Source organism: Erpetoichthys calabaricus, chromosome 1 (assembly GCF_900747795.2).
Source record: "Erpetoichthys calabaricus chromosome 1, fErpCal1.3, whole genome shotgun sequence".
Lineage (NCBI taxonomy): Eukaryota > Metazoa > Chordata > Cladistia > Polypteriformes > Polypteridae > Erpetoichthys > Erpetoichthys calabaricus.
This window is the reverse complement of record NC_041394.2, coordinates 245,586,312-245,647,259: the sequence shown is the minus strand read 5'-3', so window position 1 is coordinate 245,647,259 and position 60,948 is coordinate 245,586,312. Positions and strand designations below refer to the sequence as shown.

The 60,948-nt window shown below is 39.2% G+C and overlaps 1 protein-coding gene across 3 annotated transcripts; it reads right to left on the bottom strand.

Annotated features, from left to right (window-relative positions):
- Positions 1-1,093: 1,093 nt before the first annotated feature.
- On the bottom strand, positions 1,094-48,243 carry elk3 (ETS transcription factor ELK3). 3 transcript variants are annotated; one of them, XM_051931358.1, is made up of 5 exons: positions 47,900-48,230; positions 22,324-22,532; positions 12,717-13,520; positions 4,582-4,704; positions 1,094-1,655 (listed from the first exon to the last, which is right to left on the bottom strand). In XM_051931358.1, the coding sequence occupies exons 2-5, from the start codon at positions 22,528-22,530 to the stop codon at positions 1,557-1,559; spliced, it is 1,233 nt and encodes a 410-aa protein (XP_051787318.1). In that variant the 5' UTR covers positions 22,531-22,532; positions 47,900-48,230; the 3' UTR covers positions 1,094-1,556. The 3 variants fall into 3 exon arrangements, with proteins under 3 accessions (XP_051787318.1, XP_028669417.2, XP_028669434.1); XM_028813584.2 differs by having other exon boundaries at positions 47,894-48,229; XM_028813601.2 differs by lacking the exon at positions 12,717-13,520 and having other exon boundaries at positions 47,894-48,243.
- Between the last annotated feature and the right edge of the window lie 12,705 nt (positions 48,244-60,948).

Genomic DNA, 60,948 nt, shown 5'->3' with positions numbered 1-60,948 from the left:
GGGGGTCTTGTTCAGTGACCTCAGAATCTTGTCTCTGCTGTTTGTGGATGACGTGGTTCTGTTGGCTTCATCGGACAGTGACCTCCAGCTCTCACTGGAGCCGAGTGCGAAGCAGCGGGTATGAGAGTCAGCACCTCTAAATCCGAGGCCATGGTTCTCAGCCGGAAAAGGGTGGAATGCTCTCTCCGGGTTGGGAGCACATTACTGCCTCAAGTGGAGGAGTTCAAGTATCTCGGGGTCTTGTTCACGAGTGAGGGAAGAATGGAGCAGGAGGTTGACAGATGGATCGGCGTGGCATCCGCAGTAATGTGGGCTCTGCAACGGTCCGTCGTGGTGAAGGGAGAGCTGAGCCAAAAGGCAAGGCTGTCGATTTACCAGTCGATTTACGTTTCTACCCTCACCTATGGCCACAAACTTTGGGTAGTGACCGAAAGAGCAAGATCGCGGATACAAGCGGCCAAAATGACTTTTCTCTGCAGGGTGGCTGGACTTTCCCTTAGAGACAGGGTGAGGAGTTTAGTTATCCGGGAGAGACTCGGAGTAGAGTCGCTGCTCCTCCACATTGAGAGGAGTCAGTTGAGGTGGTTTGGGCATCTGGTTAGGCCCCCAGGACAACCTCCCTGGAGGGAGTGGGTGGGGGCGGGGGGTGTTCCGGGCATGCCCCACTGGGAGAAGGCCACGGGGCAAACCCGGGACATGCTGGAGGGATTATATCTCCCGGCTGGCCTTGGAACGCCTCAGGGTCCTCCCAGAGGAGCTGGAGGAGGTGGCTGTGGTGAGGGATGTCGGGGCTTCCCTGCTTAGGCTGCTGCCCCTGAGACCCGACCTCGGATAAGCGGTGGATAATGGATGGAAGATGTAAACTGATATCTAAAAGGGCCGGCAAGTGGATAACCTGCTACATTTTTCAATAAGCACCATTGGTAAATGCTCTGTGAACTTTATGCAATCTTCTTTTCAGCTCCTTGCCCACAATCTTTATAGTTCTGTACAGCCGTGAAAGCCACTTGCACATGAAGTCATGGCTACTCTCATACCACTGGGGCCCCAGGTCAGTGCACTCCATGGAAATTAAGAAAACCATTCTTTCAAATAGCATTCAATGCTCCATTTTTATTTAAACAACATAATACTTATTTTTCTAAAAGCACAATATAAAATAATGGGAATACATTGTATCAATTCCTTTATGAAAAAAATGAATGCTGTTACAAAGCTTTTTTTTAATACTGATAGGAATTTCGTCTTTTTCACTTTTTTTTTTAAAGCTGGAAAATACATTTACATAGTACATAAAATTTTATACATGAAGGCACAGCCGGTGGTATCATTTAAGCACAAGTGTATACAATACAAAGTAACACACAAACACACAAAAGAATCCAATTCACAGCTTCCTAAGGAAACCAGCTCATGACACAAGAGGCCCCAAGTTGGGTTAGCAAAGATTACTTGCTGTTTACACAATAACAGATTCTTCAATTCAGTTAACGTGCAAAACCAAACGCTGATTTGAACTTCACATCTAGAGAAGTGACACCCCCTTCACTCAGCAATCAGGACTTCTGGCTGCTTGCAGGAAGTAGCATCGGGGAAGATGATCCATCCAGATTTGGAATGGGCATTGGTATATGGCCATTTAGTAATGTAGGAAACTGGGGGGGGAAAAAGGAGAGAAAAGTGAGTGTCCTCAGCAGAGTTATCATAAGAATGAAACTCTTACTTTAGTGCCAATAATTCTACAGTTGTAGCCCAGACCTCCACTGACATAAGAATTTTACACACAAGAGGAGACCATTCAGTTTGTTTAGCTAATAGCTAATCTGTCCCAGCATGTCATCCACATTCATCTTAAGTGTTGTCAAGCTTTCTGCTTCAAGTACAGGACTCAGTAGTTTATGCAAAGAGTCGTGGGACTCTGGAACAAAGAAGTGCTTCCTGACTTCAGTCCAAAATACTTTTCCCCTTAATTTCCACTGGTATCTTTGAGTATGTGATTCACCATTAAGTTGAAAGAATTCTGCTGGATCTACATTATCAATGTGTTTGAGGATATTAAATACCTGGATTAGGCCCCCACACAGTCTTCTCTGCTCGAGACTAATCAGGTTTAATTCTCGAGACTGTCAGAGTAGCACATGTCCTCAAGTTCTGGAATGCACCTTGTTGCTCTCCTCTGTACAGCCTCAAGTGCTGCTATGTCTTCCTTGTAGCACAGTGACCAGAACTGCACACAATACTCCAGATGAGGTCTCAATAGGGCATTATATAGTCTAATCATAATGTTTCTTGACTTATTTTCAACAGTTTTTATAATATAGTTTAACAACTGGGGTCTAAAATGCTTCAATTGCTGCCATGTATTTCTGGTCATTGCACTACAAAAAAGGCAGAGCAGCAGTTGAATCATTTTAGCCACCACTTGTCCTTTTCATTTCAAAACTACCAGCATATAGGGCGGAGTGGTGGCTCTGAGGCTAAGGATCTGCGCTGGTATCCCAAAGGTTGCCGGTTTGAATCCCCGTCACTGCCAAAAGAGATCCTACTCTGCTGGGCCCTTGAGCAAGACCCTTAACCTGTAATTGCTCCAGGGGCGCTGTGCAATGGCTGACCCTGCGCTCTGACACCAAGGGGTATGTGAAAACTAACAAATTCCTAATACAAGAAATTGTATAAGGCGAAATAAAGAACAAAAAAAAAACTGTGTAAAGTTAAAGACCTATAGGGATGGTTGGATGGGTTGATTTATTCAATTTCTTTTTAATCAAACTACTGAAATTTGATCAGTAATATCAAAGCATGAGGTTAAAGCATGGGTGTCAAGCTGAAATTCTGGAGGCCTGCAGTCTGGGCAGGTTTTAATTTCAGCCACTTTCTCAATCACGGCTGCCAACAGATGACCAGCTAACTTGATGTGTGTGTCCTTTACATATGTCAGGAAAAAAATAAAATCAAAGTCTGCTGTGGCAGAATGAGAGCCCCATCAAGCCAAACTGAAAGCAAGAATGCGCTTCTAGTAAGATACTGGGTGGTCTTTCAGATTCCCAGTTACGTTTTAGTATTAAAACAACACAAAGATTTAGGTTCTGGATTCAGTGATTCCAGACTTGTTTCCCTCTTGCTGCAGGGACCCTTGCAGCTTCTGCAACCCCCAGCTGGGCTAAATGGGCCTGTGAATTGAACATCAACTGATTTTATTAGACGAGGAAGTCCATGAAGTCTACAGTTTAGTTTATTGTCCCAAACATCTACTTTTTTTGATGTTTCTGTCTAACAATTGCACCCTGTACGTGATTACTGGCCTCTCTGTGACTTTTCTCACAAGTATCCTCCTTGTTTGCTCAGAGGGTGTTGAGGGATGATCTTTGTAGGCAATGCCTGGGGAGCTTCCACTCCTTGATAATTGAGTCAATGGTGCCAACCTGCGATATCCAAACACTTGGTAAAAATGTATGCATTTGTATTATTTGATCTCTGCCTTTTTTTGGAATGTCCTTTACTCTTCATTTTCACAGCCATCCTTTAGTGATCATTAGGCAATTGTTACTCACCTATGGGGCCATAAACTTAGGCAAACAGCAGGTTGCCTTCCTTCCAACATAAAACAATATCACATTAAAAAAAGAAGTAAAAACAAAACTATAAAAGCTAAACACTCACAGGGAACAACATTCTTAAGATTGTGAATTGGTTAAGGGACAGAATATTTGTGTAAGGTACTATATGGGCACAGTCTTGTGGATGTGATGTCACAGGTCAGCCTCTGCTCATTAATCCAGATATTGGGTTTCATAAAATGATAGTGTGAACAATACTAATACATACTTTTATTATTCACATCGGTCTGGTTAGAAGTTTGCTGCGTTCTGATAAATCTTTAGAAAGAAGTGATCTGACTCAGCCTAGAAAGTCAATAGTGCAGTTCATGCTGGTTCAACTCTCGTGGGTTTGAATCCCAGACCAGTCACTGCCTGTATGAAGTTTGCATGTTCACCCTTTGTCTCTCTCTAACTTCTTGTTTTTTCATCCCACAGCTATGAAGATTACCATAACTGTGATAACTACAATTCTAAACCGGCCTCGAGTGTCAATGCAATGAACTGCCATTCCATCCGAAGTTGATTCCTATCTTGTACAGTTTGATAGTACCTCAAATGCACCATCAGCACTCAAAAACAGGATTCGGTGGTATTGGTAAATAAATGAATAAATAATGTGGCCGGTGATCTCACCCCTAAGGCACACATATGCCGATATTTATTGGGGGGTGCACAGGAAACATGAAAAACAAGGAGTTTTTTGAAGTAAAGGTTTCATTGGCAGGCTCAGTGTAGCTTGAGTGGCTGAAATATAAACCCGTGCTTCCATTTACTGCACCACCACTTTGAATTAATGTCTAGTGGCAGATGGGGTCAGGATGGACATCAGCTGATGTGGTGATCCTGGTGCACATGTTTTATTTCCAAAATGTGCTCAACAAACAACTGATGACAGGTTCAAGGACCCCTCCCGCAGCAGCAGTGAACAAGTTCTCACAACACAATGCAAAGCAAACGTCTGCCAACATGGTGGCCATATTACCTGAAATAAAGAGTTTGGTCCCTGCAGCCTGGCAGGACTAAGAGGAGCCACTGGACTCAAACTGCTCCAGAAGTGAATGCTAGACAGCAACGGGCTGGGAGTTAACAACAGTCCTGAAGGTGTCTGAAAGACAAGGAGAACAGGGAGAGTTAAGCTCGGCCTTCCCTTCCCAAAGAGGCCCCTCATCGGCTGACGTGCAAAGGAAGTGTGGGGCAGTTTACAGGCTCCAAGGAAGACTTCCTGAGCAGCACTCATACATCTCTCAATTTACATGCAGGAAACCACATGCTAGAGGGTTTAGAAATAGCACTAAAAAAGCCGAGACATTCATTCAGCATTGTCAGAGAATGGAAGGCGACAGGCATTTCTAAAAAAATAAAATAACCTATAATATAATGTAATATATTATATATATATATATATATATATATATATATATATATATATATATATATATATATATATATATATATAAACCACACAAGATTTTAAGAATGTTTCATTAGTTTAACCAAAATGGTTCAATGACATACAAAATGAGCACAATGTTACTAAAATGGATGGGAACCCCATTCACTTGACATGACTTAATCAGGAGTCTAGCACTGGAGGTTCAAACACAATGATGCCAGCTGATACCCCACCACCTGCCTGGACACCAAGAACACATCCTATGAGACTGCATCCATAAAAATACTACAGACAGGGGCTATTCAGAATAAAGTCTCCTTTGAATTGTGCAGCACAGCCTGCTGTGGACTGTGACCATCAGGTTGTCAGTTCAATCACACTATGCTCCTGCCAGTGCACTATTTTCAATATTGCTGCTGCTTCTTTGTCTTGTCTTGCTTGTGTTTTAATTTTAATTTAAATTTTAATTCTATTTTTAAATTGTTATTTGCATGTCATGTTGTTACACTGTGGACCATGAGCTTCGCAATTTCGCCTATCTGTACACTTGTATATGGTTGAGATGACAATAAAGTTCACTTTGACTTATTTGTTATACTGCCATCAAAAGGCACTATATAAAATAAAGGTTGGCTGTGAGCAACACTTCAATTTCAGGTGTGGCTGAAGGTTTGTGAATGCTGCAGATCTGTTGTTGCCAGTCAAATGAGTAAGTCCACACTTGATGGCATAGGTCATGGTGAACATGGTCTTAAAGCACTTAATCAGTGACATCATTACTGGCACAGGGTGATACAGAGCCTGGACCACGTGAGTTTAAGCTTCATTAATTTAGCATGTGGGCGGTGTGGTGGCGCAGTGGTAGCACTGCTGCCTCGCAGTAAGGAAACCTGGGTTCGCTTTCTGGGTCCTCCCTGAGTGGAGGTTGCATGTTTTCCCCGTGTCTGCATGGGTTTCCTCCAGGTGCTACGGTTTCCTCCCACAATCCAAAGACATGCAAGTTAGGTGCATTGGCGATCCTAAATTGTCCCTAGTGTGTGCTTGGTGTGTGGGTGTGTGTGTGTGTCCTGCAGTGGGCTGGTGCCCTGCCCAGGGTTTGTTCTTGCCTTATGCCCTGTGTTGGATGGGATTGGCTCCAGCAGACCCCCATGACCTTGTGTTGGGATATACAGGGTTGGATAAGAACTGACTGACTGACTAATTTAGCATGCAGATCTTCATGTTAAGCATTCAGCTTGTATATCACTGGTTCAGTGGTGGAGCTACTTGGCATCTGAACCTTCACACAGGCTGTATTAGCATCAACACTCTCCACCTCCATCACTGATTAGCTTCTAAGTGCTCCAAACTATCCAGTTCTTGGTATGTTGTTCACTAAAATGAAGCAGGTAGTACTTTTTTGTGCAGGTTCACATTTCTTTGTTTGTCTGTTTCTTATTCACCATCATCATCCTAAGATATCAAAGCATTCATTTAGGTGGCTGCTTTTATAATTAAGAATTTGACAAATTAAAAAAAACAAGCAGAATAGTGCATTAAAATTAGACCACGAATCACAAGGTACAGTACATGGTAACATACCCAATATGATCAACAAACTGGCCTACAAGGACTTCTTTCCATATATTCTGTAATGTCAACTGGCATATGAATGGAAGGTGTTCTTGGTGTCTGTGTACTGCTCACTTAAGTAGTAGTGTACCGCTTTGTGTTTTGCAGGAGCACTTGCAACTGGATGTGTCAAATGAAATGACTCTGGATGAACATGTACAATTAGGTCCATAAATATTTGGTCAGAGACAACTTTTTTCTAATTTTAGTTCTGTACATTACCACAATGAATTTTAAATGAAACAACTCAGATGCAGTTGAAGTGCAGACTTTCAGCTTTAATTCAGTGGGGTGAACAAAAAGATTACATAAAAATGTGAGGCAACTAAAGCATTTTTTGAACACAATCCCTTCATTTCAGGGGTTCAAAAGTAATTGGACAAATTAAATAACTGGAAATAAAATGTTCATTTCTAATACTTGGTTGAAAATCCTTTGCTGGCAATGACAGCCTGAAGTCTTGAACTCATGGACATCACCAGATGCTGAGTTTCCTCCTTTTTAATGCTCTGCCAGGCCTTTACTGCAGCGGCTTTCAGTTGCTGTTTGTTTGTGGGCCTTTCTGTCTGAAGTTTAGTCTTCAACAAGTGAAATGCATGCTCAATTGGGTTAAGATCAGGTGACTGACTGGGCCATTCAAGAATTTTCCACTTCTTTGCTTTAATAAACTCCTGGGTTGCTTTGGCTGAATGTTTTGGGTCATTGTCCATCTGTATCATGAAATGCCGCCCAATCAATCGGACTGCATTTAGCTGGATTTGAGCAGACAGTAGGTCTCTGAACACCTCAGAATTCATTCGGCTGCTTCTGTCCTGTGTCACATCATCAATAAACACTAGTGTCCCAGTGCCACTGGCAACCATGCATACCCAAGCCATCACACTGCCTCCACCGTGTTTTACAGATGATGTGGTATGCTTTGGATAATGAGCTGTTCCACGCCTTCTCCATACTTTTTTCTTGCCATCATTCTGGTAGAGGTTGATCTTGGTTTCATCTGTCCAAAGAATGTTTTTCCAGACTTGTGCTGGATTATTTAGATGTTCTTTAGCAAAGTCCAATCTAGCCTTTCTATTCCTGAGGTTTATGATTGGCTTGCACCTTGCAGTGCACCCTCTGTATTTACTTTCATGCAGTCTTCTCTTTATGGTATACTTGGATATCGATGCGTCTACCCCTTGGAGAGTGTTGTTCACTTGGTTGGCTGTTGTGAAGGGGTTTCTCTTCACCATGGAAATGATTCTGCAATCATCCACCACTGTTGTCTTCCGTGGACGTCCAGGTCTTTTTGCGCTGCTGAGTTCACCAGTGCTTGCTTTCTTTCTCAGGATGTACCAAACTGTAGATTTTGCCACTCGTAATATTGTAGCAATTTCTCAGATGGGTTTTTTTCTGTTTTCGCAGCTTAAGGATGGCTTCTTTCACCTGCATGGAGAGCTCCTTTGACCGCATGTTGTCTGTTCACAGCAAAATCTTCCACATGCAAGCACCACACCTCAAATCAACTCCAGGCCTTTTATCTGCTTAATTGATAATGATATAACGACGGACTTGCCCAAACCTGCCCATGAAATAGCCTTTGAGTCAATTGTCCAATTACTTTTGAGCCCCTGAAATTAAGGGATTGTATTAAAAAATGCTTTAGTTGCCTCACATTTTTATGCAATCGCTTTGTTCACCCCACTGAATTAAAGCTGAAAGTCTACACTTCAACTGCATCTGAGTTTCATTTAAAATTCATTGTGGTAATGTACAGAACCAAAATGAGAAAAAAGTTGTCTCTGTCCAAATATTTATGGACCTAACTTTAGCTCCTAATCAAAACCTGCTGGTCTAACGAGTATGGTTTGCCTTCTCTCCAGCAAGTGCTCAGGCAACAGAACTAACTAAACCTGCATGGGGACCTCCTGCTAGTTTCACCCAATTACATTTGGTGCTAAATGTTAAATGGGGCTACTTCTTCATGCACCACCCTGAAGGTGAGCTAAAGCACTGGCCAGACATTGCGGCCAGTTCACATCACGAGTCTCATGTCATCAATAACTGGCAAAGAGAGACTGAGGCTTGAACTGCATTATGAAGTAGTTTCGTTTGGCCACTGCAGGACTCAGCAGTCCACCATTGCTACTGCTGATGAGTTTTTCCCTATTTTCTGTTTACAACTGCCATGTTAAGAATACACAAGTCAAAGTTTTCCCCTCCCCCGAGTGGAGCAGAGCATGAAAGAAAAGATGTCTACTGTATCTACTGAACACTTTCTAGCAGATCAGGGTGGCAAGACTTCTTGTGCCAGCTTGTATGTGCCCCAAGTCAGGCTTAAACGCTGAGGTGACAGCTGAGAAAGTGAACTGTTGAAAGTAACACTTATGACTACGTTGCTTGCCCTGAGGTTATGCCTCTTCTGGGTTCAGGACCATAACCCGTGATGAACATGTGAAACTAATTTGACTGGATTTTTTTTCCCTTCCCCTCACCCTCCATCACCTAAATGAAAGGCATTTGTGTGACTGAGGAGCCCAGCACTTGAGTTTTAAGTACATATGGGATCACTTAAAAACTTTTTACATTTTATTCTGCATAGTGCTTTGTGCGTCTATCCGCTCAGGCCACATGTCTGTTCTTCACAGTGCTGCTATGCACTAATGAGCCTAATTTTCATTATTTGCACAACAAAACGTCCGTCTAACATAATGCTGACACGCCGTATTGTATTAATATTCACCAGGGCGGCATGCTCATTGGTCCGCTGTCATATACTTTTGGGAGAATGACTTCATAGTCTGGCCTGCATCCACCCCTGCAGAGCTTCACGAGTCTATCTTCAAGCCAGCAGCACTCTTAAGGGATTTACCAAAAAGGAATAAAAAAGTGGCAGTAAAGAAAAAAGGAATATTTGTAATTTGTCATTACACAAAACTGTAACTTACACATTTTTTAATTAACTTGTATTCTTTGTGTTGCATATCCTATTTGACTGGTAATGGGGATCACTATGAAGGGCTCTACATGAAAGAAACATCGCCTGATTGATTACATTTATGGAAAGCAAGCAGAAAACTCAGCTAACCCAGTACAAATGCCATGCTTTGGCAACACTTATCAGCAACACTAGTAGGCCTGCATTTTGTACTTAATTGTCGGGAATTGCTGTTCGTCTTGGATTAGCTCCAGAATGTGATTTACTAGGGAACTATAATAGGTTCCTCAAAATGTGCTATTGTAGTCTTTAATAAGGTTTAATGCTGTTAGTATACAATTTAATCTGTCCGATGTGTGTACCTGCTTTTTCCAGTTCCGGGGCCTGAAGGCAAGAGCCCACTCTGGCAGCACAGAACCCGGGAGAAGTGCCAGTCCATCACACTCACTTAGAAGAAACCAGCGTAGAGTTGCCAATTAAACCAGACACATGTTTGGGTAATAATAATTCTTTACATTTTTAGAGCACTTTTCTTGCTACTCAAAGAGCTTAAACAGCGAGTGGGTAGCCAGTTCAATCACCAGTAGTGTGCAGTTTCCACCTGGATGATTTGATGGCATCCATATTTACGCCAGTATGCTCACCACACATTGGTGAAGGGGTCAGAGAGATGGAGAGCCAATTAGAGACAAGGGATGATTAAGGGACCAGAATGGACAAGGCTGTGGTGGGCAATTTAGCCAGATCATCAGGGTACACCTTGCTCTTTATGAAGGATGTACAGGGAACTTTTATGACCAGAGAGAGTCAGGACCTTGGTTTTAGGTCTCATCCAAAGGATGGTGCCATTTTTACAGCACAAAGTCCCTGTAACTACACTGGGGTTTTGGGGACCACAGGGTAAGCTATCCCTGCTGGCCTCTCTAAAACCTCTTCCAACAGCAACCCAGCTTTTCTTAGATGGTTTCCCATCTAAGTGTTGGCCGGGACTGAACACGTTTACCTTCAGGTGGATGACCTCTTCTGAAGTGCAAATGGTACGGCTGCTGGATATTTGAGGAATGCCTACACAAGGTTGAGAGAGAGGGAGAGAGGAGTTTGGAGCATGCACTGACACAGCGCATTACAGCACCCACCACACAATGATGGATTGGAATTGACTCTGGACCTGTGAGCAGCAATCCTGCATACTTAAAATTCGAATAAAGATACCAATATGTTTTACTACCAGGGTGGTGCTCTCCAAGGTTCAAATCCTGAATTTAGCTATTGTCTGTGTGGAGTCTGCATTTAAATCCTTTCTCAATGGGTTTCCTTCCCACATCCCCACAGACACTGCCAGCTCTTTGTGTGTGTGTTTGTGTGTGCATCCCGTAAAGCACAGGCACCTTGTCTGGGGTTGATTTCTGCCTTGTGCTCAGTACTGTTAGGATAAGCTCTCTCACAACTCAAAATCTAAAAATGTTATATTTTATAGATTTAAATGTAATACACTTGGCTGATGCCTTTATCCAAGGTGACTTGCAACAAATATTTGGTATACAGATAGGCAGTGTGGTGTGAGTTTGTTGAATTTGTTCAAAATTAATGCACTATGACTTACTAAATGACCTGAAGTGTGTTAATTAGAATCTAATGAAAGTCACTCACACTTACTGTCTGGATGAACTTCTATTACTACTACTTCTATTAATACAAAAAATCAGCTGCAATTGTTAAAGCTTGTTTATAGGAATAACAGTATAAAACACCATGCAATAGCACCAAAATGTGACAATAGGTATATGTGCTGTTTCAAACACAGAATAATTACCTATAAATAATAAAGTATTAGTAGTAGAAGTATTACTGTTATCCCATGTACAGAGTATAGTGAACTAACTTACTGGCATGTCCAATCAATACACATCTCGTCACCACTCTCCAGCATTGTGAGAAATACAAAGTATTAATATATAGATATTAAATGTGTATTGACCTTAATCAAATATAATAGCATATTTAAGAAAATAAACTTCTAATAAAACTTTTTTGTGCTCGGTGGAGTCAGTTGTGTCTGTCACCAGATAGTTCATAGTACAGTAGCACCCTGGACATATCATTTAAATCAGTCTAGGCTGCAAATTCCTTGTGAATGGTTGTGGTATGGATGTGCAGTATAAGTCTAAAATATTATAAATACACACAGTAATACAGTATTATATAAATACTCACATTCAGAATAACTGAAGAAAAAATGCCTGCTAACAATGTCTCCATTCTAAAATGTTTCATATAAACAGGTGCTGCATTTGTTTGCATGTGTTCTTATGTTGCAGAACACCAATTGGATGGCCTTTCTGTCAATCAGAGCATGCAAATAATCAGGAGGCACCTGCGATTCAAGAGTTAGACAGGCTTTCCAAACCTGTTTTTTTACTTTCTTCAAATCTCAGAAGTGACATTCGACAGTAGTGTCACTGCCAATGTGATAATTTAAATAAATTAGAAATGTAAATTGATGGGTAGAAAAAACAAGCTGCCATGGAGTGAGTTCAGTGCAGACTAAGTACAAATACTTGAATACTGCAATGCCAGAATCAGTGGGGCACTGTATTAAACCATTCATTAAAATAACAGCAGTATATTTCTGGGTTTGGATAGTTTCATGGACATCTCAGAAAAAATACATCTGCTTAATATTCTGCTTGCACGCAATAGTTCTTTTCATGCATGTTACGTAATTGACGATCCTTAGCTGGTCCCATGTAAATGTGAGTGAATTAGCGTTTGTCCCACCCAGGGTTAGTTCCCCTTGTGCTGAATTCTGTCAAAACCTCCTGTGATCCTGAACTGTTTTAAAAAAGTTGAAAAAAATGTTATGTTGTTTTACTGTTAATCCACTGTCTAACAAAGTGCTAGTTCCTTACATTACTTTAGAATAAGATAAGTCCTAATAATATGTTTCTATTTATGAAAAGCCAGGTATGATTATGGCCAGCAGTTACTTCTACCAATTCCTTAAATGACAAACTCAGTCAGAACTGCACAGTGTCTTGGCAGTATTACGGTTATTCAGACTTGGTGGTCATCTACAAAAAAAAAAATCTCAGATAATTAAGGCTAGACTCACACCAGGAAATCTGATTGAACGTCAAGCACATTTAGGATGATGCCCCAGTCCCAGCTCCCCAACAGCTTACCAAATCACACTTACTTGTGCAGTGAAAAAGGCTGGCGTCAAAGACCCTGAGGGAAGTGCGGGGCTATTGAGGGCAATGGAGCCGATATCAGTGCCTGAGAGAAGTAAAGAAGGGGCAGAAATCTCTAGTCCTTTGGGCTTCTTGGCCTTTGGAGGAAGGGTGTCGCTGTTCCTCTTTTCATACAGGTGAGGGGATCTGGCCTTGTGGCTGGCAGAAAGGTTCAAAGGTTGTGAGCACTGTTCCAAGTCATCTGTCTCCGGGTCAGGACTCCTGCTTCCTGACAGGAGAGGAGAACTGGGAGAAATGGATGGGGAGAATTTGGAGGTGTGGCCTGACATCACTGTGGACGGCGATTTCGCAGAAATGGAGGACGTCAAAAAGGCAGTCGACTCCAGGGCCTCGGCAGATGAACAAGGGGAGGATGGCATAGACCGTGTCATCAGAGGCACGTGTTTCTCCGATTTGTTTGTAACAAAGCGGATTACAGTCCTCGCCTCATCTGCTGGCTGAGCGCCTTCCAGTTTCTCATCTGGTTTTTCCACTTTTATTGATTTGAACACCTCTCCCTGATTCTGAAGAGAGCTGATGGTAAACGAGGAATAGAGGCCTGAGTGAATATAGTCATTGCGACCAGCATGCCTCAGGGCAGAAAGGGCATGCTTCTGTTGTTCTTTAGTCTCAAGATTCAGGGTCTCGCTGTCCTGCAGCAGCAAGCTGTCTCGGCCCAGCTCCACTGTGTGAGGGTCCATTTTTAAAATCTCTGGGAAAGACACAAACTTGTACACAAACTTTTGTCCAATCACCTTTTTGATAATGTTCTGTTAAGAAAGCAAAAAAAAACAGAAAATAATTTGTTAATCTGCTTAAAAAGTGGGTCGCAAGAATTGAAGAGCCCTTTATGTTTGTGGACAAAAGTCCAAACCCTCATCTGCGTGGCTCACTCTTCATTTCACCATCATGTAAGCAAGAGAGTTTATGAGGCATTTAATGAGCTTGCCAAATAAAGAATATAAAAATTGTATTTTCAAGAAAGAGTTCTAGATAGCCAGGGTAGGTGTTACAGGACTCAATACCAATACAAACTCCCTCTTATTTCATATTGCACATGGAGCCATCAAACAGATGTATTTTTTTCATTAGTTTATAAATGTATCTTGTGTGTGCCATGTTGCGATACAGTGTGTTGTTGTGGTTAAAGTGTCAGTCTCCATATGCCAAGGCTGTGGACTCCAATCATTAGATAAAAAACATTAAGAGCACTCAAAAGGCTTTGTATCAATAAAATGTATTATTTATGGCATTATAGTTGTGACTAGGACACTCTCCGGGCTTGCTTCCTTTTTGGCATCTGATGTGGTCAGGTTAGGCTTTGGCTCCTATGATCATGAATGAATGTACAGGTATCTATACCTGGGAAAACTCAGTAGTCTGCTGAGGGGGCTGTGGCCCCTTCAGACTTACATAGCAGGAGGCGTTTATTCCGAATTGTAATATAAACTTTTATCAGTCCATCTCATTCCTATGGCTTGCTAATACAATGTAATTTGACTCCAATGTCTGATACTTGAATGATGTCAGAGTGTTCTCTTCAATTGTAATATGGGCAGCTTCTTCCAGATTCCCCTTGGCCATTTCTGGATTTGTTAATTGAGGGTGTGGTGATATTTTTATGCATTTATTTATCCCAGTAACCGTTGTCAATGTTTTTCCCTGCGGATGCTTCAAAACATGTTATCCTGTCTTGCTGCATTGTTGGGAAAAACACCCAAGGTTGCCACCCTGGATCATCCATAAGATTACTGAAGGATGACTTGAAACACCCCATGATTACCAGGAAAGCAGTTAATTACCTCAGAGGAAGAGAGGAGGAACTCTGACAAGAGTGATGGGGGCACACAGAAGAATAGACTGTTGGAAAACCTGGAACTGGAGAAGCCTAAGTATTTATTTACAGGTACATATACTGTATGTACTCTCCTACACTTTAAAGGATTGTATATATAAAATCTAAAAAAATCGCCAGCATGTTTTACTGCGCAGTTGGAAGAATAGTTAGCACCACTGTCTCATGGATCCAGCCTCCTGATTGCAGTTTTATCCATATTTGTTAAAAAGGCTGTGTAAAAGATGAGTACTGATGCATATTTTGTCACCAACCCAGTCCGACTATGAATTTGCACCTTACTGAGAAACCTCTCAGAAAGAAGTGATCTCATTTATGATATCACAGTGAGTAGTGCTGCCACTACATAGATCCTGCCATCTTGGCTCATATCTTGAGTCTGAACCCCAGCCTGGTCATTCTCTGTGTAGTATTGGTGTATTCTCCCAATATCTAGGCAGATTTTTCTCTGGATATTTCTGTTCGCCTCCCACATCCCAGAAGCATGCAGGTTGGGCTGACTGACCTGTCAAAACTGGACCTGGATGAGAAAGTGTGGGTAAGAGGGTGACAGTGTCCTATAATGGACTGGTGTCCTGTACACAGTTGTGACAAATGCTCGTGGCATAGATACTGGAATGCAGAAACTAGTCAGAAAATGAACAGATGGATGAATAAATGACGAGTACAAAAGTTGTTTGTTGGACACCTAAGGAGCTGCTATACTATATGATATATACTAGCACAGTGAAACACGTGTTTGTTAAAACAAACAGTGATACAATGGTTAATTCCATCTGTTTCAATCACGCCATGCATTTACAGCCATCTGTTCACCGGATATGCCTTACTCCACTCTTTCTTTGAATGTCTTGTTCCCTTTTTCATCAGACATTCTAGTACTTACATCCCTCTTTCTTTGTGCTTCCTGTTGCCTTTCTTCATTATACATTCCAGCCCCGTTGTGGACTCCGGATGGCATGACATATGCTGTACGGTTTGCCATCTTACACAGGCCACTTGCCTTTGTTTATTGAACATTCCCACCCTCTTGTGGACGCCGGATGGATGGACATTTTCTCACATATATCTATAGAAATGGATGTCACACAGTATGATGTTAGATATTGTTCTGTAGTGAAAACAAGGACTTTACCGCCATTTTACACAGATAATCAGTTTCTTTCTGCATTTTAAGGAAGATTCTTTTAGATCATAAATACATTTAGACAGAGTCTAGTAATCATGACTATTTTTTTTTCAACATAGTAGTTCTAAGGGCAATGAAAAGCTGGTATAAATGGCAATCACCAAGTAAAGCCATTTCCTAATTTACACCTATTTCAAATGTAATTCTGTGTCACTTATGGTTTTCGGGATATTGATAAAATTAAAAAGCACAGCTGATAAAAAAAGACTTATCTAAGTGGGTTATAGTAACCCTAACCCTAATTTTCTAATAACATAATAAAAGTGATTCAATGCTTACACTTTTTCTCTTCCCCCAGCCTCTTAACTGTGTGCCATTACTCAGGCTTTAAACAAACAGAACACTTTGTTACACCAAAATAATTTAGTAATGTGGCAGTTTCCATGAGTCTTCATTAAATGTCATTCATTATAATGTGTAGACACACTCAATTGATCTATTAAGACACTTTTCCTTTACTTTCTGTTTGCACATTTTAGGGAGGGTTGCCGATGACCAGGCCAGGCCACCCTATCCCAAACACTTGTCTCTTGGTATTTCACTACAGCTGGTGCATCTTCTGTGGCAGTAGTAGCACCATCAAGACCACCTCAAAAAAAGTGTCACCTCCCCCAACAGTCAAGCTTAATGCATTTATTTTTCTTTAGAAATGAATTTCAAGCTACATATGAAATTATAATTGTGTGGACTTTTAAAGGAGTATCCAGTGTGTTTTTCTCCCTGCCCGACTTTCACACTTCACCTCAAGTTAAATTTTTAGAAGACGATGAGTTCCATACATGCTGAACACTTGTAGTAGATCAGTTTTTGTAGTGTAACTATTGCAAATCTGTTTCCCCTCTTCCTAAGTTTTGTCAGTGGAAATGTCAGACAAGGCAAGTAAGCTTTTTATTCTCTTACTCTGATACAAATACATGACAATTTTGTTCTAATGCAGGCTGTAGTCTACAGATGGTGAACATCATTGACATTTACAGCCAGACACCAACAAATTCTTCAGAAGTTTAAAAAGACATTAAATGACAATGAGGACTAAAAATTCTGTATTTGCGGTTAATTGGGGCGTTCGTATTTGAGGTTTACTGTTAATTTTTGCAGATACACATTAAAGCATATTGAGAAATATTTCAGACAAAATGAAAAAATAAATGTTCACATAAATATTGGGAAATGTGACAATTAATAGATAATAAAATATGTGAGCATTGTGAGTGCTGTGCTGGACCCTTTCCTGGTTGGGATGCTATAAATGAAGAACAGCATGGAAGAAGACATAACCAGGCCGGGGTGGGATTGAATCAACATCCCATACAAAAAGGAAAAATTAATGGCTAATGTGGGGGAGTTGGTGTATTCTGGGCAGTTCCTTCGCCAATACGGTAGATGGCAGTGTTCCACTGGCGTGGACCCAGTAAGGACATCTGCAGGAAGGTATGGGAATCACAGTTCTGAAGAACAGCTCTGTCGGGGGCCTTGGGTACCCTTGTGACTCCCTGCTTCAGAAGTGCTTCCATAGAGCTATACCCCAGTACCAGAAGTACTCCTGGGTCTGACATAAAAGCGAGCCGTCCATCCTCCCCCGGTGATTCAGGAGGCAGAAGGAAAAGCTCACCTGGAGGAGGAAAAAGAGGAGCGTTTATTATAAAAGATTGTGAAATTGGCTTGTAAGAAGGTATTATGCGACAATAAAAACCTTTATTTTATACCTGGGACTGTTCAGTGTTATGTGTCTGGTGGTTTGGAGCTCAGTGGCGCCGGCGCCCCTGGTCTTTCACAGCATAAATAATAAATGTGCCACAAAATATGTTTTTTGTTGCTTATTTCATTATTTCCTCATTCAATTATTTATTCATGTACTTCAGTATGCCTTAAAATGAAAACTGCCATTTTCACTCGTCAAACTTGAGAAAGTACGTTATAGCGAGTGCTGTAATTTGTGCACATTAAGATCTCAAGATGCTGGTCTGCTTATGGTTCCAAGGATTAATAAAACAACAATGGGAGGTTGAGCTTTTAGTTACAGGGCCCCTAAACTGTTGAATGGTCTGCCTGCTACTATAAGGGATGTCCCTTCGATTTCAGCTTTTAAATCCCAGCTGAAGACTCACTACTTCAGTTTAGCATATCCTGACTAGAGCTGCTGATTAACTGTACAGACTGCATCTCTGTTGTTAGTCATTAGCACTAAAACATAAGTAACATGATAGTTATAATTGGATACTAACCCTCACCTATTCTGTTTCTCTTCTCGGTACTCAAACGTGGCACTTGGTGCCATGGCCCACCTGCCAAGTTGTTTTGCCTGCCTAAGGTAAAGTCACCCCTGATGGAGGATCGCAGGAATCGTGGGAAAGAGGGGTCCTATCATCGGATTGGCTGGCCCAGCACTGTTTCAGCCGTGGAATGGCCAAATGGGGGAGGCAGCTTGATGGATGAGGTCTCCAGGACTCTAAAAATATCCAAATCTTATTATGTGATATCGTCTACTGTTAAATTCTGCTCCGTACTTCTAAATTTTTTTTTTTTTTTTTTTTACTTCTAAAAAATTTTTTATTTTATACTGTATTAAGGATTTGTTCTGTTCTGTGTATTGTATTGTATTGACCCCCTTCTTTTGACACCCACTGCACACCCAACCTACCTGGAAAGGGGTCTCTCTTTGAACTGCCTTTCCCAAGGTTTCTTCCATTTTTCCCTATAAGGTTTTTTTTTTTTGGGAGTTTTTCCTTGTCTTCTTAGAGACTCAAGGCTGGGGGGCTGTCAAGAGGCAGGGCCTGTTAAAGCCCATTGCGGCACTTCCTGTGTGATTTTGTGCTATACAAAAATAAACTGTATTGTATTGTATTGTATTTGCTTTGATTGGTGAATCACTGCTAGAGAGGATTTTAATTCTTGGCCATTAAAGGTCACATTTACAGTAGATTCTGCACATGCAGACTCTTAATGATGAATTCACATGTTCTTGAATGAAAGTAGCCATTTCACGCAGCAATTTTAGACAAGATTTTCTTGTACTCACACCTGCCAGTGAGCAAACATTCGTCATAATTATGAGTGTTTCATTTTGCGTGTGGTATAGGGTTGTATGGTGTATTAAAAAGGCATGTTTGATGTGACGCAATCAAGATATCATGGAGGACAGACCTAACCCCCCACCCCCCTTACCCCAAACCTCCCACCACTGCTTAGACTCTCACCGAGAAGCGGCACAGAGTGCAGCGTACCAGAGAGGCTGGATTTAGGAGAAAGGCAGAGTTACCATAAGCTCCGATTACACCACTCTAATGTTGAGTTTGATGTTTTTCAGTCTTATGGGTGCTCCAAATGCACTGGCCATCGATACTAGTTTGTTTCAGGCCGACATATCTACCTCACCTGGTTTTTTATTTGTAACTAAGATTGGTTAGTTCTGTGGTAGGGCCCTCATCCAAGCCTGCCCTATCTTATACCTCCCGACTGTGTTCTTTTTTTGTTGGCTCCTATTTTTTAACAAAACTATTTCTGGCAATCATTGGTTTGTACTGGACTGTGGTGTTAAGCGCTCCCCCCTCACTTCTATTATTATCATTTGTTCCCTATGTTACGTTTATTTAGGTTCTCTATTCTTATTTTTAAATTTTTTTATTTTGTATTGTAACAGAACGACTCATACTGGGTCGAGGCTCCAGAAGCAGTCCTACCTGAGTTGGCCTGGTTCCACTTTGGTCAACTTCCCTCTGTATTCGCCATTATTCTGTTATTTTATATTTAACTGTGTAATGTTTTAAGTTTAAACGCTGGGGGCTACAGTTGCCAATCCCCCGGTCCTAAGTTGGCTAAATTATCCAACCCTATATGTTTGCTTTTCTTATTTTTATTAGTTTATTATATATTGCAACAGAAAATGACTCATACTGGGTCGAGGCTCGAGAAGTAGTCCTGCCTGATTTGGCCTGGTTCCACTTTGGTCAACTTCCCTCTGTATTTGCCATTACTCCGTCTTTTTATCTAAAGGCTTTTTTATTTTTAGAAAACCTATTTTTTATTTTTTTACCTTTATCTGCAATACCATATCGAAGTTGCAGTTGCTACCTTCGTTATTTGCTTCAGAACCATTTTGGCACTGGTTCTGTGGTCTTAAACCTTACCAAAGTCAAAATGTTAGTTCTGAACCAACATTAGTGTGGTGGGATTTAAATAAATAAATACAAAAGTAAGCAACAAAAACATATTTTGTACCACATTTCATTATTTATGTCTCACAAACTGTTATTTATTGTCTCAATACATTTTTTGTGTATTCATAAATTTAATTTTGTCTGAAATATTCCTTCATAAAAAGAAATGACAAAATGTATAAAGCCTGTTGATACAATAGTTTGTTTTTTTTTTCTAAGAAGACTGCAAAGGCAGGTGAAAACAGGAAGGTTCAAGAGACTGAGGCAGAAATCTCAAAACAGAACAGTAGTGTGAATTAGCAAAGAATGAGACAGCAGAGGAAGAGGAAAATAGTAATTAATGGTGATGATTTTGTGGCTGTGTTGCCAAAAAGCACAATAACAGGAGAATTAAGTTATATTTAACTGTAAGAAAATGTATTTATGATAAATATGTCTAAATACACAAAGAGAAGAAATGCACCAATGGAATATTGTAGTAATGAGAAGAATACATCGGGCATGTCCTTTGGTTTGATGTAAACAAAGACTAAATGAAAATAAATATGGCGCTTCTTCATTAGAGTATGTCTCGGAATATTTCCATTCATAATTTAATTTACAATTGAGTACAATAACTTAATCTTATGCTCACTAGATTTTAAGTTACAATGACCATTAATTTTTCTATGTAAATGATTTGCAATATTATGTGAACAATATCTTTATATAATTTATTCAACAGGACTTAAAATTAATTAATGACATCCATCACTGCCATTAGCCATTATACATCTCTACAGTTGCATATGTTAGCGTCAGCTATGCGACTGTTCTTGATGTGCCCCCTCACACTTATTCCTGCAGCCCATCTGGCCTCACTATTGAAAATTTTCTTTAGGCGCTACTACGTGGCAACCAGCAGGTTTACCCAAAACATTCTGAATAGCATCCCTTTGCTTACTCGGAAAAAAAAAAAAAAAAACTGAATCAAAACTGATCACTTATATATATTAAAAAATGAATACAGAAACTCTAAACACTTTTGAGTTTAGGTTTTTATTTGTTCTGGCTAGAGTCCAATATCTGGTTTCAAATTCTGCATTTCTTGCTGTCTTTGTGCTGTTGAAACACTCTTTCCTGTGTGTTTCTCCTACATGCCCCCAAAGATGTGTGTTTGTGTGTGTTATGTTGATTGAGTGAGGTGGCCAACACTGCATGTTAAGTTCCTGCCTTGCCCAAATGTTGCTGGGCTGGGCTCCACTCCCTCCTGCTATATTGGATTAATAAGTTTTGGGAATGTTGTGTTACTTCTTCTATTTTCCACCACCAACTTCAGTCAGATTTTTGAACATAGCCTGAATAAACACTAACTTTCCAAACTTGAAAATCCCAAATGTATGACCAGTACAGTTAATGGTGCACAGTGACACAAGACATGTCTTTGCCTACCGATCACTTCTCAGCAATCTAGGGGCATGCAGAGATCAGAGCAACGTGTATAGAACCTTCAATGCCCAAGGGTCAATGCAGGTGTTATTTGTGTCAGACAGGATGTGATCAGAAGTTCCTGATTTAAAAATGGCCTACTTGTGAAAGCATTGGACTGTAAACCAAAAAAGCTCATCTTCAGTCAGCCTGCCTGTGACTCACAATGTGAGCTGTCCGTATGTAAATAATTGTAAAACTCTTTTGAATGATGTACCTTGTTCTAAGGAACAATGAGAACTACTACTTATTAAACACAAGAGTGTGTCACATGCCAGTGAGCATGTGCAACAATTAATGGACAAGACCCACCTATGCAAGCATGAGTAAGTACATTGAAGATAGCTGCTGACAGCTTCCAGAAGAGCTCTGCACGTAAGTACACTTCCTATTTCTCATTCAGACAAGAACAATGATTTATATTTGCACTGTTCTTTTGAAATATCCTTTTCTCTTTCTCACATTTGTTGTTTTACTTGTAGATGACCAATTACAGATGCTTTTCTATATACTGAAAGGCAACCAGTTTTCATTGGGTCTTTCACTAACCTTAAAAGATGTCAAGTGTGTGGAAGAGCATCAGACTGAGATGAGAGTATGGTGACTGCCCCCATATTTTTTACAAAAAGTAGAAGTAAGAGTGGTGAATATTTTCATGGGGTATCATCTTCCAAAAGGGAAGCTCAACTGAAAATCATGAAATGCCGCTTTTGACAGTTCACTCTAAACTGAGTGTGTTACATGCCAAGTCATACCATCATTTTAAAAATCACACATGTGTTGTTATGGTCTTGTCAGCTTCTGAATGTGACATTTTTGACAACATGTCATGAGGGTGAAACTGCTGCTACTTTGATATCATCATATCAAGTCCCCTTGCAAATTGTTAAAACAGGCAGCCTCACCTTATCATAGTAGTATCTGAGAGCTCTGCTCAGCTTATCATAGTTCATGTTAGTTTTGTTTTTCCGAAGCCCCCAGAGCTTGGCTACCTCCTCCGCCTTCAGCAGCTTGAACTCCCCATCATTGGATGTCCAGCAGATCAAGTTTTCATGCTTCTGGTCCAACAGTAACTGAAGCAGGAATTGCCACAGTGTGATAGCACTCTCCATAACTGAGAATGAGAGCAAAAAAGATGAGCATTAAGAATGGTGGGCCTTTCATAGACTCTGTAATGGAATCTAATGTTCAGTAAAAACACTTCTTTTGTTTATATTGTAGTGTATATACATGTGCTGATGGGGTTCTAGTGTGTACCCCCACATTCCTTAATTTGGCACTGTAATGTGTATTTTTGAAGTCACTAGTTATAAATCTGTATCTACTACTACTTACAATTACCAACCAAAAAAGCATAGCACCATGTTCATACATTTACTGTCAGTAACCCTTTGGAGACTTACTATTAATTACAAAAATGTATAATATAATATCCTCATCTCTCTCTCTCTCTCTCTCTATTCTGCTCATCTGTCTCAAGGTTTTAAAATACTGTATAATACTATCTAACCCTGAGCTGGATTTGGAGGCCATAAAGTTCCACAACATCCAGTAACATTAGCAAACCCACTCAGCTGGGCTATAGCCTATGCTTGTGGCAATGGACACAGAGCAGAAATCAGTCTGGACAGGATGGCACTGCATTGAGGAGCCCACTCAGCATGTGGAGCTAATTAACCAAACAAGCAATCCTTACTACACATGGGAAGATATGCAATTGACACCAAACACTGCGGCACTGGATACACAATGGAATACCAATATATACAGGTATCTTACTAAGACATCTTATAAAATTGATTCCTTCTTTAAAAAAAAAGAATCATTCATTGAGGCTGGTTTCTCCTTTACAGCAGCACTCAGCAACAATTACTTAAGACTCATAGTCTTCACTTTATCATACTGCAATGACCTTTATCCAAAGTGAAGTACAAGTTTAGAGTCCATTACAACTGTTTGCAGGAATTTTGTATAGCTGGAGCACAGGCAGGTTAAGCAACTTGCTCGGGGTCATACAGAAAGGTGCAGGTAGTAACTGAACCAGCAACGTTATAGTTTCATGTGAGACACACACAAATGTAGCAAGAAATCCAAGATATTTGGTTTAATTCAAATAAACTGAAATGTGTGTGTCTGCCAAAAATAAATCTTTCTTTTAAACTGGACAATTGCAAGGTATCGTCTCATGTCAATGTAATTAAAGGACAGGGGTGTGGAATTGATGGGACTGCAACACAGAATCTGAAAAAAAAATCCTGTGTGGTGTAGCAAGAAAATGTACAGGAAACAAGTTTAAGTCAGCTGCAGTCCTGTGGCCTTGTGAGTAGCATAAATGGTGGGAGCATATTTATGAGCCATTAATTTGCTGTTACAGATTAATAACAAAAAATTACTTTCTAAAAGTCTTATTTTGCTGCCATCACATATAGCTTAAAGAATCTTTGTGTCTGTCAAGTGATCTTACTTTGCATCTTAAGGGCAGTGTTGCGTTTTGACCAGTTGGGCCATTTCTCTTGGAAAGCTTTTCAGTTTAAGAGGATGGACCATTCTAGGGATATCACTTGTGGCACTGGATTCAAGTAAATAAATACATTTTACATTAGCAGGTGAATTTTAAAGCAAAGCACATATGATCTCAGACCCCTGAATGTTTGCTTCTCCCAAACTGATGGCAACCTGGAGTTTTTAGTATTCTCTCTTCCATTCATTTTTAGTATATCTGTAATTTAATGTTTTTCTTTATGTTTTCAAAGCCACTGTCTGTTCTTACAAAGGTGAATGAATATAAAGAACTGTTAATAAAAAAAGTCCATGATTTATTACACTTTCAAATCTCACTGCTGAAAAATAAGTATGCATTATCTAAAAGAGGAGAAGCCACCCATTTTCATATCTTAGCACAGCCTTCATTGACTTAAATTATAACTAGAAAGACATAGCTATCAGCACCCAATGTCACAATCCTTGATCTACAACATACAAACACCCCAAAACCATTTTAAGTCATTAGTAAGTTACTGTATATAATAATAGCCACGGTATGTGTCGAAGACACGGAATAAAAAAGAAAAAAAAAAATTGCTATCTTTTGCCCTACATCTACTCTCAGTACCTCTCTTCTGTATTTGCATGTGAACCTTTATTCAATGGTGCTCCCTGTCTCAAGTGTGTTCCAACAAAGCCTGCTTCTCAGACTCTCTCATTATTTTCGAGGCACCTTTCTGCCCTCCTGTCCAGTTTTATTCTTGCCATCCTTGAAGGCAACCTCAAACAATTGTACTCCTCCTTGTGTGTCTCACACTCGCACTTCCTCTTTCGTCATGTCACCAATGCCAAACTGACCAATCAGATTGCTGGAAGCACAAACCTTAGTGTTTTATTATATAGATTTTATAAATACGTGTGGTAAGGTAGTTATTTGGCAACTCTAAAATGACCCTGTGTGAGATGCACTGGCCCGCTGTCTAGTGATGGGTCCTGCCCTGTGCACAGCTGTTCCTGGCTCTGAAACGGACTGATCAGGTTTCTTGTCATGTCATTTTCTAACCAGCTTAATTCAGACCAGGGTCGCAGTGGTTGCTGGAGCCTATCCCAGCTAGCATGGCAGGAACAAACTCACTCAGACATGGTGGCAGTCTATTGCAGGATGAATACGCACGCACACACACACACACCAGGGCCAATTCAGCTTTGCCAAAAGGTTACAAAACCTTTTAATGCAAAAAACACAGTGAGTAATGCATATACTGTAGGTTTTGTGGTGATGATGTTTTATCATCACCTTGTTCTAACAGAGCATCAAAGGTTGAGCCCCACATTGGCATGTGAGGTCAGGTGTGGAATTTTCCACTTGTGGCGTCATACTGGAGTTCAAAAAGTTTCAGATTTTGGAGCATTACAGTTAGGAATGCTCAACCTGCATTGCTGGCAAAGTTGGTCTTGTTTAATGTCTTATAATTTTCATATTATAATAATCTAGAAGAGAACAAGCCGTTCAGCCTAACAAAGCTTGCCAGTGCTATCTTCTAAAATAACATCAAGTTTTGAAGTTCCTTAAGGTCCTACTGTCTACCATACTACTTGGTAAATAAAATCTAACTATCCAATACATTTTTTTTTCATGAAAGAATAAAATTTACTGGTTAGCCAATAATTAAATTCAGAAAATGACATTTTTAGAAACAAAAATGTTCACAGACTTTGCCTGTATGAAGATTATAAGTAAGACATTTCTGTCTGCCAGTCTGTGATTAGTTAACTGATTGGCAAAGTATTGTGATGCCAATAAGGGCAATGGCACTTTAAAAATATAATACTTGTATGAAGTAAAGTGCCATGAAAAATGTACATGAATAGTTTAAAACAGATTGCTTTTCCTAATCGTTCCTTACACTTCATACAGCAATATGAAATACCACTTCTCCTGGTAAGCCAGCTTTAGAACAGCCTACTCGGTTTCCACTTTTTGGGCAGGTAGTACAGCCCATGACTGGATTTTAAACTCAAAGGCTGAAAGTGCTACACTTTCTTCCATATTACTCACACCCTGACTCTCAGCAGAAAATTAAGAATGTATCATTCAGTGTTCTATACTTACAAAGGTCCTTAGGATTCTTTACACCACAAAAACACACCATAGGAAATAAGGCTAGGTGATTTTACGATTTCTTTTTCAACTTGCAACTGTTATGCACTCACAAGAATTAAGCCACAAAATTTTAAAAGAAAACATTTACAAAGCATCTTTTGTGTGCCTCAGAAGTTTTTCAGTTCCCCTTCTTTCAACTGTTATCCATCAGTTTTCTAGCCAATTTAACTCCAATTCAAGGTCAAGGTCTAAACAGCATCTTAACCTAACTATTTAGAGCCCACCCTAATTCTCACTCCACCTCAGCCAGTTTAAAGTCATTGATAAATGTAACCTAATATCTGCGGGATGTGTTTCATTTGTTTTTTAAATGTACAGTACCTCCACATCTTGTATTGCTGTGCACTGGGGTCCTATATGTGTTGTAAAACACCTTTTTAGTATTTTCTGTAAAAGACGCTACAAGAAATAAAACTGGTGGACTGTTTCCACCCTTGCATTCTCAATGCTTCTACTCAACCTCTTTCTAGACTATGTTGATGCACACTGGAAATATTCAACTCACCCTGTAACTAATGAGGCACTTAAGCATAGCAAGTCTGGTATTTTAATTTTCTTCCTTTTTTTTGGCTCTCTCTCATCACTTGAGAATGAGCTAGCAGCACTGGATAGATTAAAGATTGTTAAATTTGTCTTCAAAATCGCTGGAGCCCACAAGGATATTCCTCATAATGACAGGCTCTTTTGCTCTGCACGCCTTTTTCTGAAGTGCTAATTATGGGCTTTACGATAAGGCAGTTAATCCTCAGGGGTCCAGTGCTGTATAAACAATGTCCATTAAATAAACACACGAGCCAATTCAGCACAAAGCCACAAGCTACACATCCTAGCTACTCTGATCTCATGCATGTTGTTTCTTAGAGGCCGTATTAAGAGTAAGACAGCTGTCAGTGTGTTTACAATAGCAGCAGGAAAAACTGGCTGAGCCGATTCCAGGCTACTGTATGTTCTCCAACAACACTCTTTATAATAAGGAAGAAATGAAGGGCGTCAGTGTAACTAGTAACACACCTTTACAAATGTTATGATTTTTGTACGTGTTGTGAGGGAAAACAGGTGACTGTCATGGGGAAGCTAAAAAGATGCCATTCTTTCAAGGTTAATAATATACTGTAAAAGCAATAGGATATTTGAAAATCAAATAAAGGTAAAATTATCTGAGACATGTCAAAAGGAAAAAAGTCAAATATTTCTCTTCACAATTAACTATGATCTGTACACAAAGATCCGTCTTACATGGTGCAGGATCACACTTAGAGAAGCAGATGAGAAATATGATGGTCATCTACACAAACTAATTAGGACTTGCAGTCCCAACATTTTCTATAATATACACATTTCTTGATCAGTTTCTCTTGTTGGGACTCAGGTTTCTCTCTTAGCTTTTCTCCTTGCTTTTCTTGACATACTTATTCTCATCTACATCACACATTGTACATAAGTAAAACTATCAAACCAAAAAAAAAAAAAAGCCAGGATTGGAAAAAAATTCTTTGAAGGATTTAACATTTTTCAAAGAAACTATTTAGGCTACACAATTTGTAATTAAATATTTTTCCAACCTGGAATGTGTTTAGCCCATAGCTAACACCTCATCACCTCCCTAATCAGCTCTATAAGAGTTATAAGTGAGTTCAGCTTCCAGTTATTGTGTACTTAAGGTTGTTTTTTTCCCGAAATGACATATTCAGCAATTAAGTGTTGCATACGGATGCGCACCACATGCGCACTTAGACATAGGGACACATGAATTCCACAAACATAAAAAAATCCTTATTTCATTTGCCTTTTCCTTGCTGTAAAGAGTGCAACACTGCCAGCTGGGCAAGGCAAGCCACCCTATCCTCAACAACAGTCCTCAGCTTCTCCTCAGGAATCCCCTGATGCTCTTGGGTGTGTTGAGAAATATAATCCCTCCAGCATACCCTGTGGTTTCCCCAATGTCTCCTCCTAATGGGCCATGCCTTATGAAATACCTTGCTAGAGCTGCTAATGACCAAATCAGCTCATCTGGTTTCTCTCAATCTAAAGGAGCAGCATTTCTAAAAAGTGGCCATTAAGTATTGCTTTGCTCCTCACTCTTTCACATAAAGTGTGCACAACATCCCTGCACAGAAACCTTATTTTGGCCACATGTACACACAGTCTGTTTCATTTGATCATTAATCAGGGCTCTTTCCTTGTCACTTGAAGAAGGGAATGTAGGCTGAAAAATAAATGAAAAGCTTTCCCACTTCATTACCATGATACGGTACAACATCTGCAACTGCTGCTGCTGTACTGATTAATTTGTCAATCTCAAAATCACCTGTACTCTTACATGAGAACAAGACCCCAAGGCACTTGAACTCCATCATTTGGGGCAGCAGTACACGTTACTCAAAGGAGCAAGCCACTTTTTTCACAGAAGACTATAAACTCGGATTTGGAGGTTCTAACTGTCATGCTGACTGAATCACCTTTCGGTGCACACCAGAAACCACAAGACCAGGGGGACAGCCTAATCTACAATCAGAAAAGATGCAACCCTAGGCTATTAAAGTGGAAATTCTCCAAACTTCAGCCTTGCCTTGATGTCCGGTCCATAAAAATCATGAACAGGAGAGGAAACAAAACACACCCTTGACATAATCCCACCCTACACTGAAAAAGCTTGATTTAATGCCAAGAAAGGAAACACAGATCTTGTTCTGCAAATATAGAGACTGAATGGCATACATCCACTGTCCCAGAACCTGATTCTCTTCTAGCACCTTCCACTAGAAACCGTATGGCACACAGTCATCATTCTTTTCCAAGTCCACAAAGTGCACTAAGTTAGGATTGGAAAACATCCATGACCATTAATAAAAATATGCAAAGGTAAAGAGTTGGTCCACCGTTTCTTAGCCAAGACTGCATTTGTCCTCCTGGATATGTTGGATTGAGTCCCAGCTGCAGTACAATACAATATAATTTTCAGACAAACTCTCATGTTAGCACTGCACTAAAAGGCTCCTTCCAGCTTTCTTTATTACCGTAGTCCACCAATGTATCGTAGGGGTTACCACCACAAAAGCCTCAAAAAAGCTAAAGCCATAATTCCTTGCAGCTCTCTCGACTATTGAGGTCAAGGCCATTTTTAATCTATGATTACCATTACATTTTTACATGCAATTACATCTATGATTACGATTGCATTTTTAATTTATGATTCTCATAGGAATGAGGATAAACACTTCTGAAAGTGAATGATCAACTCATCCTCGACAGAAGACCTCCAGGACACTCCCAACAACATCTTCACTGCATGTTTAGGTGTTCCAGGCCTATCTGGCAGACAGTCAACCTGTATGAGCTAGTGTATTGTCAAGTGGTGATCACTTGACAACTCAGCACTTCTTTTTACCAAAGTGTCCATAACATATAGCCTCAATTTAAATGACACAACTACAAAGTCCATTATTCACTTCTGTCCCAAGGAGTATGCAAAATCTTTTTTTGAGCACCCAAACAACAACAAATGTTTCCTCTCTGCAATATGGAGGTTTCTGGAACTAATGCTGGGTATAGAGGAGAACACTGTTTATATCTAGACAATATTTGTCCAAATTTGCATATGAATTCTAGTTCCATCCCACCAACCAGATGAACATCAATGCTGGACCTGCCTTTAGTTGTGGATCCAAGTATATTTATTCCAGGCAAGGGTTGCTTAGGTTACTTGGAAATTTGTTATTTTCTGCCCCCACCCTTTTCACCAATTTGACAAGGATAATTCTATCACATGCACATCTCTATGGACCACTGAGAGACTTTACCTCCATTCCAAGGTCACTGTCTTAGAAGAGTAAGAATGCTTTTTGACAGTCAAAAAGCTGGGAAGGTAGCATAGCTTATAGGAGAGTAGCTATCAATTTTCCAGCCTGCTTAACCAAATTCCTGATTATATAAAAGACTACAGCAGACAACAACAGCATTGTGCACAATACAGGAACCAGCCCTGGATGGGGTGGTGGTAAAGACTACTGTATATGATGAAATAAAACAAAGATTTTCCATAAAGAGAGCAAAGCACTAGGGCCACCATTGTCATTGTTATAGAATGATGCATAAAACTGTCTTGAAATCAATTAATATTTGTATTAGTAAAGTATGGGGGTACACTAAAGCATAAAGGATAGTGTGTATCCTCCTCGTGTGAGGTTTACTGGAGGCGGTCTCCTTTCATGGACACCCTCCTGTGATACTGGTGTCACTCTTATCTTCCATAGATTCTTCCACGCAGCCCCAATTATCTTTTATCTGCCATGTCCCCTGCCTGCACATTCATGCCACTGGCTGTGTCTCAATGGTCACACCATTAACGCTCACTTTTCCAGACTCTGAGTCAATCCAAGTCAGAATCCTAAAGACGGCCGAATACACGGGTCAATGGAATTAAGCAGAGGATCAGGTCTTATAAGTGCTAGATCATCTCTTTCTTTCTCAGACACACACATACTGTATATACACACACACAATCTGCACAACTTCTCAGGATGGCACCCTTCTGGCAGTATCTATGTCTAAAGACCAAGTAGTCATGCTAGAATTCTCATGCCAAAAACACTACTGCAATATTTTGGGTTGAATGTCATGCATTAATGACTTCCTAGATTAGATGTCTGCAACATGTGAAGAATGATAAAACCCAATGGTGGCAAGGGATCCAATTCAAAAGTAGAGGGATGATCAGAAGATAGTCAAAGGAAAAGAAAAACATGAAATATAGAGGTTACAATCAAAGCTGTTAATTAGTCATGTAAAAAATGTTAAACAAGTCAAAAAGGTCCTATACTGATTAATGTTTTAGATCTAAAACTGAATATTCACTGAAGCTGTGCTTCAGTTTTAAATAGAAGTCAGGAGCTTACATCATTGCCAGGAAGAAAAGCTCAGCAATTAATCTTTAGGCAAGAAAATGGCTTGCAGCGTGGCATTCATTAGGAGTCTAAGGGGGGGATGCCTGAAAGAGGAAAATAAAGCAAAAGGAACAGGATCTCTAAAACCACCCCATAAGAAAAATAATAAAAATTAATTTAAATTGATTCAAAATCTACCATTTGTGAAACCACCAAGTACACTGTCTCAGAAATAAGACAATTTAAAAACATTTACTTGACCCTGCAATAAATGTTTTGAAAAAAATCTAAAAATTGCAATAGAATATTGCTTCTGTAAATTTTGTCTTATGTACTACTAAATAAGCAGGTGAAAATGTATATGTTGGGTGAAAATACATCTGGAATACAAGAGTGAACAAGTGAAATAAAGTCAGCACATTTGAGCCACCTAGATCCATGCATGATGGTCCCAGGCGTTCATTAGATACTGGCAAGCAAATAATCAACAGTTAGTAAGACAAATAATCTGCGGAATATCTAATCAAAGATGTGAATTGATTTGTAATGAAATAAGAGGTATATTATCATAAACAACTACATAATATCAATGAATTCCATTCCAGGTGAAGTCAAAATGCAGGAGACCAAGTATTTCAATTAATTATCGACACTCAAGAAAGCCTAACATCTGCAACTATTAAAACAGTTGGCTTGCATCTGTATTTTGTAATGGTTGGGGATGGTCTGCCTGTGCTTTACTGGCATTCTTTACATAATGCACAGTCTTAAGAGCGCCTGACGCACACTGACTAATCAGACCATTTCAAAGGCCAACTTCTAGAATGGGATAGTAAAGATCTTCTTAATTGCTGTGACTTCATATTTGGTCACACCACTGGGCATCAGCTACGACGGATGAGGGCGGCTGATAAGTAGGAGTGAAAACTCGGCACTCAGCCAGCATCAGGCAATTCCTTGCATAGGAATCTGTCCTGCCAGAAATTTGGGCAATGTCCCCTACCCCCTTCACCAAGGAAACACATGGTTTTTATAAGGAAAAGAAAAAAAAATAAACCTGATACTCATGGTGCCTTGTGGCAAAGCAAAACTTTAAAAGCATTTTTCAGTGTTTCCGATTTGCCAGACTGCCGCAAAATACTGACTTCTTAGCCTGTCCTTAGTAGTGTGTACGCTTTCATGGTAGTCACACCATGACCAGGCTGACATATGTGCTTTCTTTCTGTGGCAGCGCAACAATATTAACTTTACATAAACACTAGGAGATGCTGCTTCCACTTTAGGTTTCTCAGTGGGACACTAAAGCAGCCACACTCAAACTGTTTTGGCTGGGCAAGATTAAAACCAGGAGGCATGTGCTATCCAGCAACATTATATTCCGTTTTTTTCTTTGAACTTTCTGCTTTGAAGCATGCAGTAATAGTTCTACATTAAACCACAACACCTAATTTTATTTTTATTTTTTTTTAATACAAGAGAGAACTCATTGGTCTTGGGAGCTCAAATATTGTACATCCCAAGGGATGGTAGTATGGCCTTGTGCCACAGATCAACATTTATAGTTTATAGTCATAACGATGAAATGTTGTAAACTTCAGCTGCTGGTCTAGGGTAAAAAAGGAAAAGCGCTACTGAAACTGAAAAAAATTAAAATTGAAAATTATAAACCCTGCCATTAGAAGGAACTACTGGCTGTACCTTTGTACAAACTTCGATCTGAAACAAAATTAGTAATAAGAGAAGAACAGAAGCTTACATTAATTTAAAAAATCATCTTTGGTTTGCTTCAATATTTCTGCCCTTTAAGTTCAGATACTTCAGACTCACCAGTTAATTAAATAAAGTGATTGGTAGGGTAATAAAATCATAAAAAAATACAATAAAATAAAAAAATAACCAATTTTCCATCACAGAGTCACAGACTGGCAAATCCCATTCCAATTGCATTTGCACAAAAGCAAGAACAATTGTGGATAAGACACCATTCCATCAAAAAACACATGCACACACATGCAAACAGGGCCATTTTACACTTTACATTTGGGAAGATACTGGAGAAATCAATAGACAGTGGCTGGGATTGAGCTAAGTTCATTAGCCTTGAGGTTACAATGCCACCAGGACCAAACAGCATGTTTGTGACTTTTCAATATTGCTGTCGTTTAGTGTTTTCCTATTACTGAAGAGATGTAAATTGCTAGTATTGAAAGTGCTACTGCACATCAGAAAGGAGTGCTGTGCAGGTCTACACATTCCGGTCTAGAACTATTGCAAAAAGAAAGCAGTTTCTTAAGCTGCAGGATCGTAAATGCTACCATTGTCATGCTTTATGGTCAGGTTGTTCAAATCAGTCACACACTCTGACTTCTGTTAATTCAAAACACAGCAGTAGGGACCAGAGCTAGAACTACTGTACTAGTATGACCATCAGTCCTTAAATCACTTCATTTGATTCCAATTACATTTAAAACTGATTTTAAAATACTTCTCTGTACACAAAGTTGTCAGTGATTTTGCCCCCTCTTATAGAACTTATTGTCTACACTCATAATAGAAATACCTTACAATGTATTGACATTGAATGGTGCAATTAAACAAAACTGAGTGATGTGCTTTAATACATTCTTGTATACATTTCATTCAATCTTCTCAGATTTTCACCCATAACTCCATCCACAAGCTTACACTCCTCATATGAAGGAATGCCAGATAAATTTTACAATTGTAAAACTAGTTTGTACAAAAAAAAGAAAAATTCCATTGCACTGCTTACTTTGTAAAATGATACTGGAGAACTGACACTTTGCTGACAACACTCTATACTCTTATTATCTGAATAAGCTAACTATGTTTACTACACATTAAAAGTTTGTTATTTATGCATTTAACCTTTATTCATTTAAAGAAAAAAATAACCATTTCTGTATGGAAGCATGATGCTAAACATTTGCTTTGTATCCTTGTTATTCACTAAATGAAGGATGGCAATAAATAATTGTTCCATATTCATATATAAACTAAGAGAGTCATAATGTTATTTAATTCTCTATGGAAAATTGAGAAGAATTAAATGGCTATGTACAGTATGTCAAATTAATACTGCATTTGGCTTTGCCAGACTCCTAGGCAGTTATAGTACATCACTCCTGAAATTCTCATTTCTCCTAGGATGCTCTATAGTTACTGTAAAAGCATGGCATTTTTGGACTCTTAAGTTTAATCAGCTGTTGTCATATATAAATCTACTGCACAGATTTCCAGCATTAATATTAAAGTGTATTAATTATTGCTTGAGTGTCCTATTCTTTAGTATTTTCAGCTCTTGTCTCTCAGACTTACAAATTTAATAAATATGCAATGAGAGTGTTTTCAGGACAAGGTGGGAAAATTACACTATAGTTCAAGGATGACATTAACAAATTTGAATTGCACAAAATATTTTTGCATGCATATTTTTTTTTTACATTTTGAGCCTGAGTACTCCAGTAAGACCATCACTCATTCAAACAACCAAGCCAAGCAGGACTGGTTTACAAAATTGAGATAAACCTTCACCACGGCTCTCTAATTATCTGAGCAACTTATTCCATTCAGGATCATGAGGAACAACAGCCTTTCCCAACAGGAATAGGCACAAGGCAGGAAAAAACAGACATCCATTGCAGGGCACTCCCACACTCAAAGCCTGGGTCCTTAAACTTGGCACAATTATCTAACACACGTCTTGGAATGTGTGAGGGAAACCCATGCAAGGAAGACATGCAAATGCCACACATGCAGCACCCCAGCTAGTATTTGAACCCAGGTTTCTCAATGTGTGATTAGAAAAACTTGCAATAAATTAATCCTGCCCTTTTGCAACAGAAAATTGAAAAAAAAAAAACCCACTAAGGGAGGTCTTTTACACATCTCAGAAAGCTACACTAATGAACAATGGGTCTTCCAGTGCATTTAGTTCAAGATCATTGTCATATGTACACTAAATTCATAAATGCATACATCTATTCAGAATATATACAAATATTAAAAAAAAGAAAAAAACAACAGCATACATACTATAGTAAGCTACATCAGTTCAGAAAAGAAGGGTTAATAACTGGATAACTAACTGGCAACCAAACATGGGGCTAGACCTGTTGATAACCCAATGACTAAAAACATAAGAGTTCTCTTTATCAAAAAAAAAAAAAAAAAAAAAAAACTTCACTTAAAACAACAGCTGACTGTAAAAACTTTAATAAAACAGTTCAGGAACAAAGTAAGCACTTGGTAAGCCTCAACATTGCAACTAGTCTAGCATGTGGCACAGCACTGCATTAAGAGACAGTGTGATACTCTAATTACTTAACTATATTCTCAAATGTCAAACATTCACATCAGAACAAACACCTCATTGAGGCACAAGGTCTGTGTGACATTTTTGAATGACATTGGTCATTTAAAAACAAAGTTTTAGCTATTTCTATGTAATTAATCAGATAAACAGCCGTTTCTACTCCAAAATACATTTATGAGACAAGCATACAAAAGTACTCTTTATACACTAAAACCCTACTGTCCAAGCAGCATTTTTCCTTAAGTACTCAATAAATAAAAGCATTATGGACTCTATGGTTATAAAGACACATGCCATCTACAGACAGAAAAATAAACATTTTCATGCTATTCAGGATTCAGAGTTGCATGACATGCCATATCTCATTTTAGCATGTGGCACTAACCCCCAGGTTGATGTTGCTCCACAAACAAGGTTCACAACCAATTCAGAGCTTTACCATATGCCTGAATGTATATTTGATTACAGACAAATCTACAGATCGTCACAGAGAACTTCCTTCAGTGTATTTTCAACAAATGAACTTTGGCAATTAAGTATATTTGCTCTGCAAATATGCAAGTGTGCCTATCCAAATAACATGTCCATTTAGACAGGCTGATTGAGGGTAGCAGCAAAGTCACGCACATACATATGTCATTCTGCAAAATGTAAACACTAAAACCCATTCTGAACACAAGAATTATATATATAAAAAAAAAAAAAAACTGAAAGCCTTAGGTTCAAATATCACAAGTAATATGTATTTTGTTCAATGTGAGCATGTGTGGAATAGTGCCCAGGATTTAGATTATAAACTGCAAGACTGTGAGTTTAATCTAACCACTGACCAGGTAGAAATGTCTAAGTCTGCTAATGTTCTAATTGCCGAAAAAACTGAAAGCAAGGCATTTTAGGCAAGAAACTGTAATGGTCATTTGCAACTACACATGACATATCTCACAGAAAAGTAAAAGGGAGAAAATTAAGCAGCAAATGATAATGGCATCTTTGATCTCTATTGCCTTGGTAAATGTTCAAGTCACTTTATTATTATTATCAATAACGTGTTACTTTTTAGTGGGGGTGCAGATGTGTAGGTACATGTAGGCAGTATTTTAAGTGCACGGCCATAGCTTGACAGATATTTTAGAAGGCTATTTGTGTGTTAAAATGATTCAAAATAAATTGTGACATTTACTTCTTTAGTACTACTCCACAATTACTTTGACATTTTTCAATTTTACATCAGAAGAGGCTTCCCCTATCTTCACTAGGCAACATCATGCTGCTATTGCCAGAACATTCAGTTGACAATACACTACTTGGAACCCAGTTCCAGTCAGCTTCCCTCTAATGCTGTTGACTGGTAAAGATAAACTTGCCCGGTGTAAATGAGTGTGGGAGTGGGCCAGAGTACACTTGACTTCAGCATTTAAATTGATGCTTAATACAAAATTTCAGCCTTGCCTACATGTGTTTTTGAGCTGGCCATGAAATTGGTCACATTGCCTTTTAATAACTTTGGTAGTCAATGTAATCTATTAAATCTTTAACATTAGATTTATTTTCTTGGGTTGCTGGAGTTTGTCTACCTCCCCTCTTATGCCATCTAACTATAATGCAGTACACCTTACCATTTACTATCTCATATATATATATATATATATATATATATATATCTCTTCTGGTTCGTCCTACTTCCACTTCAAAACCAGTCCCGCCCACACGCAGCCGACACGGCATTACTCGATTCCTATTCGTCCTCTTCCAAACCCTTCCCCACGCTGCCTGTGGCTCTTCTTCAAAACCGGTCCCGCCCACATGCAGCCGACACGGCATTTCTCGATTCCTATTTGTCCTCCTCCAAACCCTTCCCCACATTCTTCCAGTGCGATTCCTGCAACAAAACTTTTCAAACGCAAACCTCACTTGCTAAACACAAGAAAAGCCATTCTTCCCAACAACTATATGAGTGCCAGAAATAGGATAGTCTGACTAAATACAACAAAACTCATTCACAACTCTTGCAATGCAACATCGGCAAAGCAACATTTCCAAACCAACGCAGTCTCAGCAGACATACACACAATCCGCTTCCCGTTACCACAGGTACTTCTTCACCTAATTCCTGTCTGCCCGTCCAAGAGTACAACATTGGGACTAAAGATCAGCAGTGCAAACACTGTCATGCACTATACTGGCCTGCTGAGCGTAATACATCCAACAAGTACTCAAAGTGCTGCCACAACGGTAAAGTAGCGCTCCCGGAAAAGGTGGTATATACTGTATATCTAATTTTGCATTGTTTTTTGTTTATATTAAAAAAAAAAAAAATTCACCCTATATATTCAAATGGAAAAAAACCCTAAAATCTTGTATGAAAATATTGTGTTAAAGAAAAAATTGTACTCATTTGTACATTTTTCAATAACATTAAATCCAGTTCTAGGTCATAGGTGGCTGGGGCCTATCCCAGCAGAATCAGATGCAAATGGGTACCATCCTGGATGTGATGGCTATCCAGAAATATCCATCGAAAATACAGCACAGACAGAGAGTGGTCTAAGATCTAAATGTAGTCTCCTGAAGTATGAAGAAGAGCTAACCACTGCAAAATGAAATTAAACTTTTGATAATCACTGCTACTTCAGTTTTATTTTGTATTCTCCTTTATTCTGAGGAGGCTTAAAAGCAGTGAATGAAGGCTGACATCTGCCTTTGCGAGTTGTCCTTTTATGTGGCACAATAAAACAAGTCCAGCAATCCTATTTAAAAAAAAAAAAAAGATTTTTGGAACACACTTTATTGTTGTTAAACTATTCTTAATTTGCATTTAGTCATATTCCAACAATTTGAATAACAGAAAGTTTCCAGAAACAAAAGAAAGGCCCTAGTCTTGGTTGTGCTTGCTAATTTGATGGAAAATCGATAGTTCTCCTGTTGACTACATTACACACAGGTAATTTTGTCATAATGATACAACAGTCAGCGACCCAATAATAAATGACAGTCTCTCATCAGAATTTTGCATGCTCTAAACAGAGGAAACATCTTTAATCGGGAGTGTATACATAATTATTTTACCAAAAGGGCACTGTAACAAGTTATTTATTGTATTTCTAAGATTTGTTTCAGTACAGTACTTATGTGTAATTGTTTTCTGGACTGCCGTCAGACAGCTTCTTTGATTGTGTGTGTCTTGTTTACTGATTAGCATCAAGATAGAAGACACTAAAGTGAACCCTGCAGAAATGATAGGCTTATAAGCACACAGGCATAACAAATATTGTCTGTATTTAATTTTCAACCAATAATGATTTAAAACAACTTGTTACCAGAAGAATCAAAGGATTTATGTATTTTTCATGCATGAAAAAATGGCCAATGTAAATTAAGCCGGTTCTACCCAGAAAAAAATAACACTGATTTATTATGAGAAATACTGATGGAGAAGTAAAACGAAAAATGTTTCACATCTGAATTTTTTTAGCAGACAGAATGATAAAAGTTAAGAAAATGGCAAGTATTTGTTTCTGGAGTAACCGTTTCTGGAAAGTTAGTGGTGTTATACATGCACAAGTATGAGGCCATCAACTTTTCTCTCTCAGAGTGCCTACAAATGCAATAAATGATAAAAAGTGTTTACAAAAGCATTTCACAATATAGTAAAGATGAAGAAGAAAAAAATGTGAACATGACAGCAGATAAAGCCTGCTACATTCATTTAATACCTCATAATGTATCCGATACACCTTTTGTCATACCTTATCTTGCTTTCACTAGTTCTCTTCTGTGGTTTGTAAAGCACCCTATAATGGTGTGACATAAAATGATTGATTGAAAAGGGCAATGTTAGGCCAGGAGAGAGAGAGAACAAGAATTTCAGCTCAGAATGCAGTACAGGAGAAGGTGGTTTTGAGATTTACTCAAATGAAAAATATTGACACTTCATATGTAGGCTTGTGAAGACTGGTCCAACAAAGAAAAACTGGATTGCTGATACATACATGTACACCTTAGAAATAACTTTATATTATCACTAAATTTTTCCATCTCTTATCTAAACATAAGTGTTATGAATCTAAATTGTTAGAACTAGCCAACCCGCAGCATACCATACACTGCATAATTATTTATTGATGGGTGAACACTTCCTGAAAGACACAGTTGTCCAAATGGGGTGGGTTTGAGGATACGACTGTAAGTGAATGAAAAGATGGAACTCTGGAGAGGGCACATTTGGTTACACAAATACATGAAAAGATTGCCATGTCTGGTTGAGCTTTTACTGGTGCATGCACATATTTGGTAGATAAATTTCTCATGTAAACAGATGCTTTACCATTCAAACACTTACTGCAAAGTTGATTTTTCTGGTGCAAGTCAGCAAAATGCTAAAAATAGTTACAATTTCCTATCTCCATAATGTACAATGCAGTAGACACCATAGCTAAGTCAAGTCCAACAAAAAAATAAATAAATGAAGACATGAATAAGGCATATGAAATGTTGCTACTGCTCCTAATCTACAAAATTCTATGTGTATTATATGATAAATAAATCTACTGTGGGCTGTTAAAAACTAGACTCCATAAACATGACATCCTAGATAATAATATTAATAAACACATTTAAATATTTTCACTTAATGAGACAATAGTTAGATACATTCAGGGGAAACCTGACTAAAAAAAAAAAAAACTAATATGAAATGAAGCAGATTTTTCCACATTGAGTGAAAATAAAACATTTCCTGCCAAAGCATCCTCTGAGTTTTGCATCTGCGCTGTAAACCATAAAACTGTCTAAATCAGGACTTCCTCCTATTATACTTTGAAGGCGTCTTCCTGGGAATGTAGATCTGAAACAAAAAGGTAGGAATTCCTGTCACAGGAGCCATCGGAAATGTTTGAAAAGCAAGGTTTCTCTGGATGGAACATTTCCGTTTAGACTCTACGACATTAACAGACTTAAATCCTGCTAAACTTTGTCTGCAATTTAAAACATTTTTAAGTATAAATGCATTTTCTTCAGTAAACCTTTCTGAAGCTGATGCTATTTATGAGCATTCCCTTCAAAGAATGAGATACAAAAAGACTGATGTGTTTACATGCATTTCTTCAAATTTAAACAAAGAACAATCAAAATAAGGGATAAGTGATTGCAAATCATGAAAACTGAATGACAAGCAAGCGATTAAATATAAAGATTCACAACTACGAAAATTGATTAGTAACAGAACACTGCTTTGGGTTTTTTTTCTTGCTGCTGTCATTAATCCTCCTTTACGAGAAAATAAAGTCATGTCACTGTTATTTAGTGTAGTAGAATACAGACAACAGATGCACAGACTTCCAAAGGAAATATCTATCACTTGTTCCAGACACAATGAACTCTCTTAAGAGCCGGCATCTGGAAACGGAAAGATGTGACAGAGAAGTTGAGATATTCTGTAAGCACCCTTGCACTGCAAGTGTTATGAAGTAAAATAGCACTTTATTACAAAAAATAAATCACTTTCAGCCCACAAAAATATTTATTTTAGAAGGCATAAACACAATCATATTTAAATAATTAACATGTCTGTTTCTCATCCCTTCTCCATTTAAATTTCAGAATATGATTTCCATTACCCCGGTTAGTAAAATATAATTTGTTAAAAGCAAAGGACTTTTTATAAAATTGGTATTTGATAGCCATACTATCTGTAACAACAGATTACTCCCACAACAGTGTTCCTATAAGGTACAATACCTAAATAAAACAGAATTTCACTTAATTTTTCTTTGACGATCAATCATAATGCAAAACATACAGCAATATTTTAACCAAATTATTCTTTTAGAATTTACACTAAGCATAATCCTTTTTAGTCAATGAAGGATGTAAAAATTGTCATTTTTTGTGTATACCATATTAATTTGAATGTGTCTTTGCCTTCTTTCATAGAGGACACAGATAAAAAGTACATAGTGCATTTATTTTCACTAAGTCCCTTTTCCCTGCTTAGCCAAAGTTTCACAAGTTAAGTGAAAGTGATAGCAACTCTAGTCTCCACAGAGGAGGGTTTCCAGACCCTTTAGGAACAACACTGAAAGAAAAAAAAATTCTCTTTTTTCATTGTCTCCTTCTCTATATGTAATCGTTATTTTTTTTATACTATGTAATTAATGCTTTGGTGGCACAAAAAATATCATCATGCCTTGAACTTAAATTTGGGGAGCTGAAGCTACAACTTTATGGTTCTCAGTACAATTTTTTTTTTTTTTTTTTTTTTTCTAAGTAGGCCACACACAGTGAGACAGTTTCAACATGTTTTAATACTTTTCCGAAGAATCAAAATGTATTTAATGACCAATAAATATAAACCAAAACATAACATTCTATGTAGAAGGAAATAGGAGGTTTATGTATATTAATATGCACAACTGTTGCTTTCTGAAAAGAATCCATCATTTCAGCAGTAAAATACACCACTGAATTTACTGAAGGACTTGGAATTTGTGAAAATCTATTTTTTGAGCCAATGTTAATCAAAGAAGCTTTAGCGTTCATGCAGCCCCTGCTTTAAACAAGTCCATCACAGATGCTTTGTTTTCTCCTACGGTCCTAATTAAGTGCATGGAACCCCCCTGAAATTAAAACGTTTTTACACTATTTTATTCATTTACCCTACTTCAGATTACAGTTTTGGAGATAAACACTTCAAACTTTATGCTTAATTCATAACATTAGCCTCCAAAACCACTACATTTAAAAAGAATTAGTCAATGTTCATGTTATAGCCTTTGGTCATTTTCATTAATAGTATTTATTACCAAAACTGTGAGGCATAATATATTCTATAATGTATTCCCGGGACTAGCTACCTTTATATGACAAGATACTTTAATAAAGGTAAAATCAATCAATTAACTTTTCATGCTTCAGTGAATGTCATAGGTAGAAAGGTAACAGCAAATGTCTGTTACTCAAGACATTACTCAACACATTTTCTTACCCGAGTACACTATACAAGTACATATACGCTGATGTTTGGTGTTCTGCTGTATGTTATCAAATTAGCTAGTACAGGAAAAGGTTTATTAAAGCTCTGTAACAGGCTGTATGCTCTATGACAGTGAGAAGTGGCCGATAAAGATGGAACATGAACGGAGGAAGAGAATAATAACATGGATGTGTGAAGTGTCACGAAATGAGTTGAAGATAAACAAAGAGAAAAACTGGGTGATTACGGTGGTTTGGGCATGTAGAATAAAACACAAAGAATGACTTTGTGCACGATGATGGAGATGGAAGGGAAGAAGGCAGAAGAGGAAAATGTAGCAGGAGATAGTATCAAAAAATATAAAAAGAGTAGATGTCACCCCGATAGAGGCTCAGGATGGTGAACAGCGAAGAAAAAAATATTTCAGGGGCAACCAAAAAAAATGGGTAAAACCAGCAAATGGCCATGTAAACCAGTGGTGATGATGATTATTTGAGGACATCATCGAAAATAGCAAAACAAAGTTAGGCTGTAAATCTTTATGGTCTATAATTGGGCACTGTTAATTGAAGATTTATTTGTGCTTTAGAGGAGTTTATTTATACATAATGTCTAAATTTACCACATGATAAATATAAAAGCATTAGGTGATAATGTTAAGAAAAAACTACATAACAAAAACAGCATGTTGTTTGGACGAACAGTTGTTTCCAAACTGACCACTGTGTTTCAGCCAGTGTGACTATTGAGATAATCGATTAGTTAAAATGAAACATTTGTCACCTATTATACAGACAAGTAAAAAAGTAAGTACACCATCTTCCAGTTTCTATAGATCAGAGTAAAACTAAATATCATCTAGTCCTCAACAAGCTCATAATTTAAAAAAACATTCTGATAAGAAGAACAATAGAAATGAAAGAGGGTTTTCACACAACTATACATACAAGCTGTATATTATTGGCATATGAAAGGATAGTTTCAACAACAAAACACTTATCTTTTTATTACTTAAAATATGTACCTTTGTCTATATAAAATAATGCATATATCTAAAATGCATTTCTCACAACATCATAGATAATCTTTTTGTGCACATTAAAACTAACTGACTTTACAGAGGCACAGGGGTTAGCATTACTGCCTCATGATACAAGAAGACTCAATGCAAATCTCTGACAGTTACTGCCCAAGTGGGGGTTCTCCTTCCACACTCCAGAGGCATATCTGTTACATCAGAATGGCACAAGTTAATATGTGTGTAGCTGTTATGTGGATTTCTACATGTTCAACTATTCTAGAATTCTAGATATGTGTAAAAGAAACAGGGATAACTTTTGGCTAGAAATGGCTCACTGGTTAACACTGCAGCTTTAGAGCTCCAGGAAAAGAGGTTCAAACCCCAGTCCCTGTGGGTTTTCTTTTACATTCTAAAGACATATAAAGCTTGCTAAATGACTCTAAATGGCCTTCTGTGAGCGCGAGTCAGAGTATAGAAGTGTGTCCTGTGATGGGACTGATGCTCTGAGTAGGAGTGGTTCCTGTCTTGGGCCTAATGCTTCCGGGAAATTCTCTGTTTTCCCAGACATTGAAATTGGATTAAGCAGTTTAAGTGAATAGACTGCTTAACATAAAATATTACATACCCTCATTTTTTGTATTTATAACCACCATTACAAATAGCAATCGAAAAAATATCAAACAAATACTGCCAAGTCAGTATTGCCACCCACCCCTAACAAATATGGAAGCCTACATAATACCAAAATCAAACCAGGCTGGTATTATTAAACAACTGTTTTACTGTATATTTTATATTCATAATTTTGAAAGCTGAAATGTAATGACAATAAAATAATACATTAATGACATTTCCATAAGCTGTAGGAATCTAGTGAACTTTCTTTTTTAGATATCGGTTATAAAGATTTTTTTTTCTGAGTGCCAATGTCTTTTTTGCTAGCAAAGGGCTGACACTGTGGTTAGTTAAACTGCTTCACAGCTCCAGAGGGATGTCAAGTCAGGTCAGGTCGGAGAGTATGCACTGCTACAGCACGTTGCCACACCAGTCACACAACAAAAGAGCTTGTGATCCTGGTTGGCAGCCCCCCCAGGCAGACACTCTGTCCAGTCTCACCCTCTATCTGCCCCCGCCATATGTTACATGGGCATCCCCTTGGCCTGATTCAGCCAATCGGGTCCTCAACAATGAGGATCCTGCAAGCCGTATCACCCTCGTGGAATCATGCTACATGGCCGTAGTGCCGTAACTGACACTCCCTCACAATGCAGGTAAATGTGCCTCATTTGGGACTCCGTCAGCACCCGCTCATTTGACACAAAGTCAAACTAGCGGTATCCAAGGATTCTCCAAAGAGACACAGTATCAAAGGAGTCCAGTCTTCGTCTCAGGTCACTGACTAGCATCAATGTCTCACAACCATATAGCAAGACAGGAAGCACCAGGACTCAAAAGACTTGGCCCTTTGTCCTTCTGCATAGCTATCGAGAGCACAACCCACCCCTTTCCAGCAACCTCATGAACCCCCCCCCCCCCATGCTCTCCCAAGCCGTCTACTGACTTCATAAGAAGACAAGGTTGACATTCCTTTTGCAGACAGACATACTGCTGATGGCTGTGCCCAACAGGTCATTAAAGGACTGGATCTTGGTTTTTATCCAGGGCACTCGCAAGCCAAAACACTCAAGACTCTTCACTCAGCCTCTCAAGCGCCCCGATCAGAGACTCCATTGCGGACGATGCTGTGATCTTCGCAGAGTCAAAGTCAACATCCGTGAACCTTTCTTCACCAACAGATGCCCCACAGCCACTGGACCCCACGACCTTGCCCAACACCCAGTCCATGCAAGCACAGAACAGAGTAGGAGCAAGAACACACCCTTCACGAACCCCAGAATCAACTGTGAAAAACGCAAAGGTTCTGCCTCCACTCTGCACAGCACTCACAGTACCAGTGCACAGGCTGGCCATGATATCCAGCAACCTTGAGGGGATCCCACAAAATCTCATTAGGTCTCACAGGTAGAAAAAAAAAATTGCTTGGACACTTGCAGTTTCTTGCTGTATCTCCATGCATTTTCTACTGGATAATCAGGTTTTCCTCTCATTTTCCAAAGTATTATAGTAAGTTAAATAGTAAACTTAAGTGAACAACTATCCTGTGATAGACCGAGACCCAGTTCCGGGATGGTTCCTGCCTGGTGCCACCAAGACAGACTCTGTTTCAAAGTGCAGCCCTTCCATCTGCACTTCAGGACAGGTCATCCACCTGAAGCTAAGCATGTTTCAGTCTGGCCAGTACTTTAATGGGAGACCATCTATGGATAGCATGGGCTGCTGCTGGAAGAGCTATTGGTGAGGCAACCAGAGGGTACTTACCCTGTGGTCTGAGTGTATATCCCAATGCCCCAGTGTAGAGGTGTGGCTAAATTGTTAACCGTCGCTTTGTCATTGTGGCTCCTAATTATCTCCCATCTCTAATTGGCTGACTCTCTCTCTCACACCTTCACCAGCTAATAGCAAGTGTGTGGCGAGTGTATTGGAACAAGAATGGTTGCCATCACATTGGTGGTGGCTGAAGTGGTCCCCACTGTCTACGTGAAGTGCTTTGAGCAGTAAGAAAAGCGCTATATAAATGTAATTAATTACTAAGGCTGCTAGATCAAGGATTGAGGTTTTTGTACATGACCCTCTAAAGAGCTGTACATCTACTTGAACCTCAATTTAAAAATTACTTTCTTGGAAAATATATTTTTACTGAAAATTTAAGAATCAGAAAAAGGTGTAATGTTATAAGATCTGCAAATCTTCTTTAGATTGGAAAAGTAATGCTCATTTGCTTGTTGAGGATACCTCAAAGGGTATGTTGGTTATCTGAGGTGTACTAAAGAATTATTGAGGAAGCTCTTAAACCTCTTCTTCTGAAATGACATTAAAAGTGTAGAAAAATCAAGATGCAGAGAGCCAATGCCATTTTAAGCAGGAAGTGAGGCTATGATACAATGACTTTAAATCACAAGACTCCAGGTTTAATCCCTGACTCACGGTGTAAACCTGTGCAAATCACTTGACCTGTATGTCCTTCATTTTGCACAAAACAAATTAATACACTGGGCTATATTTCTGCACTGTTAAAGTGCCTTCACTAGAAAAAGAAAGTTTATAAGCAAAACAGACTCTGAAAGGTAACCTTCAAAACATAAAAACATAATTCACTTTTGTTTAACAAAAAAACATGAATGACAGGGTGCTGACATTTTATATGGGAACAGCAAGCGTCAAGCTCGTTTTCAAAACCAATAACTAACACGTCCACAGACTTTTAAGTCACGGGACTGTCATCTTCAACTACAAACACTGATATCTCTCAACAGCTGTCAAGTGGAGCATTATCATGGTCATTCTCACTCGTGTAAATGGTTGGGAGGTTATCACCCGACATGCCCAGGGCGACGAATCTAAACGTGGCAGCTCACACTTTCCTTAACTTGAGACCCGCGACGACACGCAATTGCTGTAATTTCACGAAAGCACAGGTAGTTAAAAAATATATGAAGACGCCCAGGGAATCCACTAATGGCATCGCAGCATAAAAAGCCAGAGATGTGACCCTTTCTTTACAGTGCACCCCTCCCCTTCAAAGTTGTCGACTTTCTCCGGGTAACACAAAAAACCTCCTGTGCTAGGGAACGGAAACTCCTAATAAGATTAGTTGGTGTGTGCAGACATTACTTAGCCATGACTAAATCCACTCTCTTCCTGTAAGCTGCCAGTGGAAAATCCGAGGAGTCGCCCGCCTCCCGGAGGAGCAACGCAGCCCAGCCAGCCACAAGAAAAGGAAAAAAAAAAAAGTGCATCGATTTGCAGGCCCCTAACAGAGGCTCCCAAAATTGCTCTGATCTCTTTAATAAAACAAAAAAGAGCCAAAAGGGTATACTGAAATGTGTCGGGGGAGGGGGCCCAAGAGTTTCTTTGTTTGCTTCTGTGACTCATTTTCAAGATGTTGTCTGCTGCCAGTTTCAAACCGGAAGCGCATGGCAATTAGTCTTGCTGTTTCCAGACAGACCAGAAACTCCGCTCGGGCTTATCCTTCTCTCCCTCCCTCTCCCTGTGTGTGTGCGTTTTTTTTTTTTTTTTTTAAAGAAACCCCTCAAATACATCCCTGTGTAAAAAGTAAACGGTCACATTAGTAGGGGGTCCTACACTGTGGGTGCTGGAAGCCTCCCACCCCAGCCGGCACACGAATGCTATTTAACAAGGAAAAAACTGACATACTTTGCGTACACAAAAAGTCGCGCGAGGTGGCTTTCGCACTCATAAAAGTTTTCAGGTTTTTGGGACACGCGTAGTAAAAGGCGAGACAAATGCGCGATAAACCCCCTGCAGCGTGCGACCGCTTTAATTACTATGCCCCTCTCCCCCCCAACACCTTACGTCATGTTAAAGCAAACGGCGTTGTTTTAACGACCCAGCGCCTTATATACGCCGTTCACGACTACTTTTGGCGGATTCTTGGCATTTAACATTAAGAGTGTAAAGACACTGCTCAAAAAAAAAAAAAAACACACACAGCAGAGCACGTAAAAAGTTTGAACAAACAAACATGCACACACGTACCCAGACCTGTGATGTTATGTCCCCTTCTTTAAGGTTTTTACAACGAAAATAGTAAATTCCCCTTGTTTTCCATGCTGCCTGCCGCCTCAACTGCTCAGCTTCTCTGTAATGAGATCCTGATTTCTGAGTGAGAGTGTGTGAGTGCTAGTGAGCTAGAGAGAGAGCAGGAAGTTGGAGCAGTCAGACAGAGAGCCGGCTCACTTCCTTTCCTACATTATTCCCCAGGCGCTTTGCAGTCTGTGTAAACAGCGTTTTCCTCCCTTCTGCCCACCAGTGTCCAACATTGCTCTATTATAACACCACACGGGGAGACTCATATCGTAGAGCTCGCTGTAGGCGGTATGCGCCCCGCTGTGACGTCCGCACCGTGCGGTGTCGCGCGCGACGGGGAGGAGCTCGCGTGCCGGGCGCGCGGGCGGGAAGTTTGGCTAGTGTTGGGAGTCGGGTGAGCGACGCTGACTGGCGGCTCTGAAGAGTCGGCCTCGCCTCCAACGATGCACTCGCCCGTCTGATCAACTCAGTGACTCAGTCGGATCTTCGCATTTATTGAAGAAATGCTAAGTCATGATGTCAACTGGTTATGTTCAGTGTCTGATGAAGATGACATTAAGCGGACTATGCTGTCAGGCTTTAACATTGATTGATAGAGAGACTTAAAATTGATTGATGGAGAAACTGAGTTTTCCTTGGTGGCTATGTGACTTGTTTCACGAGATCAGCACAAAAAGTAAATTACTGTGTGTATTCTCTTCATCCACAATATGGACTTGCAGTGCTGGAGCCAGTCTGACAGCAAACAGATTTCCATCACAAGCTCTCTAAAGTCAAAGTGAATTGCATTCAGGTCTCTAACCGATAAAATTACTGTACACAGATAGATGAGTCGACTAAGCTGAGGAATCACAATATAGTGCAAAGTAGACAAACAGATTACAAGTACAATTAACTGTGACAAATACACAAAGACCCTTTAAGGCCATGGCACATTTGGAGACTTTTCAAGCAATTTTCTGCCACAGACTTAATTTACATCATCTTAGAGCAGGGGTCTCCAACTTCAGTCCTGGAGAGCTAGTGTGTCTGCAAGTTTTCAATCTAACTTTTTTCTTAATTAGTGACCAGTTTTTGCTGCTAATTAACTATTTCCCTTTATTTTAATTGACTTTTCCTGAGACTCTTTTTTCTTTAAACGGCACATAAACATAAATTTGATGTGAAGTGAGCCAACAGATGACCAACTAAGTTGGGGCCACAAACTCCAACCTTCATTCAGTTTCTTAACTTGAAGCCAATTCTCTTTGCTGATTAAACCCATTATTTAATTCCATGGTGTTGCCATGGCAGACATTTCCAAAACATTCTTTTTTAGGAGCGCTGTCAAAATGTTTTGTGGACCTGAGCAGATCAACATTACTGAGGCCTTCACCTTTCTTTATTTTCAGTTATTGTATGATGGACGCAGGTTGTTGTTTATGTGTCGGTTCATTTTGTGTCTTAATATTTTTTGGTTGCTAATTTAGGAAACAAGAAATAATTAAGTGGCCTGGGTCTTAAGTTGTGCATCAATTAAAATTAACGCAACGAGTTAATTAGCAGCAAAATCTGGTCACTAATTAAGAAAAGGGTTAGAATGAAAACCTGCAGCCACAGTAGCTCTCCAGGACTGGAGTTGGAGACCCCTGTCTTAGAGACATCAGAGACAGTTGGCAGCGTGCTCCCTTGAAACCAGTTGCCTAAAGTGGTATACCCAGAATATCAGTCTAACTAGTTTACGACTCACTCCAGGAAAGGATGATGAGGAATAAGAAACGCACATGCTTTGAACCTCAATAAACAGAAGAAAGGTTTGTTTTTCTGATGTCTTGTGTTTAATGTACTAAAACAGAATGGAAAAAAGAAAAAAGGTCAAAGACTGCAGCAGAACCCGTGGTATCTGTTAATCCTTAGTACAGCGTCAGGTCCATCAGGCAGCACAATATTGGGTGTCACAAAACGCAGGCACAATTGTGATGAAAAGTCTGCAGTCAGTAAACAGACAGTGATTTTCAGTGATTTAAAAATCACATACCCCACAATTAATAGTCTTATAATGTGACATCAGCTTATAATGCAAATTCCACAGATCAATGCAGTAGCCGATCCTTTGACATGATGGGTAAAGTGACTTGTGCATAAGCTGGAAGAGCAGACTGTGAACTAAGATGTTAAGGTAGAGTGGAAGATCATGGGGTGAGGTCACATTGTGTTGAGTAGTCTGACTGCCTTGGAGAAAAACCTATCACATAACCTAACAGATCAGGTCCTGATGTTGTAATTTCTTTCTCCAAAAGAACAAAGAATCAATGAGAGGGGTGAGAAGGATCCTGCAGAATACACCAGGCCTTGTGGACACATCGTTTGGAGAGATTCCCCAATGATAATCTCTGCTGACCTCACAATTCTCTACAGTCTCTTGTGGCCTGACATTGTGCAATTGTCATACTTGAATGTAATGCAGCTGTTCAGAATACTCTAGATGGTGCCTCTGTAAAAGTGTTGAAAATGGGAAGTCAACAATCAACTCTGTAGTCTTGTCAATGCTGAGGGATATATTGCCACTGTACCAAATGGACAGCTGTTCCACCTCCTTTCTAGATCTTGACTCATCATCCTAGTTTATCGATACCCAGCAAAGTCATGACATCAGCAAATGTGATGATGTAATTAGAGCTTTGTGTGGCTGTGCAGTCTTGAGTCAGCAGGCTAACGAACAGATGACCCCCGAGAGCTTCCAGTACTCCTCCACATTCATGTCAATTTGGAGACACCATTTTACCAAATATTGGCATCTGTAAGATGACTAAAATACACAGTGTTAGAGAGATAGTCATTGAAGAGAAAATAGTTTTTTTCTGGACATAAGACAACACCGATCTGGTAAAGCCATTAATTGACCAATCACTCATCCATTCTTGTTAGCACTTTCTCAACCCAGACTGCGAGCAATGAAAATCTAGCATTGCCCCATCGCAGGACACATTTCCACATATACACAATCTGACTAATTCTAGGCCAGTTTAGATTTGTCAGTCAACCTTATTCCATCCGTCCATCCTCCCACCCATTTTCTAACTGCCCTCATTGAGTTTAGGGACCCTGAAGCCAGTCTTTGCAGTTTTGATTAAAATGTGGCAACCGGCCCTTGATGACATGCCAATCCATTTCAGGGCACACATCCAAGCTCACTCTTTCATGAGGCCAGTTTAGATTTGTCAGTTAGCCTAACCTCTATAACTGTGGGATGTGGATGAAAGACCTGTGCACACACAGGGAGCACATGTAACTCTATACAGGCAGTCTCTGAGCTTGAGCTTTGGAACTAAGCAATAGACAATCTTCTTTTTCTTTCGGCTATTCCCATTAGGGGTTGCCACAGTGGATCATCTTTTTCCATATCTTTCTGTCTTCTGCGTCTTATTCTGTTACACCCATCACCTGCATGTCCTCTTTCACCACATCCATAAACCTTCTCTTAGGCCTTCCTCTTTTCCTCTTCCCTGGCAGCTCTATCCTTAGCATCCTTTTCCCAATATACTCAGCATCTCTCCTCTGCACATGACCAAACCAACGCAATCTCGCCTCTCTGACTTTGTCTCCCAACCATCCAACTTGAGCTGACCTTCTAATATACTCATTTCTAATCCTGTCCATCCTCGTCACACCCAGTGCAAATCTTAGCATCTTTAACTCTGCCACCTCCAGCTCTGTCTTCTGCTTTCTGGTCAGTGCCACCGTCTCCAACCCATATAACATAGCTGGTCTCACTACCATCCTGTTGACCTTCCCTTTCACTCTTGCTGATATCTGTTTGTCACAAATTACTTCTGACACTCTTCTCCACCCATTCCACCCTGCCTGCACTCTCTTTTTCACCTCTCTTCCATAATCCCCATTACTCTGTACTGTTGATGCGAAGTATTTAAACTCATCCACCTTCGCCGTACTGTTGATGCCAAGTATTTAAACTCATCCACCTTCGCCAACTCTACTCCTTGCATTCTCACCATTCCACTGACCTCCCTCTCATTTACACACATGTATTCTGTCTTGTTCCTACTGACCTTCAGTCCTCCTTCATCTTTCCCAGCTCGGTCCCTCTGTCTTGCCAATTGGTACAGGTCCTTTTCTCCCTCCTTAGTGTCCAACCTCTCATATAACTCATCATACGCCTTTTCTTTAGCCTTCGACACCTCTCTCTTCACCTTGCACCTTATGTCCTTGTACTCTTGTCTACTTTCTGCATCTCTCTGACTATCCCACTTCTTCTTCGCCATCCTCTTTTTCTGTATACTCTCCTGTACTTCCTCATTCCACCACCAGGTTTCCTGTTCCTCCTTCCTCTGTCCAGATGTCACACCAAGCACCCTCCTTGCTGTCACCCTTACTACATCTGCTGTAGTTTTCCAACTGTCTGGTAACTCTTCACTGCCACCCAGTGCCTGTCTCACCTCCTTCCTAAACTCAATCTTGCAGTCTACCTTTTTCAACTTCCACCATTTGATCCTTGGCTCTGCCCTCACTCTTTTCCTCTTCTTGATCTCCAACGTCATCCTACAGACCACCATCCTATGCTGCCAAACTACACTTTCCCCTGTCACCACTTTGTACTCTTCAATCTCCTTCAGATTGACTCTTCTGCATAGGATGTAATCCACCTGTGTGCATCTTCCTCCACTCTTGTATGTCCTATGTTCCTCCCTCTTCTTAAAATATGTATTCACCACAGCCATGTCCATCCTTTTGGCAAAATCCACTATAGTCTGACCCTTTTCATTTCTCTCCTTGACACCATACCCACCCATCACCCCCTCATCTCCTCTGTTCCCTTCACCAAAATGTCTATTGAAATCCGCTCCATTCACCACTTTTTGTCCCTTGGGTACACTGTTCATCATTTCATCCAATTGACTCCAAAAATCTTCTTTCTCATCCATCGCACACCCAACTTGCGGTGCATATGTGCTAACAACATTTATCATCACACCTTCAATTTCCAGCTTCATAATCATTACTCTGTCTGACACTCTTTTCACCTCCAAAACACTCTTGACATACTGTTCCTTCAGAATAACACCTACCTCATTTCTCTTCTTATCCACACCATGTTAGAACAATTTGAATCTACCTCCGGTCCACCTGGCCTTACTACCCTTCCATTTATTCTCTTGCATGCACAATATATCAACCTTCCTTCTCTCCATCATATCTGCTAACTCTCTCCCCTTACTAGTCATCCTGCCAACATTCAAAGTTCCTACCCTCAGTTCCACTCTCTTTACCTTCCACCTCTCTTCTGGACACATCTCCCCCCTCTTCTTTTCCTTCTTAAGCCAACAGTAACCCAATTTCTGCCAGCACCCTGTTGGCTAACAGTACAGGTGGTGGTCGTTGTTAACCCGGGGCTCGACCAATCTGGTATGGAAATTTGTATTGTTGTCCGCATATTGATTTGGCAAAATTTTACACCAGATGCCCTTCCTGACATAACCCTCCCCATTTATCCAGGCTTGGGACCAACACGAAGAAACACACTGGTTTGTGCATCCCCTGTGGCTGGGTTACTAAACAATAAACAATGCACCACCCTAACCTAATTCTGTGTCTTACAATACTGGGAGATATTCTAAGTGCTAACATGATAAAATCCTGCACACTCTGTACTACAAGCACCCCAGAGAATGTTCAAAATCCTTGCGGTATTCACCATACGAGGAACCAATTAGAGTCTAATCTCTGTGAAATAGAACTGATATTCTTGCACTGCTGCAACACACAGTAGTTCAGTTAAGTTAATTTTGTTTTTTTAGATCCATTAATGAAAGGCCAGGAATCATTGTAAAGCACTTTACAGTTCAGACAAGATGACAATACAGAATCAAACTATCAGAGTAAGAAGCACAGCAAAATTAAAGCAAGTCTATAGACAGAAGGAAGAATGCCATCTAAACAGACACTAAGAGGAAATTGAATAATACATTAATGATAAAGAATAATACACAGTGGAGACAGAGAAATCACCTGAATCAAATAATTTTCAGCACAGGAAAGTAAGTACAGTAGATTCCATTTCAGAGAGTTAATATACATGGAACCATTCTGCTAACTAAGAGAGTAAAGTTGTGTCTCCAGACAGCCATAATTTAAGTTCTGTCATTGAAGGAGCTAGACCTGACTTGAGAGTTCTGTCAAGTAAGAGTTACTGTATAAAACTAAATGAACATTTAGGAGTTGTGTAGTAAAGCTTTAGGGCAATCAAAATACTGAAATGAAAAGAAGAAGTAATACTGCCAGATATTCCTGGTTTTTGGAATTGATACCTTACCAATTAGAAGCAGAGTTTTTTTTATAGATTACTCTGTATATAATTTGAACCTGATTTACTTGTGCTATCTGATCTGCTGTGTATCACTATGTTTAGTCCGAGTTTAGAGTTTTGCAAATGTATTTTGAACTTGTAGTCTGTTGATACTTCAGGAAAAAAAACTCTGAAGAAAAAATTGCAGTATTCTACACAATAACAAGACAATAAAATCTTGACAAATGCTACAAATAAGGAAAGGTAGAAATGTATGTTAGCATATTTGCAAGGTCTATTCTGTCAAAGTCCCTGTTTTTTGCTTAAACCCCTCTAATCATACTCTGACTTCTGCTATTTTGTTTGATTGAATAATGAGTAACATGGAGCCTCATCCTTTTTGAAACAGGGTTATTGTCAAGCAACAAATAAAAACGGCTGATAGAACCAAAACATCTCATACACATTCCTTTTAAAGTCAACTGTATGGCTGAATTGCTTATAATTCATGCATGAAATTATAATTTTTCATATGTTAAAATTTTTACTGTAATGACAGTATCAGAATGGATGCCCATATTTTTCAACCACAGTAACATTGTTCACATTTACAACAGCACCTCAAAGCAAAAAGGCTCCAAGCACTGTTACTTAGACCATAGTGGTTACAGTATTAGTTCACACCTGAAAGTATCTACAGTGTCAAACTAATGATCACAACAAAAATCTAAACTGTAAACTTAATATTCAGACATTATAACAATGTTACTGACAGTTAGACTGTAATTTACTAACATAAAATTTAAAATGTTCTGTCTGTATTGGAGGTGATAAACTGATCATTCTCTGTATGAAGGCTACATTTTCCCAGGTAACATTTTACAAGGTACACAACTGTCTACAGCAAACCGTTTTCCCAGCATGCATATTGAACTAGGCAGGAGTTTCACGATTACTACACTTCTGATTGGCTAGATTTTGTGCCTGCTTGAAATAAAACTGATGTGATTGAAACAATGGAAAGATTATAGTTGCAGTCAGCAAGAAAAATGTGCTAAGTGCTAAATCATGCAAACTCTGTATGCAATGACAAATTAGTCACATCTAAAATAGGGAAGAACTGTCAAGATTGCCAACTACTTGAATTCCAAATCATTGAAGATGTCTCCTAAAGTGCAAATGTACCTTCTAGACTAATTAGGAAAAACAATTGGCTTGCCATCCACCGTATGTTTAACGCTGGGTAATGGAGATGCCATCAAGGAAAATGTTGTGTGTGCTAAAACATGCAAGGTCTATGTACAATGGCTAAATCATTATATTCCAAATAGTAATAAGTAAAGAAAAGACTTTGGCCCATACTATCAGAGGAGAGTTGTCAACACACATGTTCTAGAGCAGCAGCCTCTGGTTTATTCCTGGATGACAGCAGGGTCTACAGGTTTTTGTTCCAATCCAGTTCCTTAATTAGACACCAGTGCAATTAGACTGCCTGTGCAAGCAACATTTTTATGCTTCAGTTTTACTAACTTGCTTGTTCAGATTTCAACCCCTTAATTACTTCTTTTTGTATTAAACAGCTGCATTTACTATTTTAATTGCTTCTTAAGTTGCCAATTAAGAATACAAATGACAAAAGAAACAGTAGTTCACCATCTATTATGGTCCTAGTTAGGCATGAGTGTGTTCATCACGAAGTGTCCATTTTAGTAAAATATTTGGAAAGAAATGGAAGAGAAAAATAAAGGGATGAGAATTACTAATATGCTCTGATCCACATCATTTGGACAATATCTTCAGACGGGAAACACCCTCAGTTTAAAATGACCTGACATGACAGAATGAAAAACACTAGCATGTCAGAAAAATAAAGAAGTCCTGTTATCAGCAATGATTGGTCAAATCTCAACATATGTTGACTTTGGTTTCTTTCTCCGGTACAGTGAGCTTGTGGGGTTTTCAAGGTGACTGAAAGTGCTTCATTATCCCAGTTATGTGCTAATGTACTAGTGTACCAGTTTCACTACAGTTTTCTGCTTTCTTAGCACTAGCTGCTCCTGGCATAGTTTTTTTTTTTTGCAGTCAGGTTTTTAATTTTTAAAAATGTTAACTGAGAAAACATGAAAACTTTTGTTTTTTGATTGTATTAATAATAGTTAAAAGGAAAAGCGCTAAAATTCCAGCCCTATAAAACTGCTTAAAGAATAGAAATGACAAAGTGGGTCTTGAGCTCAACCCATTGTATAACACTTGCAGGGGGATGGATATAATCAATGTATAATCTTAAACTGTGTGTGCTGGTAGTAGCCAAGTGGGCGTTTCTAGTTTAGTTTTTAACCTTTTTGAATATAGAGTTCCAGCACACTGTTCTATGGGAAGGGAGATCACAAGACCAGATAGTGGCAACTGATGGAGATTTATAGGAAGCTTTGCACAGAAAAGAGTAGAAACAGGCTACAAATTTGGATTTTATTGTAAAAATGCAGAATTGTAAACTGAGTGAAGGAGGAGAGGAGAAGTGAGAAGAATTTTACATGTTACGTTCAAAGTACAGACCCAAGCTGGAGATAGAATAAGAAGGAAAAAGCTGAAATGGTGAAGCTGGAATGCAAGGATTGGAACCGCTCTAGACCTGAATCATTGAAGATGTCTCATAATGTGCAAAAACCCTTTCTATACTAATTAGGAAAAACGATTGTCTTGCCACCTTTATAATCTTTAACGCAGGGTTTTTAAAGAGAGCGCTATAAAGTGCCAGGATACAGTCCCAAAAATTTCTTAACATTTCCATGAGAACCCTGAATACAATGAGGACTGATTGAGGTCATTTATTTTAAATAGAATACCTAGAGGGGGCTGGGCGGTCTCGTGGCCTGGAACCCCTGCAGATTTTATTTTTTTCTCCAGGCGTCTGGAGTTTTTTTTTTGTTTTTGGTGTACTCCCTGGCCATTGGACCTTACTTTTATTCTATGTTAATTAGTGTTCCCTAATTTTAATTCTTATTTATTTTGTCTTCTTTTCTCTTTCTTCATCATGTAAAGCACTTTGAACTATATTATTTGTATGAAAATGTGCTATATAAATAAATGTTGTTGTTGTTGTTGTGCATGGTGGCACAGTGGTAGCGCTGCTGCCTCGCAATAAGAAGACCTGGGTTTGCTTCCCGGGTCCTCCCTGCATGGTGTTTGCATGTTCTCCCCATGTCTGCGTGGGTTTCCTCTGGGTGCTCCGGTTTCCTCCCACAGTCCAAAGACATGCAGGTTAGGTGCATTGGCGATCCTAAATTGTCCTTAGTGTGTGCTTGGTGTGTGGGTATGTATGTCCTGCGGTGGGCTGGCGCCCTGTGTTGGCTGGGATTGGCTCCAGCAGACCCCTGTGACCCTGTGTTAGGATATAGCAGTTTGGACAATGACTGACTGACTGACTGACTGACTGACTGTTGTTGTTGTTAACATGAATTTAATCTGCAGGACAAAGGCAGGAGTAAATAATGAGGTGATGGGATGCACAATTGTGTTCTATATGATGTCAAGGTGGGGAATTCAGAGGAGAATTGATCACATCGGACAAAGGGTGTAGGCTCAGTGATACAATTCAAAGTCAGGCAGAGGAATCCCCATCCAACTTTTCATGGAGCAAGGTGGAATGTATTACAGAGAACATTCTGTAATTCAATTTAAAAATCCTAGATTTTATTTTAGTTCAGAAATTGGATGGGAAAGCTAAAGGGAGAGCAAAAAACAAATAAAACATAGGCAAATACTTTATCTAAATGAAACTTTAGAGAGAGGGAAATGACAGGAAAAGAGAGGACTATAAGGAGAGATAGTCTTTCATGCCCTTCAAAATATAAGGTATTTGGGGGTCATAAAGTCATAGAGTGTCACAGCTCCTGGGATGTGTTCAGACTCCTCAGGGTCCATGAAATTAACTTATGTGAATGAACATTAAACTTTTGTTCACTTGTTTTTTATAAGGAATTGTTTTGAGGATTGTGAGGGTGTTTTCAGCTGGAAAGTGATTGCTTGTGAGAATGTCACCATGGCATTATAAAGGCATATATTTATTTATTAATAAAAAAATATGAGTGCATTTTCTCGGATATTTCAGTTTTCTTCTATGCCTCAGTGATATGCATGTTTAGTTTTTTTGATGATTCTAAATTGGCTTTGTAAATAATGTGTGGGATTTTTTTCTGTTTTATGCCACATGCTACTGAGAATTCCTTCAGATTCTATTGAACATGTAATTGGAAAATAAAGTTCAAATGATGAATAACTAGAGTAGAGTTTGCTATATAACAGTATTCCAAGAACATTTAAGAAATATCATTCCAGTATACCTTTGGAGTATTGTTATTGAAGACACATGTGGGGCGCCCTCAGTAGATGGTCAAACCACTTACACTGGTTATGCTTTGAGTGCTATCTTGCCTCCATGAAGAACATCCTTCAGTAACACTAAAGAGCTACATTAATCATCTGCCAGACAATCCTAGCTCCTGGGTACTGATACATATGGAAGCTCATAATCACAAGGATCTCTATGAACACTTGACTAAAGATATTGAAAAGATTTTCTGGATCTGTCAATTAAACAATGAGGACATAAGCAAATCTAACTATCAGTATCTCTCAAGAATTGTAAATGAAAACAGTGTCTTACTAACAGTCATTTAAGAAATGCATTTAGAAAATGAAGATCATGCTTACATTACAAGAAAATAACAGGTTATGCTATTACTGGAATCACATTCCACCACACATATGGGATAGCCACTTTTGCTCAAGCCAGTATTAAGAATATTAATATGATATCTACCTCCAAAAATGACAGCATGCATCAGATCGTCATAGAGGTTGGTGGAATAAATTTTGTTAAAATCTATAACCCACCTGGAGCTCACTGGCCTTTTGATGTTCTTCAAACCTCCTCCCACCCAACAATTTACACAGGAGCTTTCAACATTCACCATTTCAACTGGAGATGTAATGAGAGCAATGTGAATGATGAAGTGTCTTACAGAGTTGAGGAGCATAATCCGCACCTGGACTTTCATGCAAAGGATAAGGGAACCTTTCGCTCCTGGATTAAGAAATACATCCCTGACTTGACATTCGTATTAACCACTCTCAGAACATAGACAGGTGCTTAAGGATCTCCCTACAAGTCAACATCATCCAACACTGCTTGCGCTTTGTATCCAGATACCCATTATAAGATCTTTCCCAGGACAAAGATAGAATTTCCAAAAGGTCAAGAGGACCTGATTTAAAATGAAACTAGACAAATGTGTTGGATGAATACCACCTACATATGATAATTACAACATGGTTGTTGGTGCAGTAATTGCAGTTGCCAAAAAATATTCCAAGAGGTTAGTGTAAAGAATAAATACAAACCAGAATGGAACAATAACAGTGAAATCCTATGTCAAAACATTCCTATCAGCAGAAATGAAAAAATAGCACATGAGCTGCTACATACAGTACTCTTCATACTATACATCATGGGTCCTTAATCAGGGTCCTTGGGGACACAGCGACTGCCAGTTTTATTCCAAGCAGTTTCCTAATGAGAAGATAGTCCTTGCTGATAATGAAACTTCGTATTTCACTATTTGGCTTCATTTATTCAAGACAAATTTTAAGTACATTGTAGAACAGGGGTCCTCATTTACGGTTCTGGAGGGGCCAGTGGCTACAGGTTTTCACTTCAACTAGTTTCTTAATTAGAACCCATTTATTTGCTGCTTAAGCAGTATGTTTTTGGGTTTAATTTTAGTTAACTCACTTGTTACAATTCAAAATCTTTAATTGCCTATTTTAGTTTTAAAAAGCTGCATTTAGGTTTCAGTTGTTTCCTGTTTTCTTAACCAACAAAATGTAAATAACTAAGAAATAAGCAGCTCTCCAGATAACCTGGTTCCATTTACACCATTGCACCATTAAGTATCTTTGTTTATAAGATAAATGAGAGAGAAAAGGGATGGATGTGAAGTGCAAATCGTGTGGATAATGTTTTGAAAAAGGAAAATAATTCAATGTAATTAAAATTTGTCTTGGATGAAGGGAATAAGATATAAAAACATAATGCCAAAAGTGGATGGAGACCACTAAGAAAACATTTTTAAATATTCAAACAGAAAAGCCTGGACTGTGGCTCCTGTAACCCTCCCTTCTGAGATAAGACAGAATTTAGCACAAATGAAGCAGGGAATGAATTAGTAAATATTTTAAGAACACCGAAGGAGAAGGAATATAAAAGTAGACTATTTTTACAGCAGGAAAGTTTAAAAAACTCAAGAATAAAAAGCCCATAAGATTTCAAATCCTCAAGAGATTTCAATCCTGAAGAACTTTTCCTGGCACTTCATAATTTGATAGATGGAAAAGCTACAGGCTTTGATGGCATTCATAATGAATTTCTTATGCTAGGCAATGGATTGCAAAACATTTCACAGATATTTCAAAATCTGGTAATCTGCCAAAGGAATTTAAAAATTCAAAAATAATGGCCATTTTTAAGCCAGGAAGTACAAAAAACCTTGTTAAACGCTACAGGCCTATCTTTCTTCTGAACGCATGTTATAAGTTGCTCTAGAGGCTAATTCTCAATATACTTATATACTTATATTGAATCTGGACTACAGCTGTGTTCAAGAAACTGAATGCCTCCTTTATATAGGTTGGAGGGAACAGCTACCCACAATATTCTTCT

Excerpts from the sequence above, each read along its gene's own strand:
- elk3 (XM_051931358.1), bottom strand. The coding sequence starts at position 22,530 with ATGGAGAGTGCTATCACACTGTGGCAATTCCTGCTTCAGTTACTGTTG. Across the intron at positions 13,521-22,323 it reads TCAGATACTACTATGATAAG|AACATTATCAAAAAGGTGAT; the intron begins GTGAGGCTGCCT and ends CTTTCTTAACAG. Across the intron at positions 4,705-12,716 it reads CAGCCTTTTTCACTGCACAA|ACACCTTCAGGACTGTTGTT; the intron begins GTAAGTGTGATT and ends CTTGTCTTTCAG.